This window comes from Diadema antillarum, unplaced genomic scaffold, assembly GCF_040938485.1.
Source record: "Diadema antillarum isolate AM-2024a unplaced genomic scaffold, OU_Dant_1.0 scf00000040, whole genome shotgun sequence".
NCBI lineage: Eukaryota > Metazoa > Echinodermata > Echinoidea > Diadematoida > Diadematidae > Diadema > Diadema antillarum.
In genome coordinates, this window is record NW_027270929.1 from 2,873,613 (window position 1) to 2,934,560 (window position 60,948).

Genomic DNA, 60,948 nt, shown 5'->3' on the forward strand with positions numbered 1-60,948 from the left:
TCAGCGTACGGAATATTCCCATTGTTGACACAGTACAGTTACCCAGTAAGTAGCCTATCAAACGTTGTACAGTATTCTATTAGTTGTAACAGGCACCGTATCACTGTAGACTCACATCATGCACAATTTAGGCGCAGTGTCCGAGTTCGATGATGTAGAAATCTAACAAGTTAGTTATAGGCCTAGGCCTAGTGGACCAGAATATGAATAGCATAGGGTCTAACGTGACAGTTAGGGCCTAGTTAGGGCCTAGCTAGGCAATGCTATAATTGCTAGGGCCTAGTCAAGGGCTAACTAAGTCTTAGGGCCTATATTTTAGACTGCTAGTGCTAACTAAGTTCAATTACACAATGACCTGTCTCGGTCATTTCCTACCTCATAATTTATAGAACTTATGGTCGGCTGTATGATAGCCCTACTACATCGACCACCCTCTTTTAATAAACCGACCGTGTATTAATTGGCGCACTGAACGCTTAGTACGCACTTCACTGCACGCAAAGCACATAAAAATGGATTGGCTTTGACTGTTGATGAGGATGGTGTGGGAAAACGCAAAAATTCACCGTTCATTAACAAAGTTAATGGTTTTAATCAAGGACAAAATTTCGAATGAACATTTTCAAAAGCTTCGTACAACACGGTGTTCAATACAACTCGGTTTGCGTGCATTGTCAATGCAAAAACAGCGGTCGATCTCAATAAGGAGCGTTACCGCGGGGAGCTGAAACGAGGCCACGCAAGTTCGACGGCGATATTTTTGCACTGAAACTTCGAATCGAAAAGGGAACAAAGGCATTTGATAGCCTAGCTGGATTTTCTCAATCACGTAGGTCAAGTTTTTTGCATGAATTTCAGTGTTAAATATTCTTATCAAGCAAATAAACATTAGGCGGTCGATGAGTGGTAGGTCCAACCGTACAACCAAAATCTACTGTAAACATAACGAACCCCCTAAAATCCAATACTAAAGTGCAAGTTAAGTTCTGCTACTTTTGCTGGAGCAATTCATTCTTTACTGAGCATCATTGCCATCAATGATGCTCGATGAATTAAGGTCTACGTAAGCTTCCAGTAGAAAAAAAGGCCCAGAACCCCTATAGAAAATGGAGATAAAGACAGAAAACAGATTGTGGTGTTTTTAACGCACAATATAGTCTATGCACCACACGTAAACTTAATGCCTAATATACCACCTTAGTAGAGTTCTATTTGTTTCATGTAGGTAGGTGGTTTGGAACCAATTTTTGACACTTTTGTCACTTTCGAATAAGTTTCTATGCAAAGATTAGGAGCTTTCTTCTCAGTCTGTCAAGATTTCCATGCCAAACGAAGCACATTGTGCAAATTCACACAAACTTGTGAGAAAAATGTTTATAGAATGAACATTTTTGCAGAAGCTAATGATCATGCATAATTCACTCCATCATTTATGTTTTTGTTATTAACTTGAGTATTATTTTTTTTTTCCATTTGGTTTATAAATAGCATTCTTTCTGGGCCACCCTTGATATGAGTACAAATGCAATCTTGTTCCCTGATTTGTACAGATCAAGCAAGACTTCAGCCAGGAGATCATGGCTGAAGACAGGATGTTTGCAGCATGGCCATGTATGCTGACAAAGTACTCTAGTATGGGGAATCAAGATGTCCATCGTAGCAAACGCTGCTTATTCGTCACACGGGTGACACCGATGGCCTTTCCCAAGGTACATTTTAAATAGTATTGCTCTGTGTAGAGATTCTAATCTACAGCCCCAGTACCACCCTTTCCTTTTTTGCATTTGAGTTGGTGAATTTATTAACAACATTAACAAAATACTTACAGTATGTACATGACTAAAAAAAAAAAATTGTTAGACTAAGAAATTAATTCAATGCTTGTTAATTAATTTCTAAGACTTTCGCAAAAACCTGCAAAAACTGAAGTGGATCTGTAATTTCAAAGCCAATATCAAAGAGATCATCCGGGCTCTTGATGACTCTGCTTTGTCCATCATTCAACTTGCATGTCATGTTCCCGTATTTGGTTTTGTTGCCGATTCGACATCATGAGCTTCCTTGGCATTTATCATGCACTGATCGAGTGACACATTGCATGCCTTTAGATCTTCATTGATGTACACACTTTTCATGTTCTCTTTTCCTTTCAGACTAGAATGCCCAGAATGCAGTTTGTTCCTTTTGTTTGCAATAAAGTGGACTTTGATCTGCCTGCTCTTTCCTTCTTGCCTTTTCCCCAAGATGATGACAAGATCATGAAGATGAGATGTCCTCTTTCAAATGTCTAAGCCAACTTCCTTGGCAAAATTTGACTCGCCCTCTGTAAGCTCTTCCTCTGTCTCCTCAGCCCCCTCTGGCAGGCCAGTCAGGCAGAGATTGTCCCTCCTTAGCTCATGTTGGACCTCGTCCTGCTGGAACTGAATCCTCAAGAGATGACATGTGGATTCAGAACATCTTTAATTGTGCTCATACAAGCTTCTTTCGCTCCTTGTATCACATGCGTTGGTGCAGCTTTAATGACTGTAACTACAGCTTGGACAATTATTTGGGAGAGGCTGTCTCCTGCCCCTCTCTCACATTATAGCACCCCACGGCCACACAGTTCATGTACACTGAAACTTCTGGACGGTTTGTCTTGCCTCCTTCATCTACCATTCCCCTTTTCTTCTCCACTGCCTGATCAACTCACATGATAATCAAGCTTTTGTCATTATAGGATAACATTAACAGAGAAGTCTTTTATGAACTATTAAAGTTTTTGCATTCTTTTTCCTACTACTTGGAATAAAAATCACTGAACCTTGAACATCCCTTGCTCTTGCTAATCTAATTAAGATATATGCATATTAACTGATCTTGCTTTATGCAATGCCAGAATATGACATGAACCTCCTGCAAAAGCCCAAATGTCATTCATATTGCAATAGTCTTTGTTAAGCACTTAACAGTAGTGCAAGATTATTCTTATTAAGGCACTGCCTGTCAACACCATTCAACTTTCTTTCATCCAAGTTCATGGTAACTCTGATTGCTGCTTTGTAGAATAGCATGATGATTATTACAGCATTATAATTCTAATGCTTGGCCTTACAAGTTTGGCTCTACTCATCCACAATTACTTGCCCGTCTTGGTAGTAAATGCCGTTGCCAGAATCAGTCCCTCATTCAAAATGTGTAGTATTTTCTACAATACCCTCCAAACAACTTTAAAACAGCCCCCCCCCCCCCCCCACACAGTTAGTAATCCTGGTTGCAATCAAGTACAATATAAGTACATAAGCTAGCATCTGAATATGAGCTGATACTTGTCAGCATTTCTCTTTATCAGCCTTGATTGTGTTAATATTTTTAAAGGGTATATTTGTACTTATCATTCAAAATACTCCCCCTGTGTCATACATTTTGCTCCACAGAGGAAAAAGAGACGCTTGCATTCAGCGTGCTGCCGCTAGTTTGCCGAGGCTGGACTGCGAGAGTGTGGGGCAAGTGCTCCTTTCAGGAGTCGTTGGAGTTATTTTACGACTTTCAACCTGTAAGTACCTAACTGTTCGGAGGCTAATCTTCTAAAACAAGTGATGTGTTGCCCTCTTATTAGAATGATGAGATGGACTTTGACATTGCAACACAAAATATAAAAATCATCAAGCTGTGGTCCATAGTTACAGAAATTCCCAGTTTATGCTGTTTCATTTGTTAGTTTAGTCCATGGATTCTACATATTTATAATAATGCAAATTTACTATGTTGCTAATGTATGCTGTGAATCACAATAATTCTTTTTAATGAAAAAAATCTTATATTACATAGTCAACATACATATTTACTTTATTTTGTGCCTGACTGGTCAATCACACACTTGTCCAATATCAATATGTCCTTTTCATTTTGATAAAACAGGGAAAAAATTCGCATGAAATGCAAAATTGGTCCCAAATGTCGCCAATAAGGAATATTCCATTCATCAATAAATATTGCACTTGACCTATGGTATCATTATATTCAGCAAGATGCTGGAAATATATCACATACCACTCATATACATTCAATGTGATACAGGGTGGGTGTCTCCCCCCCCCCCCCCATACCAAAAAGAAAAAAGACCTCGCATACTCCTTAATGTTCCTACAATGTAAGTGGACAAAATTGTTATACTACTAGTATTGGAAAGAGTAACTTACCCAAAATAATGAAATGCAATTCAGAAGTAGTTTTTGTTTGATAATACTTTTTGCCTGGGCTTGCCAGCAATAAAATCAATTGCCTTTCAGAAGTTCCCATAGGCCACACAGTTGAAAATTCATTCAGCCAGGTCATGGTTAGCCCTTGCAAGAATAGAAAATGTAATACATGGATGTTATATACTACATAAAATACCCAATTTAGGGTATATGTTTGCAAATGAAATGTTGCAGAATTTGGCCAGGCACTTTATTATGAACTCTACCTTGAACATTGGAGGGGTGTGGGAAATATATCTGTTCTGATGGACTTCATTATACCAATGCCTCAACCCAACACTTCTGCGTAGATTATTTCAAGATTTTATCTAGATGTATATGCATGTTTCTTTTCCACTTCCATTTCATTTTACAGGAGGGCACAGACCTGGCTTTCTACATTGGACAAATTGACAGGAAGCAGAGACCACAGCCCTTCATCTTGCTGATGGGAGGATCCTGGAAGAAACCACTGCAAACCTTTGTCATTAGGAAGTTTTCGCTACACGACACGAAGACCGAGAAAACGAGGAAGCGATCACTTGTGACAGTCCCCGTACTCTGACTCCCGTCCCCATACCTATGCAGTTTCGCTTTCCTGTACAGGACGGAGGCGTGGGGACAAGATCGCTGATTGGTTGGCTGACTGGCTGGCTCACTCCTGCCCAGCATTGGGACCGAACGCTATTTTGGCCAAGTACCGTACTCGTTTTCCCCCGGACGGGACGTTCCTTGGATTTGATCATGTGCAGAAGCAAATTTCGCACACGACACGCTTAACTCCCGGCCGCGTTGTTCTTGCGAAAACTCCCTATTGTAGAGAGACAGGGATTCTTGTTTCCAACTCTGACAAAGGCTGTGGACTGTGCATTCAAAGTGCATTATGTCCTAGATGTAGAGTACCAGGCTCAATGTTTTGCTGCCTGGCAGTTCTTGGAGACAGTTGTGTACAAAATGCCTGGTAAAGTGACGTCCAATTCTGTGAGAGAGATCAGGACATACCTGAACTCTTCAAATCAGGAAGATTAGATGCGTAGAATGAGATTTTCATGGTCATCAGAAGTTTAATTGACAAAGTTGATTTTTAGGTCATTCGTCAAAGCAAAGGTTTGGTATCTATGTTTTATTTGTTTATAACTCAATAAGTAATGGATACATGTCACATGGAAAGATCAAAGGTCATGAGAAGATTGTTCTATTAGTGGGTAATGTTGGCCCTTGAAAACTTGTGATAAAGATGGGCTAGAAATGAATTAAAAAGGGTATTTTGCATAGTAGTGACTTAATGAAATATTGGGCAAGATCTTCACAGGTTTATACTGAAGCATGACAGTCAATTTTCAGAAATATAGCAATTGTGAAATTAAAACCTCATATCTGTTGAGCATAATGGAGGTGACACTCTGTACTGAATGTGGCCTTCATAAGATTCAAGAAGAACTGTTTCGTAGAATGTATATTTCCATTATGAATTTATTTCATTGTATATAGAGTAATCTTCATTACTGCCATCTCTATCACAGGAGTGACAGAGATGATCTTTGCTGGACAGATGTGCTGTACTTGGCACATTCCAGTTATGAAAAAAAAAAGAACTGTATGTGTTGGTAGCAGGTATGACTTCTCAAATTACACCAGTAAACAGGAGTAAGTTTCATTATAATTACAATGTATATGTTATTTGGTCTGTTCAGATATGCTGAATAGAGGTATGGAGTAGAATTTTCACAAGAGATAAAACTTATTTCTTAATGTGAATGGTTTCTCCATCTGCAGTATATTTACAGTCATCATTGTACTGTCAAGGAAATATAATCTACGACATGTAATAATCCCTGACTTACTATTGCAGATGTTCCCAAAAAGCATTGCAACTGAAATGATTCTAAATGTTGCTACATCAAATTGAACATTGTTAAAAATAATCTAGTTAATAGAGAAGCTGTGTAGTGCAATACCTTCAGTAATATTTTCTTAATGGGGCAACAAAGTACAGTATTCGGACAGAAAAGCAAATCCTTAGAGGGCCATTCCCTTATGTTTCGCTTATGAGATTTCCAAGCGCATGTAATAGTGACAAACACTTCAAGAACAAAGTCAGTGGTTCTAAGAAAATCATATAATTATTCCAGGAAATAAGACTCATTCAAGATTTATCTTGTCTTGTCAGGGTATGATCACTATAAAACTGGATAATGTGTCTGTAAGGTGTGCACTGGACTGTAAAAGCATTCTGAAAAATTACATTCTCTGTGTACTGTTCATTCAGTTAGCCCTTTTGGACCCATCTGAGGGCAACTGATGGTCCCCATGCACCCACACAATATGAGAAATGAAGCAACAAAATATTCAATGTGGCACAGGTTTCAGATAGATAATCTCAAGCTGAACACATGAACACATGAATCTCAAGCTGAACATAATAATTAATTCTTTAATTATTGCATGTTTCAAATTCAATTTGCCATTGCAGTTTAGTTGAAATACAGTGTATTGTGAAATGTGATTTTTACGGCGTTAAGCGCCCCATTTGTATGTAAGTGGAATCAAAATGTACATTTGACAATACACTAAGCTTTAGATGAGTCGAGGTCAATTCAGCTGGGAAATCACTTAACTCAAGCATAACAAAAGCTCGTGATTTTTCCTCTGCAGTCAAACTGCATATTTTTACTAAATCCGCGCAAGTCGACACATTTTTCTCGGTTCTCGAGAACTTCGACTTATCAAAGGTTAACTGTATAAGAAGAATTGTTACTCTGTATATATTCTGAAAATGGATGAGACAATTGATTGGCTCAATTTGTTATATGTAATAAGTTTGCACATCGATGGACAGATTGACCGATTGTAGGTTTTCTAATGACATGCTGTCAGTGATATAGACAGTGAAAATGTGCTGAAATATAATTGGCCAAAAAAATAAACATTTGTGTTATTGTGCTTATATACAAGTGAGTTGTACAGTAATATGGGATTAAGAACTGTTTAAATTCTAAACATGAATATTTAATATGTGCTTTAAACAACCCAGTTGTATAAAATTACTTTTAAACAACCCGGTTGTATAAAATGACTTTTAAACAACAGTTGTTTAGAGTTTTAAACAACTTTTTTTAAACAACTCAGTTGTATAAAATTACATTTAAACAACAGTTGTTTAGACTTTTAAACAACTTTTTTTAAACAACCCAGTTGTATAAAATGACTTTTAAACAACAGTTGTTTAAATTTTTAAACAACTTTTTTAAACAACCCAGTTGTTTAAATTTCTTTTAAACAACAGTTGTTTAGAATTTTTAAACAACAAAGGGTTAAAAGTTTAAACAACTACGTGTTGTTTAATTTTTAAACAACAGTTGAGCGATTCACCGGTTAACTTGTGGTTGTTTAAAATTTTAAACAACCTTGTTGATTTTTTTCTAACAGTGTATTGTTATAGAATAGTATATCATTCACTCATTATTTATCTAGCGATCCACGTCCGACAAGCTTTGCTTTTTAGTGGATCACTATTTTCCATGATCGAATTTATTTTCCGCTCGCCCACGTAGTATTTGTACAGTGTTCCTCTTTATTATTGTACATATATGTTGTTCTATAATTTGTCTCGTATATTACATGAATCTTTTGCAAGCGTTTGAACAATATCATTTAATGACATGTATACATTGTACTATGTTTTTGATTTTCGTTGATTGGAAATAAACTATGATTGAATTGAATTGAATTGAATTGAGAATACCTATAGTTTCAAAAAGAGCGCCAATCTCGTCACCAGAAAAGTAATTTTGTATTGCTTTCTAGTTTTAAATATAGTTTAACCATCGTGAACTGTTGTTTGTGCTTCTTTGACTGGATGGGTGGCATAGAAGGGGGAGGGGGTTCTCCCACCAAATGAGGGAAGTTGTATGACTATCAGTCTTATAAATCATAGATTTTTAGTGCCGCCTCGCTTGTGCCTCGTCATGTGATACGCAGAATGCGTGAATGCAGAAAATTTCGCTTCCATAAATCATGATACGTACGTGATGCCCCAGAAGGAGGAATCTGGCTATATTCAGCTTGAATGAGAGAAAAGCGTTGTTGTTGTTGTCTTTTAAAAGATTTCACATTGTTTATTATCTGCGTCAGCTAGCGGAGGCACGTAAGCAATATCTCGTTGAGTTACGACCTGTCCTAAACGAATGGATGGAATAAGAAGCGTGTCTAATTGTGTCAACGTCATTTAGCTACAGTTTCTTAAAAAGAAAAAAAAAATCCTGTTAACGTGAAGAAATGCGGATATCAACTCGATTATCCTGGTATCGAGATAATCATATAAAATTCATCAGACGTGACAAGACGGCGCATCATAAAGTTGCGCTCTTCTTATACGGACGATAGTATTCACAAATTGAACGTAAAATTTTAGATTGAGAAGATGTTTACATATAGATTTAGATTCAGATGAGGAAAAACAGAACGTACTGGAAATAGCAGGAGGGCGGTGAGTTGGCTCAGTCGGTAGCGCGTCTGCCTCACGATCACGCGGCCCGGGTTCGAACCCGAGTCTGGACTGAGCAATGTTGTGTGTAAACATACCGTCCCCTCTAGCAAGAGGCAAAACACTCTGTCCCTCGGATAGGACATAAAATGGAGGTCCCGTGTATGAGAGAGTCACAGCTCATGCACGTAAAAGATCTCGCTTCATTCATTCATCGCAAAGAGCAGGGTGTCTAACCCGGTGAAGTGGTCCCACCCCACAACCAACTGGACCCCATGGAAGACCAGCTTAGTGTAGCTGAATATGGGCTATCCAGCCATCTTCACAGATGGAAAATGAACCACAACAACCACTGTAGTACCCCGAATGTGGATATACACCCACTGAAAAAAATAAATGGGGCGCGGCAGGCTATACTTCGAAGGAACGGATGAGATGACTAACTTTCGTATAGGGCTTGGTCCCTGTCTCTCTCAACAACTATCTCTCAAGCCTTGTAAACAGAGTTAGACCGATTGTCAGCATCAAATGGCACAGCACAGTGCGTATATCAGTCCTTGAATGAGCTATAAAGTTATAAATTTTATGCAAGTACCCGGAATGCCAATTCGGTTTTAGTGGAATATGTCGTATAGATGAGATATTCATGCTTGAATAAAATCTGCTCTCCGAGTATACAACATTTTAAAAAAATACCGACAAGACAAGGTATTCAACTTGAAACATTAAGCTGAAAGCTACTTATTCTAATTAATTTTGATAGCATGTATAGTCGGAGAGAAAGAGTTCCTGGATATATAGCCGGCTAGTTTGCAGCACAATTTCTGACTAGATGCAGAAACGCCAAAACAAAACAGGACAACAGGAGTTGAAACTCTTCCCCACCCCCTCAAAAAAAAGAGAAAATCATCAACAACAACGTTAACAGAGGCATCTCATTAAGACATGTTCATACTCCGTGCCTTGCTATTCTGTGTACGATGAAGGCTGTATAAAACAATTTAGTAATGGAATGTGTTAGAAGCGCATTAAAAAAATGATACGTCATGAGTTTAAGACAATGTGTAATGTGACTTTCATAGTCAAAAACCAACGTACACGGATTCACCAGCCGTCTATGACAAGAGTATTGAGCATAATATGCTTGAGTCATTAATAATGTAGCACAAGAGTGAAAAGGCAGCGAAGAAATGAATTTATATAGATTGGAAAAAACAGAATGAGACAAGAATGGAGAACAAGTTCTTCGAAAATGTGAAAAATGATATCGAGATCGTAAACGAATAAGCTTGAATCACATCATGGAATAATAGATATACTGAACAGGTATGCACTACCAGCAGTGATCTGTCCTAGTGTTGCCTTTCAGTGATTGTACGGTATATATTGATGGATATTACTTCACAAAAACAGAAGCCCATCTTCATAATCATGATCGTACCCATTTTAATCGCAATAATTGTGATGATAGATAACAAGGCAGTGACCTCCTCCCATAAAACTCTTAGAATGGCTGGCAAGCCAGAATGGCACTAGAGACTTACCTCCTTCTTTACCGAATCTTGCCAATAGATCCAATTGCGAGGGAACATTTCACCAATGACCTTTTGCTCTCATCCTGGTAGAGGAGGGGGGGGGGGGGGGCTAAGAAGGTTCTCTTCTGGATCTTGCTCCCAAGTTTTCAGTAACCCTCGTCTCCAAATCGTTTGGATGGATTTTTAGCTGCTTTGGAAGTGTTTAGAGATGGAAAATGACTTGGTGTGCTCCTCGAGTAAATAATTCAGTTCAGTTCGAAGAATTTATTTCAACATATACATGTATTAAATTAGAATACTTACGGAATTACAAAATTTGCAGCTTGGAAAAAAAAATAGATACATTAATACATTGAAAGTCAAGGAATCAGCAGTGTTAGCACTGCTCTTTTAGAGAACCCTGCCATTATCATTATCCCAACATGCAGTATACAAAGTGCCCATTTCTTACATATGGGACGTGGAGACATGGTTTGAAATTGATATGAATACAATTTACGAGTTAACATGTTACATTGCCAAGCAGGGGCCGCTTCATGTTTTTGATGGAGGGCATGAAGGGGGGGGGGGGTACTATATTGGACTGGGGTCAAGATTAATAGTATCTCTCCCCTCCCCCTCCCCTGACGGAAAGACTTCTTAAGCAATCTATTTGTCGATTTGTTTGTTCGTTTGTTTTGTTTGTGTGTGTTTTGGTTTTTGTTCTGGACAAAGTGTCTTGCCAAAGGGCATGACAACCGCTGCAGCCGGGAGACTCGGACCAGCAACCTCTTGATAAAGAGTTAGTGGTCTCAGGCACTGAGAACCCACAGCTCCTCATATAGAGGCGCATGGGCAAAAAGTCCTCCTGAAGGATGTACACTACGTACGGAGAAGGCTTCGAACTTAGAATCTCAAGTTTGACCCTCCAAACAAACAAACAAACAAACAAACAAACAAAAACACACACACACAAACAAACAAACAAACGAACGAAAACTATGCATTCTGTATCGCACGGAAGAACTTAATTTTTACTGCAGCACGAAGGCCATCGAAACTAGACTTTGTTCACCGAGTGCCTATTCAGCAATAATGAAAAAGTGCCCATCCACTTTGCAATTATACGTGTAGTTTGAAGTACTTTTCATCTGTGAAGTACTTGAAGTTGCTCTTCAATTTGTCCGTGAGCCGCTACACAAGTGAATTAACTACCAAGAGATTGCCATTAGATGATTTCAAATGATACCTTATGAGCAAAACCCCAAACCACTTTGTCTAATATTTACTTCATTAAAAAATATATTCAAATGATAATAGTTGACCTCCCAATAAACAAAAACAAAACTTTTTCTCACAAGATTTACAAGATGGTAAGATCAGTACATTATGCTCTTCTGGTAAACTGCAATGCTGACATACGATGCTACCATCATTATTTGAACGAGTTCCTTAACCTTGACTGATCTAGCTCTCACCTTTGCAGGCAGACGTATATATTATACATTATGTGTGTTGGTCTTCGTATAGCACAGTAATAATGAATCGTATTCTAAATGCAACAATCGATCGTTCAGCGCAACCGTTTTAGTGCGTTTAAAGTTTTTAATAGTTTATGTTTCTTTGTGTGTGTTGATATAGATATTTAATTTCATCGCGAAGATTGATGATGGCGCCCCTCATCTTCACGTCAGTTTGTTTGTTTGTTTGTTTGTATTTTTTGGGATAAGGTGCTTTTTTTGTTTCTGTTCTGTTGATGAACCGCCACTTTTTGTTTAATTTAGTGTATATTTCAAGAGACGATCTGCAGCTAAACATTCAACGAATATCAATGTCTCCTTACCACAACATGATAAACGATGAATGCACGTCCTCGCCTTACTCTCTTTTTTTTTTGGGGGGGGGGGGGGGGGATTCCCTCACTCTTCTCTTCAAAGATGAGTATACTCTAGTTTAAAACACAAACGTAACAATATACAACACATAATTAGCCAAGAAAAATCTGAAACTCGATTCGATTTTCGCACCTTAGTGTATTGGATATCTTTACGCGTTATACGATTAGGCTCCGAGTTGCTTTGTCGTACTTGAGCACATTCCTTACAACTTATAGTCTCTAGACCGCTAATTGTTTATGCCCCATAAGTAAACAACGCAATATATTACATGTCGAACATCAAATTGTTCTCCGTTTCAGTTTAATTTTTTTTTTTATGTCGTGGTAACCAAACCTCCTTTAACATGCTCTGATGTTGCACACAAACGTCGCGAGACAAAATTGCTAGTAAAACGATTCCCTATATACCAGCTAGTTTCATATCTAAGAAAAAAACAAAGGTCATATTTGACCCTTACTTTAAGAAGTCAGTTGGTGTTTAATCACACTACATGTTTGTAGAGAAAACATATCATATATTCAGAGGGAAATAGGTAATATTTCGCAAGGATGCGTGACTGTGGGACAAACTTTTCTGAAATGCCCCCTACCCCCCAAAACAACAAACCAAAACAAAAACAGCTCAAGCTTTTCTTTTCTATCGACATTATCCTTCCATCTTGATTGATATTTAGTCTTCTTCCTATTAAGATTCGTTTTTCATGTACGTACAAGTAAACTATAAGGATTATCATCCAAATTTAATCCTCTAATTTTTTTTAGTAACAACTCTTTTCGCACAATTATTATTTACAAAAGCATGTAAGATATGAGGAAACCGTTGATTAATATCGACATGCTGGAATCTCTCCCTCTTTACAACTGTTCTAACAAGTTTGCCTGTCTTTTTTCTGTCTGGCTGTCTCCCTCTCTCTTTCTCAATTTGGCTCTTTATCTACTTGCCACTATATAGCTAATTTTTATTCTCTTTCTGGCTGTCTTTCTGTTCTGCTCATTTCTGTATTTAAACAGTATAAGTGTCATCCTTGTACATGCATGAACATTGAAAATGTCTCTTGACGTCACTTAATTGCTGTAGCTGATTTTTCTGCTTCACCACCAGAACGCTACCTGAAAACTTCCTTTATTTCAATGACAACTTATGACTTATACATTTCTCTCTAGCTTTGTTTGAAACGATGTAATTGAGAGGAATATAGAGGACATCCCCTTAATTAAAAAAGGGAAAATATAATGCTGCAAGCAAGCTATCGTTGCCTTAAGTTTACAGCAAGGAGCCAATCTGAAATCCCCCCCCCCCCACACACACACACGCACACCTTTGATCCATCTCAGATGAAGTGGTATCTTCACAGCGCTGGAACGTACGTGCCTCACTAACCTGAGTTATAGGCCATCGATACCAAGTCTTCCGTGTGATCTAGCTACCCGGGTGTTGCAATCCCGCGGGAAACGTTCGGAGGTAATGATTTGTGATGAAGACGACATTAATAATGACTAGACTTTGGTTGAGAGATGGCAGTAGGCGACTTCCATCGTTCTAGTGCCTGTCTTTGAAGAAAGTTGTCCACAAAATGTCTCTCAAAGGATTTGGATTGAATTAGTTACGCAACACTTACGCCATTTCGAATTGTTTTGACCGATCTCGTAACTCGGCTGATGTGAGGCTTGCTGAATTCCTCCATCACATCACATTCTTGTCTGTGAGTTAATTTTCTTGTCGGACTCGACAGATCGCATTTAGGAGGTTTGAGTAGCTGAAGCACAATATAATGATGCATAGAGCCTGTGGCAAATGAAACAAAGAAATAAGTCTACATTGATTTTCCCCAAGATTATTTGGTGACAATGGATTTTTTTAGCCCACAAAATCATATCTGATAGCTGCTTAGAACTCAAAATCAACAGAAATCTTTAAAAGACCATTATGATGTAGGTTTCTGATTAGATCTGTATGACGTCATTTCCCTCTGATAAAGTCGAGTATCCATGCATCTTCCGAGGTTAGTTTATGATCACCATGAAGTACTTTATTCCGTTCACACACCATAAAGGGAATTCCCATACCCTGCATGAAAAAACAAAACCAAATCAAATACAAATTTTGCCTGAGGTATCTACCGTTGTCATTGTTATGTTGTTTATGTCAATGTAAGTTTGTTCAAGTTTGTTCTATTAGTTTATAGTGTGTGCAAATTTCAGTGTGTTCATACTAAAGATAAACTTCGGCATAACGTTGATATATGTAATGTTCATATAAATCACCTATAACCATGGAGGTACGTTGTACCTCCATGCTATAACTGATAGTTTACATTCTATTTTGATAACGAACATAATAAAAAAACACTACTTCTGCACTTAACCATAGTCTACAGCACTGTGCAATTTCAGTTATTAAAGTTTGGATGCCGTTGTGCATCTTGGCACGCGGACACTCAAATGTTTTGAGTGTATACATCCTACGAGTATATTAAACGTGTGATTCGATTTAGCAATTTGCAGTTGTCTTTCCGAGTTCATAACAGATTCTCAGGAACCATGCATACAGACATGACAGAAGACGCTATGCCATCCTGCTGTAATCGCAGTATTGCTCGTAAACCTGCTGGTTGACGAATACAGGACTCATCCGTAATCGCATCTGTAAATGCCTTGGCTGCATGAAGCTCGAAATAGATACTAGCGAAAGGAGAGAACTGGTGTAATTATTGTCAGAGCCTTCAGGTTCTACGAGCTTTGTGCTTTTCGGCACCTTGTGATTTCATGCATCAGCTCTCCGCCTCTTCATGACGTTTATTAGGACTGCGCGAAGCGGCAAAGTGGGAAGTCGGTGCTTCAAGTCGTGGGGAGTGAATCTGCGTTGATATTGAACGATCCTTCAAAATCGACATTTGAGATCAAACTCGTCTGTGTTACGAGGTTATGAAAAAAACAGACACATGCATGGTTGGAAATAGAATCGGTCGAATCTTTTCATTTTCCTTTTTTCTCCTTTGTTATGCGATAGAGCGCGGAATTTTGATTTTTTTTTTTTTTTTTACTTACAATGGGTTTTATTTACAACTTTGATTAATACAGAGATACATTCTAGAAGGCTCATCCTACTTTATCCTACATACCGGACAATGAATAGCAAATCTTAATGTGGATCAGAAGACCGTTTTAACAAGACTTTTAACTAAAGGAGCAAATTTGACGTTAAAATTTTACATCACCTGAAAGACACGTCGATAGTTTTGAGTACATTAAAAAGTTCATTAAAGCATATACCTCACTTCGAGGTCACCGCCCAAGAGTTCCTACCCTCCGCCACCCCACTTACTCACTGATTGGTTTTCTGTCCTAAAAGTCTCATAATTATTTCACAGGCGACTGTACCCCGCCTGCATCTTGTCAGTATAGTCGCCAGTCTAGTCGGCAATAGATCAGAAGAGTGCTGAGTGGCTGAGGGTTATCATGCGACGAATGATTTTATCAATTAAGTTTATTGGAATTTGTGCAAGATCTACCCGCATATATAGATTGTACACAACATTCGAAGAATATCATTTTCCTCCCCTTCATGTTTTTTTTTTTCGCATCGCGCTTGTGGTAATATTTCTTGAAGTCCTAGATATAACTTGTCTTTGAATGAGGAAAGCCGTTGCCACTTTTACGCGTGAAGGGCACGTGCAGGAGAAACGGTGCGTGATAAATTCCTCATGGAATTAACGCATGGAAATGGTATGTGCACCGCAAAAATTGATGGTAAATCAACATTTTAAATGTTGTCACTTCAACCTTTTGTAAATGTTAAATTTAACACTCAAACTGTTGGATTTAACATTTTGTTATTTCTAGCTAATAGTGAAATGGAAAATCTACCATTTTGAGTGCTTAATTCAACATTTATAAAAGGTCCAAGGAATTACGACATTGACATGTCAGACTTCCATTTCAGTTTTATCTACTTATTTTTTTAAAGTGCAGAAGCATGTCGCTGAAAGTTGTGGCAACAGCGGAATAATATATATCCCTATTGGTTTGAGTCGTTCTTTTTCCATTAGATTCGCATTATTCATTTTCTTATTTTCATCGCCAAGAAACAATACGCTGTAGAAGTGTAAGCGACGTTTTTATGATGTATTTTTTTTTGTACGGAAGGGAGTGCCTCATTTAGAAGGGGGCCCTTTAAATGACGATGGCATATTGTGAGCTATAATAGCCAGGATGTCCCCGCTGAATCATTGAGTTATGACCGTCGGTTTTGAAACTGAATTCCTTTTGATTATGCATGATTTGCAACATCGAGATGGGGGATGCAATCCTGGAGCATCAGTATAGTGAGATGAATACGCACAGCCATAAAAACGCGCATAGGCTCTATAATAAATGCGGCGTACTGCGTCGTTTGAAGAATATATAGGCTGTGACTGTATGGAGGAGTGCTGAATTTGAAAGCGGATAGATAGCGCGACATCATGGTGGATAGTACAGCAAAACATGATTACAGAATTATCTGTTTACCTGTATACTGTAGTGGACAATTGATTACACAAAGTTGCCTTATTGATCCTATCTTTGCTCGATCCAAAGGATAATATTAATCACTGAGTTACATATTGCATTTATTCAGACTAAATAAAACAACAGAGGTGAAAAAAGAGAGGCACGTATACCCACGCTTGTCTGCACCCCTGAAATACATTATTCACAAATTTATGCAAATAAGAAATAAGAATCGTAACATTTAAATACATTAATCCAAAATACATTTGTACATTCACAATACAACAAAATAACAGTTAGATTTAGCTCTGGACTTCGGAACAACATTGCGCAAATCGTAAATGCAACTGTCAAAAATCAACACCTAATAATACATCGAGGGAAAAGTACCTCTTCACTATTTCCCTCGTTCACCGTCATGTCTAGCAAAGTGCTCCTCCTCGGAAATAATTCGTTTCAATGCAATTATTTGTAATGGTAGGCCCTACTTGTCTATGCTAGTGCATTCGTGTTTTTTTCTTTTCATGTTTATGAAAATATGTCATCTCATGGCTCCACTATTGCTATTTGAAACAAATCATGAAATATTTGTATTTTCGTTTTGTTTACGTCTGCACCGAGTTATCAACTACGCGGACTGCATGAAGAAAACAGTTAATCTCATATTAAGCTCTGCTACGGTGTACTACCATTGCAACCTGAAATCTGTCTAATTTTTGTCATTGCATGCAAACAAAATTTATGTATCTTCATTATGTATTATGTATATACAAGTATATAAACAGGTGCAGAAGCAGTCCTTGCACCAAGCAAGCGTCTGTGAAGTGTAATGTTAATCTACTTTACTGTTTTTCTACCTATCCTCTGGCCTCCAGAAATTTTCTCTACGGTGGTCTTCAATACTACAGTGAATGCTACTGCGGGTCTACACTGGAGCGACCGAAGGCAGACAACAAGTCCTTATGCAACCTACCGTGCGCGGGCAACAAGACCCAAGTGTGCGGCGGCGCCCCATACCTTTCCGTTTATCGCCTTTCAATGACCCCCGGACAAGCCCCCAATCGAGGCGTGCTCAGGAATGTGGCAGCCGTGCAGCAGCAAGTCCGAGGACCGAAACCTGGAAACGGTAAAAAAAAAACCCTCGATTTTCTCACGGATGTATCCATTTCATATTTTGTTCCGTTAAAAACTTTTTATTTGACTCTTGTTGTGACATCGCTGTCTTTTCTTGTTTTTATTCAAGTAGGCTATTAACGTCGATGAACTTTGAATAAGGAATAATATCTAAATCTTTGAGGTCGAAAGATCAGAAATGCTGGTAAAAAAAAAGAAACGATGATAAACTTTTGCGCATATTCCGGGACAAGCTTGGATGTGCATTTATTGATATTCGTCATCTCATCATATCCGCCAAAGATTAATCAATGCTCGTCGCTTAGTTTTCCCACTTCGTGATAGGTGAATAGTAGTCACTTCGTGATAGGTGAATAGTAGGTGCCTACATAATCATGTAGGCGTCTATACCAATATACTATAGCATGTGAACTAGAAAGCAGCGAAATGTTTCAAATGCAACGTGGCTGTTTTGTGGGTACAACATTTAGGACGACTTGTTTTTAGACTGTTTTGCTCACTGTCTTCTGTCTGGAGTTCCTATAGGTCAAATCGACGTTATTTGCGTCGACATGGCATTGTCTCTGTATATAGCTCATATACGTTTGTAAGTTGTTGGTTTTTGTTTTGGAGGCTGTATGAAGGCTCTCTTACTGCTTTCATTTCAAAACTGTCTGTTAGATGACGTCATTTGATACGCAACCTCTCCTCTAGCGACCAATTATCCTTTAATAGATGTTTTTCAAACAGATGAGTTGCTCCACTCTCGGTGACCCAATACACAGAATGGTGCCTCTGACGTGTAAGCGTTATCTTTTTATTTGCCTTCTATATAAAAGCACGTTAGCATGTCTCCTGTTCCAACAAATAATTTAATCTATCCACTTGTTTACCCGTCTTGCGAGCAACGACGACCATTATGATGGATTTCCGAATCATTTCAATTTGAGTTCTTTTTTTTCCCACCAATTTATCAAAAATAATAATAAAAAGAAATTAAAGGGGTTAAACGTTATAGGAGTGCACGCTAGAGACACAGAAGTCCTCCATAAGATTTCGTTGTTGCTGCTGTTGTTAAGTTCACTCATTGGAAAATCAGGCATGGTCATAGTGATTGCTCGGAGTTCGTCCATAATGACATGAATATTTACAGAACATAATATACATTGCGGGTAAACGTGCACTTACTTATACATGCTTACGCGCCTAATACACCCTGCTCCTATTTGCATGAATTGCTGCTGTGATCCATGTTTCCCTCGGTCCTCAACCCTAGCTCACACCCTCCGCTCCTCCTGGCCCCACGAGATTTATACTGCAGTATAATACCACACACCCCCCCCCCCATTTTTGCCAATTAGAGCGTAGAGAAGAGCACTGTTTATCAATGCAAGCCATGCAATACTCGCGTTGCACTCGCTTGATCATGACGTCAGCCAGAGAGCATACAATAAATGCGATAATGGCACGACATATTGTGGAAATCTCCTGTTTAGATTGGTTTTTATGGGATATTTTAATGATTTGAGGCAATTTGTTTCCAAGCTACAAATTGGATCACTTTCCGGAGCAAACAATCAAGCAGTGCGCAGTATGAACTCTCGTCCTATGCTTTTGAAATTATGTCTCTGGCAAAATGACTCATTTTTTATGGAGTGCCTGTGTTTCACGTTTTTCCGTCACTGCAGTCAACCCGTCTGTCTGTCATGTCTATAGTGTGATGAACAAATGAGTATATGAATATAAGAACGACCCAAGTCCATGGAAGACCATTTCGAGTAAACTAAAAAAAAACTTCATAAAAAAAAACTTCAAAACTACATATCTTTTTTATTTGTCCAATAATATTCTATTCAACTTTGATGGGAAGGCAACATTGTATATACAAATTAGAACATATGTTATTATGACAATTAACATTTACATTAATTGTGGAGAGGCCATTTTGTGTGGTGGACTTGGGTCGTTCTTTGATTCATATGGACTTGGGTCGTTCTTTGATTCATATACATGATATTCTGCTATAGAGATGAGAGAAGGAAGAGAGAGGGCGCTATAATATGAATGTATGAATGACCCAAGTCCTTCATTCTTACATTAATATAAGATTTAACTCATTCATTTCAGGCACTTCCGGGGGTAATCAGGATTTATCATTTCTACACAAGATGAGTCCATGCATAAGCTGCAATTTCCCATGTCAAACTGAATTTGGCCAAAAATTGGACTTGGGTCGTTTTTATATTCAGGTCTTCAAATGTCGATGATGTCAGGAAACTACCACTACATGGATACATTCTTCTCTATCTTTATGCCATTTTCATGAGTAATCACTGTAATTGATTTTCCCGCTGTTGCCACGAATCTATAAGGCAAACAGAAAGAATTTGTTAGAAATTGTATTCTAGAACAGTGCAATGGTATCGTTTCACTTCGAGCAGATGAATATTATGGATCCTGGTCTGAATCATTTGCATAAGATTGGTGATCATTTTCTCAGCATCATTGCATGTGAAGTTTTCTTTCACCCCTTGCCTTTAAGACTTCATAAAAATTTCTTTGGGGTTAATACAAAAAGTGCAGGGCAAACGGATAAGCAATTGGTTAAGTTGTAAGAATATTCATCGTAGTTACCATTATACCTTCATTACATCATTGTATGTTAAGTTTTCTTCACCCCTTTCCTCTAAGATTTCGTAAACTTCTTTGGGGTTAATAAAAAAAAAAGTGCACTCACTGCAGGGAAAACCGATACGGTAATTGGCTAAGTTGCAAGAACATCAATTATCATACCATTAAATATACATTACACATTCGAAGCAAGTAAAAACTTTCCAAAGTTACAGAGTTACATCTGCACTTTGGAAAATTGCCTTGACAATTTGATGAGGGAATATCCATATATATTTATATATAAATGGGCTCGATATTAACATTTTTCTCTGGTGGCCCAAAAATAAAAAGAAATATAAAAATTCATTTTCAATTTAGTTGCCCAATCGAGCCACCGGACCACCATTAAAGTCGTGCCCTGTTAGTGTATAATAACTATATAAATGCTGTATATATATATATATATATATATATATGTGTGTGTGTGTGTGTGTGTGCGTGTGTGTGTGCGTGTGTAAATGTAAATGTACTTTATTTTGGTATTTCAAAGATTTCCACACTATAGTAAATACAGGAAGACAAATACTGGTAATGTGTGAGCAAAGTTCATTTTCCTGCAACTGTATACATTAATTATGGCCACTTGAGCTTTCATTCGAGGTCAGTCAAGTGCTTAACTGTCCATTCTGTTTCGTATCCCACACCGATGAATGACAGACAGTCATAAGTGGTATCTTTCCTTTGTAATCTCTTCGGGTATCATTAATCTTACTGAATAGAACTGAGCCCAGTTTAGTGGAACAAATCAGAGATGAGAGTAATATATCTCCTCTCTCTCTCTATTTCTCTTTTTCTCTTTCTGCATTCTGCATATCTCTCCGCTATTCTGTTTCTTTCATTAAGTCCTGCATGCCTTGCTTAAGCCATTATCTTAATAATTTGTCGTAATGCAATCTGCGATGTACTATAGTGACCTATTACAGCTGTTGTAATAACATTTGACATCACATGTCAATTATCATACAGAGTGAGGACAATCATCATGGAAATTCTCATATCCCATCAATTATTCATGCTATCATCAATGTTAATTTGCTTCTCACACACAACGTGAGATCCTGCAAGATCACTCAAAGCCTATTTCAGCCTCGGTTAGCAAATGCTTCAGCTGTCTTTCCGTCCAAGAGCTGCCTACTAAAAGGCAAAAGCTAACACAGCAAAATCGATGATGTTTGTCCATTATCTTCGCAATGGGCGAAGGTATGGACGAGCAGTAAAGAATAAGTCATTTCACGAAAGCGTCATCTCTCCCCCCCCCCCCCCCCCTTCTCCCTCACACGCACCTCACTCTGCTGTATCTCTCTTTCTTCCATCCTTTACGCCTTTCTTGTGTTTCAATGTCGCCGCCTTGACAGGCTCGTTGCCTCCTCGAGCACATTTCCGCCCCATAACCGCGCAGCACTCTCAGCGGTAAATGGCGAGATAACTCAATCAATGCACGCGTTATGTACTTGCCCTTCAACTCGCGTGACGTACCCTGGATGACTGTGAACGTCTCGAAGTAGCAAAACTCGAAGCGTTTAGGGGTCATGACCCAGGTGATTAGTCTATATCAACAAGACCTAAAATTTCTAGCTGATCAGTTTGACTTTGAAATTTCAATACGCCATTTAAAACAGTTGTAACTTTTAAGTAAAGTTCAAGGTGAATATCCAAGAAAGGAAGAAAATGGTTCATTAATTTTGATACATTTTCGAGAAAAAGAAGTCGATTTGTAATTCTTTGCGGAGGAAGTGAAGATGAAAATCAATAAATGAAGGCGGCTTACATGAAATTTGAACAACCTGTGCACATTTTTTTTTATGGGCGGTGTAACCTGCCTATAATGTGGTGAACAAACGCACACCCACATACTCACAAACACATTATAGAACACTATTATTCAGAAGTCACCTTTTAGTTACCCCAAGAAAGAAATCATACGCGGACAAAATTTTAAACCATTATTAACTATAAGGTACAATTCTTTTTCACGTTTATCCATTAACCATTGCTTCTTTAAGCAGGTTAGCCTTTTCAGTTTACCAACTGGTTTTCAAAGGGGCCCTATGCGTACATAGATACGTAAATGACACGAAAATGAAAAGAAATTTATAATATAAAAAGGCAAGTTAAACGCAGAATGCTAAAGGACGAAAATGAAAAATACAACTATACATTAGAATGAATAATGAGATATACAGAGAAGTATTAACATTACAATATTAGTATTGCATTTTTCCAGATTTTCAGATATAATGTCTGTTTATATTTTTTCAAACACTGAAATTTTGCAAGAACTGATTATTCATCTTGTAATAAGTACATGATTTAAACTTTGACGCGTGAAAGTGAGATTAATTATAATATGTGTTCATTGTGTCTCGATATTGGAAAGTTGAGAATGTACCCTTTGAGATTACGCAGGTTGTATTGAGAATAAACGCAGTGAATCAGAAGCTACTTTAACAATGGGAAAGAATGCGAGCGAAGTAAGATAAAGACCAAGAGCTCTATTTCTGTGTCATATCTGAAAGTCATCTGACGCTTTGTAAGATGTAAACCTCTAGTGGGTAGTTTCCGTGGCTGACCAGTATCGCCTACGAACACTAGCCATATTCTTTGTGCGTGAACTCCATTCTAGTCAACTGATGAGGTACCTAGATGATTATTATCATGCTATTCTACAATCTCCAAGGAAACTGAAGTTCCTCCTCTCCACACTAAATTGAAAAAACTAACAGAGATCACCTTGATTTCTCTCGCCTTCCGTGGAATTTGAATAACCTGCAGATGTGCATGATTCTTGTAAGATGTGTGACCTGTTCATGCAGAGATATTGTTTACTTATGTATGTATAATAATATACACGTGTGTGGGTGTGGGTGTGTGTGTGTGTGTGTGTGTGTGTGTATAATGTACACACCCACGTGCGACGCACGGGTGCATTTCATTGTTGTACAATTCACTAATATGCACACGTAGTTCTTTTCTTATGTAGATAAGAGATACGTTTTACTAATACGCCACAAGCTGCAGCTGACAAGAAAGTGATCATATCTCAATTACATAGTAGCTGCGCTATACAAATTTGTCTAATTGATTACTAAACCTTATGATTGTCTGTTAGCAGGTGTTTCTTCTTTTTTTTTCGGGCATATGACGTACAATGCAGCCTCACAACCCATATAGGTAAAACTGAATGTTTGACAAAAGGTATCCATTATACCGGTTCATAATTATCTATGCTTACAAATTCTCTGGCTGTGTCTACAAACATGGTGACACGTGATCAGGTGCTGGACGGATGTTTTACATTCACCGCCTTTCGGCAACCAATATAGCGTCCTATATAGACTACACCTTGCCGAGATTTACATTTTTAACTCATCGGGTCCTTCTCCGTGTGATTGTGTTTCCTTATTTGCATCTCACACCATAGCTTGAGGACGCAATGGGGCATCATATCGGGGCGCTAAAACTCCTATTTATAATGCTAACCTTTAGACCACAAGGCAATCCTTTACTGATTAAAATTCATGACTTGATCTCTGACGTCAAACCAGGACGTAATTGGTCACCCTTTATGACGGTTCTAGCACTCTTTTTTCCAAACCTAACTCCCCTGTTATTCAGTACATTGACTGATTACGGAGAACCTGTGGCATACACTATATTTTCTGCCATACCGTTCGAAAGTATCGTTCGTACTCATTACGGATTTACTGTGTTAATTGCATGACCTTATCGCCTGCCCCTTTTCTTCACTTTCGTTGGCCCCCATTCGTGATTGTGCATGCGTGCTCAATGCTATACGTTTTCACAGCGAAAGCCTGGCGAACGTTTGATGAGATTTTGATTTGAAATATCTACTGATGCATCTGATTATGTTGTGGACATAACTTCCAAATTATGGAATTGGCCATACGAACTTCACCATCAATGTATTGCCATCAAAGCGGGCAGTGCGATCGAGTGTATGATATTTCTGTATTTTGTCGAGATAAAGGGGCTGGTATGTTATGAAAGCACGGCGAAAAAACGCCGAAGTATATATGAAGCAGAGAGTGATGTGATTGTGTGTACTTGTGTGTGTGTATGTGTGTGTGTGCGTGGATGTGTGTGTATGTGTGTATGTATGCATGTGGTTGTTTTTTTTCTGTTTGTGTGTGATATGGCAAGGAAACTGTGAATATTGGCGTACTTTGTCTGCATTGTATAGCCATGAATAAAGAAATTCTCTACACCATAAGATTATTATACTAAGCACGGCTTTGAAACAAATTCGTCATCTTTTTCTCCACGTAGAGTCCATTTGTCTACGCATATATATCAAGAGAGAGAGAGAGAGGGTGAGAGAGAACGTGTGTGGGGGTGTGTGTATATATATATATATATATATAAAATAGCATACATACTTATGATACAGGCCGGCAGTGCATGACAAAAGTTATAGTGCACGTAAAATATAACGATTGCAGACGATAACCCACTATCGATTTGATATCGGTTTTTGCTCCCTCATTTTAATCATCGAGTACTTGAATCCCGCACCTTATCAACGCGATTGCGCCACAACCGCGATATGCTTTGCGCGATATTATCGTTATTCTCAATTCTCGCAGGCTGGCTATGCCAGCAACTTATCTGTGTGGGACTAGACTTTCAGCGGTAGATTTAAACATGGAAGCTGAAATGAACAGGTTCGTTACTTTTAGAGAGACTGATCTATATAAACAGTATCTTAGACAATAAGGACACAAAGGATGCCATCAAATGCCTACGAATTTTGGACTCCTACTGTTCTGAAAAAGGAATCACCCGACGGATATTACTGAGCAAGTCAACCCAAGATTTGTGCCGCTTTCTCCGTACATTCTACGCGGAAGTGCGCCGTAGAAATGGGCAGCGTGTGGTGTGTACAGTATACGCTAAGCGCTCTTTGATCACGCTACGCTATGAACTTTACTACGACATTCACAACACACTCTCGGAATCCGCATGTGCAGCAATGGGGCCTGGCACGAGCCTTGTGTTTAAATCCAGTAGATCCCTAATCCTACAAAACATCATCTAGTCCTGGGGTGGTATTCTGAAAATCTTCCTAAGTTTCTTCCTAAGTTTCTTCCTAAGTCAGAAACTTAGGAAGTGCCTAGGAAAGACAAAATTGGTATTCTGAAATTTCTTCCTAGGCACTTCTTAATGCAAATTAGGCTATCCTTATTCCCGCCCACGTCCTTTCCTAAGCCAATACGAAATGCTGTATCATAAGGAACTAACCGATGTCTGCCAATGACAATCGCATATTACTATGACGTAGGGTCAAATACACGATCGAGGGCGCGGCATGCCCCCTTTCTCACGCTCATTTCGCGCATCAAAGTACATGTGCGCGCAATGACTGACAAGCGCGCCTATCACGATGCTTGCAGTTTGCTATTCTTAACAACGTACTTAGGACAGGGGTGGAGCTTTCCTAAATATTTTCCTAAAATTCTTTCCTAAGTGCATTCTAGAATACCAACTTCTTCCTAAGTCAGAAATTTGCATATTCCCGCCCCTTTCCTAAGTTTCTTCCTAAGTCTACTTAGGAAGAAACTTAGGAAGATTTTCAGAATACCACTTAGGAAAAAATCCTGACTTAGGAAGAAATTTCTTCCTAGGAAGGATTTCAGAATACCACCCCAGGTCCTGGACCCACAGTGCAGTAAGTAGGGCGTCTAACGTGTTACTGTTAGTGTTACTGTTAGATCCACGGTAGACCTATTGTACTTGTAGGGTCAAGTGTTAACTAGCTCTGTCGCTCGTATATAAAGTGACGTACAGTACAGTGTACAAATACGTAGATCTAGTATAAAAACGTTAGGCCAGGGCCCCTAGGGCCCTAGACCTAACCTATCGTAGGGCCTGGAAAACGTTAGATATAACCACGTAGACCCTAGACTCTATAGTTGAATTTGGATCTTCAGGATTTTGTCTACACAGGTTCAAAGAAACTGGTATTATTGCTTGTGTAGACACGTGTAACTGTTAGAAATGATCTAGGCTTATCTTGCCTGGGTATGTATGCTATTTTATATATCACATAGTGCATGACATCTTATTGCACTATAACAAGTACCAAGCACCTCCAAATTCTGAATTTGCCCTCAGGCAATTATATTCAATTCGGCCTGCGGCCTCATTGAATATAAATGGCCTTCGGGGCAAATTCAGAATTTGTCGGTGCTTATATTGTTATAGTGCATTCAGCCTCATGCACTATATATATAATATATATATAAAATAGCATACATACTTATGATACAGGCCGGCAGTGCACGACAAAAGTTATAGTGCACGTAAAATATAACGATTGCAGACGATAACCCACTATCGATTTGATATCGGTTTTTGCTCCCTCATTTTAATCATCGAGTACTTGAATCCCGCACCTTATCAACGCGATTGCGCCACAACCGCGATATGCTTTGCTCGATATTATCGTTATTCTCAATTCTCGCAGGCTGGCTATGCCAGCAACTTATCTGTGTGGGACTAGACTTTCAGCGGTAGATTTAAACATGGAAGCTGAAATGAACAGGTTCGCTACTTTTAGGGAGACTGATCTATATAAACAGTATCTTAGACAATAAGGACACAAAGGATGCCATCAAATACGCCCTACGAATTTTGGACTCCTACTGTTCTGAAAAAGGAATCAATCCGACGGATATTACTGAGCAAGTCAACCCAAGATTTGTGCCGCTTTCTCCGTACATTCTACGCGGAAGTGCGCCGTGGAAATGGGCAGCGTGTGGTGTGTACAGTATACGCTAAGCGCTCTTTGATCACGCTACGCTATGAACTTTACTACGACATTCACAACACACTCTCGGAATCCGCATGTGCAGCAATGGGGCCTGGCACGAGCCTTGTGTTTAAATCCAGTAGATCCCTAATCCTACAAAACATCATCTAGTCCTGGTCCTGGACCCACAGTGCAGTAAGTAGGGCGTCTAACGTGTTACTGTTAGATCCATGGTAGACCTATTGTAGGGTCAAGTGTTAACTAGCTCTGTCGCTCGTATATAAAGTGACGTACAGTACAGTGTACGTAGATCTAGTCTAGTATAAAAACGTTAGGCCAGGGCCCCTAGGGCCCTAGACCTAACCTATCGTAGGGCCTAGAAAACGTTAGATATAACCACGTAGACCCTAGACTCTATAGTTGAATTTGGATCTTCAGGATTTTGTCTACACAGGTTCAAAGAAACTGGTATTATTGCTTGTGTAGACACGTGTAACTGTTAGAAATGATCTAGGCTTATCTTGCCTGGGTATGTATGCTATTTTATATATCACATAGTGCATGACATCTTATTGCACTATAACAAGTACCAAGCACCTCCAAATTCTGAATTTGCCCTCAGGCAATTATATTCAATTCGGCCTGCGGCCTCATTGAATATAACTGGCCTTCGGGGCAAATTCAGAATTTGTCGGTGCTTATATTGTTATAGTGCATTCAGCCTCATGCACTATATATATAATATGTGTGTGTGTGTGTGTGTATGTGTGGGTGTGAGTGTGGGAGTGAGTGTGGATGTATGTGTGTATGCGTGCGAGATACAAGAAAAGCAATGATCTGATGCAGTGCACGACAGAGCGTTTATGACACAATCTCAATAATTTCTGGCGCCTTGGGTGGAAAACGAGACACGCCTTCACCTTGTATGCATAGAAAATGGCGACGCCGCAGAAATTATTCGTGAACGCGGGCAGAAAATGCTTATCTTAACTGAGTGCTGACCCAAAAAGATTCCAGCAAAATTGCTTCATACTGCTTGTGGAAACGGAATCGAGATGACGAAGTGACATTATCGAGTTGATATGCTGCAACTTAAAGGGGAAGGCTAGTAACTGATCAGTGGGAATCAGTCGAAATGCTGGGAGATGATTGTTCCAATCCTTATGGGATTCATTCAAGAGTTCATTGTATATCTATTGTTGTGTGAAAATGATTTGCTTCAGAACGGTCTCATATTCAAGTAATGTGCAGATTAATGCTCCGTCACTGACCAGGGACGCTAACCTGGAAGCATTAAACTGCACATTATTTGAATATGAGACCGTTCTGAAGCAAATCATTTTCACACAACAATAGATATACAATGAACTCTTGAATGAATCCCATAAGGACTGGAACAATCATCTCCCAGCATTTCGACTGATTCCCACTGATCAGTTACTAGCCTTCCCCTTTAAGATGTTCGTATAATGTGATACAATACATCTCAGCGTGTATTCCGTATCAAGTCTGCATCTACTCCTTGTAGTGACGTAAGGGGTTACTACCTCAGATTCAAAGAATTTTTTCATGAAAAAGAGGTAGGAAGTTATCACTGCGTGGAGAAACAAACTAAACATGCATTATTTGATACCTGGGAGGGGGTCGCGGAATTAGTTATAAAACATTGTGAATATATACATCCTTGAACAAGTTGAACTAAGATGAATTGATAATCTGGGTGAATGAAAAATAGCGCCACTCAGCTTATCCTCTGCGTTCACATAATCATGTGCATAATTATGTACTTATATACACAATAAATACTCTTAAATGCCCAATCTCTTTCTCGCTTTTTCCGCTCATGTGTGTGTGTGTGTGTGTGTGTTTGTTATGTCACTAACTGTGTTGTAGCTGCCTGATGAAACCGCTGCAGTATAGCGCGTTTATGCAAGATAAGCTCAGTTATTCAAATTCAATCAGTGTAAGATGAAAAGAAAAGATATTCAAGCAACAACAACAAAATAATCCATTATGCGTTTCCATTAGAGAAAATGAAATTTATATCAACCTCACGCGCTGCCCTTACCATATTAGTATGATTTATGCTCGTATACTAAATAATGCAAATGGATTTTGTTACCTACCACTCTGAGAAGAGAGAGAAGCGTGCTAAATTGCATATATTTTTAACTCTATATTTAGCTCCACGGCCTTATAAGACGCGCGTGTAGTTACGTGCGCCATGAGATGTTGACTGCAATGGATGGTCGAGATTTCAGATAATGTTATAAAATGGGCTTTAGTATCTCTGCAATCTGATTGGTCAATTGTCATGCATTGATTTTTTTAGTGATCCACACTCACTAATGCGTCCGGTAAAATCTGAACGCATGGCTCAAGTCTTGTATAGTGTTGTAGGTGTACCGGATGTATGATGGGGAAATGGTTGGATTTCATGAATTTACGGGCCCATTTCATAATGCACAGTCCAATTTCGTGGATCAGTGAGAATTGGATGCTCTCGTTTAACTTTGGAACAGTCATAAACCCACTCACTGCGCTCGTGGGTTTAAACAGTTCCAAAGTTAAACTCAAGCATCCAGTTCTCACCGATCAACTCTGTCCTGTGCATCATTTTGTATATTGAGGAGAGGAATCTCCAGACAAAGGAACTCTATTCTGCGAAGGGTAGTGTTATTACAAAGGGGCAATGTACCTGAGAATGTGATCATAACACACGCCCGAATGTCATTCTGCAACACAGTGAGTGTGGTGGTATAAGAATAAAGATATTTCTGGCAACCAAACTATTAAACTCGTCTGTGCTATAAAATGCTGATTATAAAAATAGATATAGACCCAATAATATTTCTTTATTCAACGCGTTTGTTGGGTTAAGTGTGAAATATTGGCAAAAGGTCACTCCGTTTTAAGTTACGTCGTATTGGGCTTGGTCAGTGCTGCAAAAATACCACGCAGATATACACTGTAATGAGTCGTCAGATATTATGTTGCACCTCACGGCCCTCTATATACGTGTACAATTTATTTCACAGTGCCTCATTCACTGAACACACTATGGAGTCAGGCGTACTTTTGAGTCAAGGCTTTTGTTGGTTTTGCTGTTTTATCATCCAGATCTACTGAGTTAAAATAACGTAATTTAACCGTGATAACCTAATTTAGCCATAATAACCGTCCGATTTTTTTTTTTTTTTGATCTAAAACCATTTTAAGAACAACTGTCACGGTTTCGTCTTCGGCAGTAATCGTGTTTTGTGTTACAGCCCACCTCACCAAGCTATGAACTTAAGGGAGAATCATTCATACACAATATACTTGTCAATCTTGTCCAGAGAAGCTCCGACCGAGAAAATATTTTAGTCTCTCACGCTTCTTTTATATACCCTGAAGCGCAAGCTGTGTCGTTTTAAAAACAATCACGCGCACACTGTGCAAAACGCAGTATAGAAAACAGAGCGCCCGTACATTATCATGGTCATGGGTTTAAGTGCACGAGCCGGTTTCGTGTCGTAACTCAGCTTTTTCCGCTCTTTTTCTCTCTCTTCCTTTTTTTTTCTCTCTTCCTCCCTCTCCTTCTCTTACTATTTCTCTCCCTCTATTCTCTCTCTCTCTCTTTTTACCTTTCTCTGTGTACACACTACAAGCTATCTACAGTAGATCGGAACATGGTACGTTTTTCTCCAATATGTCAGCCCTCCGCATACAATAATTGAATACTGTAAGATCCCAACAGTACATTTTTAGCAAAGTATCAATATCGGAAAAAAAGGAACCAGCGGGAATCGAACCTGTCATTTATTGCTTTCCGGGCAGGCGACACTGCCATCAGACTATACAAGATTGCCAGCAGTGACACAATGAACTTGGAACAATATAGGCTATATACTCACGCGCCGAAATTCCAACATTGTTATGTTAAGTAGTCCAAGGCGGACAATAAATGAAATCAAGATACTACATTATGTATTGAGCAAAGGCGTGAAAATCTGAGGTTTTTTATGTTTGTTTAGATGTAATGTTTATTAAATAATATGTAATATCTATTATTTAATAAACATTACATCTAAACAAACATAAAGAACAACAAACCTCAGATCTTCACGGCTTTGCTTAATACAAAATAATGTAGTATCTTGATTTCATTTATTGTCCGCCTTGGACTACTTAACATAACAATGTTGGAATTTCGGCGCGTGAGTATATAGCCTATATTGTTCCAAGTTCATTGTGTCACTGCTGGCAATCTTGTATAGTCTGATGGCAGTGTCGCCTGCCCGGAAAGCAATAAATGACAGGTTCGATTCCCGCTGGTTCCTTTTTTTCTGATATCGATACTTTGTTAAAAATGTAGATATAGCAGTTGCGATCTTTCAAATATCATTTGTACAGAGGACAGGCAAATTGAAAAAAAAATCTTCATCCCTCTGCTTAATAATATCTTTCTTTCGTGGCGCAATAAACAGATCACTCTGCGGCAGCACCGCATATTTCCCCTTATATTCTGATAATGATGTGTAGACATTACCTTAACACGTGATCACCCCAGTATTATAAATGAGTAACTTTACGTCTATAGACCAGTAGACGACATCCTGTCTGAAGTAAAGATTTTTTTTTACTATTTTGTAAATAATATCTTTCTTTCATATACCACTAAACGAAGTAAGACATTTTTTACTATTTTCTGAATAATATGTCTTTCTTTCATATACCACTAAACGAACACTACAAAAATATGGTTCTATACCTCTACATCTCTGTCCTCGCGCTCCTCCCCATCTCCCCCTCCCCCCCCCCCCCTCTCTCTCTCTCTCTCTCTCTCTGTCTTTCTACCAATCTATCTGTATAATGAGGATGATAGTGTGTGCAGAGACAGAGAGCGACATAAGGATGAATAGTACCATCTTCCATAATCCATGCACGTATGAAGGATGCCCGCATACATCTTTGAATAGATAAAAACATCTCGGAGCAAAGCAAAGGTTGCCTCAACCCCTGGTATACCCGCAGACCTGCAGACAACAGCTGTTGGCTTCTCAGCGGAGAGGCTTAAAACCCTCCCGCCTGCGGGTGACGTTTGGCGGTGATGAATATTGAACATGTGGCGAATACAGCCTACAATCGAGACGTTTTGCTGTCAAAATGTATCATAGAGAAGCTATTTCTACTGCAATTGTTCACTATTGCAATCACTCGTTGCAGGTCATAGTCGTTTGTGGTGTAAGAGCGGCAAGCATGATCCGTGTTGGCACTATATAGGGCGCATTATAATAACATTATTGCATTCCACTGGCTATGGTAAGAATTAATGTTCAAGTCTCTGTAATACTTTAGTAGAACGTGGTCGTGTGTATCGGGTACACATTGCGCGATCGTATTTAGAGTTACCGAGATGTTGCTACATTTGTCGCTTTCGTGGCATGTACCCTCCGTTTTCACAATACGTGCATACACCATTCTCACTTTCGAGAGAGAATTCGTTAAGATTAACAGCAAGCTTCAATAAAGCATTATTTCCCGCATTTTTTAATTGTGTAATATATTAATTGCCGACCACGTAACAATATCGATTGAAGGCAGCGATACAAATGGTCATTATGATTAATATCTTCATTGTAATGCACGAATCGGTCATTTCCTGCGGTGAAGTGTTCGACTCTGCACTGACCACTGTTTGGTGACCGCACTCTATATCAGCCGCTCACGAATTGATGTTATTAACATTTGAATCGTTACAAGCCATGCATTCTGAATCAATGATTGACAGCGCCGGCTATACTGAACCTTCATTCTGAATTGGTTATACATAAGTTTCTAGTTGATATCTGAAGTCATATATTATCTATTGAATCTTTGCATTTCGCATTCATCTGAATTACATATAATTACGATTTAGAATTCTGTCACACGTATGTGTGTGTTAAATCTTTCATGCTGCGTAGGCTGCTTCACCCTTTGAATAGTGTTTGGAATTTCATTTCAAATGCATTATTTACTGTCAAGTACCAACCGAGATATCATTTCTGTGTTGTTTGGCAAGGGCTCGCAGTCTAATTTGCCCGACCTCAAAAGGAAAACGTGCGGCTTCGCATTTTGAAATCTATGTAGGGCCAGGGAATAAAAGCAACGGCAATTTAAATTAATGTGGAAATAAATGAAATGAAATGAAATGAAATATTGCAACCTCACGTACCACTGTTTCGTTGTTATGAGAATATTCCGACTACTTTCCTTACCACTTCTACACACACGTACGCACACACACACACATACACACACACACACATATAATATATATATATATATATATATATATATATATATACATATATACATAAAGATGGATACATAAAGAGAGAGATATTTTATATATAATGTGCATCGAAGATGATTGTTTACGACACGGAGGGACACTGCATACCAGATGGATCTAAAATGAGACTTCCCTATACGACTTGGATCAGGAGGGGAATAGGAAGACTGGAATGAAATATGGGATGAAGCCCCTCTATGACTGTTGACCGGCAAATGCTGATCGAGAGCTGTGCATACATCTTATTCTGATATTAGCGGCATGACTCCATGGATTTTCTTCTCTTCCCTCACCCTCTACCCCCACCCCCAATCCCCCACCCCATCCCCAACCCATCCCCCATCCCCATCCCCCACCCCCATCCCCATCATATATTTCTTCCATGATTATGCTATATGCACACGCCTCTCCCTGCTCGTGTAGGGGCCTTGTTTGTTTAGACGTACAAGGCGCGTGCAGCATGCACATGCAGTTTAAGCCTAACTCTTCACACAGGCAGCAAATTTGCACCAATTTTTATCAATTGATTTGACTTGGGGTGTGTATAATTATTGTCTTGTCTCTCCATGGAAGTTCCTTGCATTAGATAACATGATTCGTGAATGAAAATAATTTTATGATTACGCCAGTAGAAAGAAACGACAAATCAGAGTACTGTACCAAGTTCCACTCTTCGACATCTCTTTGTAAATTTCAGACCATTTAGTATCTTAGTAACGACATTTCTCTTGTTTTTCTCTTGACAACCTTTTTTCCCTTTTCTATGGTACAGGTATTTCATCAACGATGCCCTGGTAAATTGCAGTTATGATTAGGTTATAGTTATTCATATCATTTACTGTTTACGTTAATTCAGCCCGTACACAGAAGCGCGTGCGCGCGCGCACACACACACACACACACATACACACACTGTTTCAATCTTCAACATAACCATATATCCATACTATTACTCATATAACATTCATTCCCGGGACCTAGCCAAAGATATGAAAGTTATTATTTTACCGCTAGGCCTCGAGCATTGTAAACACTCCTGCATGTGACTTCACTGACAGCTGTCATGGTATACGACGACATGCATATTGTGTGAGATGTCAAATCAATCTTGACTGTACCAAAGAGCACACGGCTGTAATTTCTATTAACCGTTTAAAGGTATTCATCCGTTCCGCAAATTGAATTCGTAGCTGCGTGAATGGCCATCTTGGTTAAACTTGCTTTGTTTTTAATCCTTCTTTCGCTCTTAAAACAGGAGAAAATCAGCGCTTGACTATCTCCCCTCCCCACATCACTCTGGAAATTGAATGAAATTATTTCATTATTGTATTCACTCGATTCATCACCATCCCAACCTCCTCCCACCCCAACCCGCTTCTTGCAAACCACACACAAGTTACAGTTATAGGATTTCAACAACAGCAACATGAACAAGTTGCCTACTAAAAACGCAAAAAAAAAAGAAAGAAATACCTAGAAGAGGTCAGCTCTTTTATGATAACAATTAACAAACGAAGCGCAAAATGAAACGAAACAATTCAAAAGCAATAAAATCCTCCTTCATAGTGCTCAGTAGCCCCCAACCCTTTTTACAACATATCCACAATCTACACATTCATCATCTGTTCTATATCTCCACCAACCTGCCCCAAACACACACACATTCATACACACACACATACACGCAGGCACCCACCCACACCACACATACACACACACACACACACACACATACCACATACACACTCTTTTTTTGTTTTTCAACGATGTTTATTCTGTTCCATTCAAAGTAATAGAAAAAAAAATTTTTCATTTGCTACAATTGAAATGACGAAAATATACATTTGTGATCATAATAGCAAATTTGCTATTGCTGTACATAATGACATAACAAAAATTACATTTTCATGAACAATTATCAATTTACATACAGTCACTTCCCCTATGCTCTAAAAAATTGCTTAAATTTAACAGTGATGATTCAATTCTTCTAGCATTAATCTTAAAAATCATCCAAATGAATTATGCAGCAAAATTATACAGTAATAAATAATGAAACCATATTATTTATCAACCAATACCCGCCCACCTACTAACTCATATCCCTTCCTGAGTCCCTATGACCACCCCCACCAGTTCCCTCCCTTCCTGTTTCCTTCCCCACCCCTATCTGTACACATGCAACACACAAACACACACAAACACACCCATACACACACACACATACACATGCACCTAATTTGGTTAACTGCTCTTGCCTACACATCACAATATAGTAAATATAGTTATATAATCAGCCCGCCAACAGGCTGACAGGAACGCATGGGAAAGGAGGGGGAGAAAATACAAAACAACACAAGAGAAAAAAAAAGAAGAAGAAGAAGAGGAGGAGGAATGGAGGAAAGGAAAAAAAATGAAGAAAAGGAAGAGTGGAATACTATGGAAACATTACTATTTTCATAAAAGTCACAGACGTTGCACGTAGCTTCAGACTGTTTTATTCAACGAAGTCTCAAAATATTCCCATTTTTGTAAATGTACATGTAGCTTCCCAGCCTTGGTCGCAAGGATTTTTTCCTCATTTATTAATTCAACAATAATCTTTTGCATCTTTTCTCCAGTGGGTAACTTATTTCCCGTTCTAGATTTAAAAATGATGTATTTTATTAAAATAATAAAAGTATTTACACATTTTGATCTATTTGAATAACCCGAGATTCCCCCAAATATATCTCTCCAATCCATATTCCTTAACTCATTTATATCAAAATAATTAATTATGAATTCCCATAACGGTTTCACTTTAACACAGTGTAAGAATAAATGCAGATAAGTTTCAGGCTCATGTTGGCAGAAGGAACAAAGGCTGTCTGTTACAAAACCAAACTTCATTAAACGCTCCTTAGTGTAAACTACGCCATGTAACATCATAAATTGAAATTCACACACACACACACACACACACACACACACACAAGCACACACATAAACACACGCGCTATAGCTGAACATGATGAGTCAAGTCTACATCACCTCTTGTGCCTTTGATGGATGGTTGTGTCATTTTTTTTTCTTGTTCCACTTTACGGGATTTTTACAGTCAGCTCTGCTGAATGTTTTATCAAGGAAATGTGTCTGATTTTAAGCTTTCATATCCTGCCAGCTCTGCAACATACTCTTCCAGTCTCCCGCCAGCAGCACTCAGAGGTGTTGAAATACGAGAAATTCATCTTATTCTCATTCATGATTTATACTCATGAATGTTTATGGCATAATCTATCAAGCTTACTTTCGTAAGTGCGTGCACGGTCTATGGTTGTTCCCCCAGCCTCCAACATGACATGACATGTGTCCAAGCTGTTTGTAGCGTTTATATCCACATACAGGTAATGTGAAACTGAGCCCACTTTCACTTTCAGCGACTTCTGTGAAAGTGGATATTTTCGCGAGAGTATTTTTTTTTTCGCGTTCGGCCAGATAAGATGAATTTCGCGTCTTTTTAATCCCGCGGAATCAAGCCATTAACTCCTGGAACAAAATGGCAAGCAAATCTATTCGCTTGCTTTTATTTTGCACTTGTTTCTGGTTGCGCGAAATTCCACGCCGCTAAAAGTAATTTCCTTTATCCACAATGATAGACATTTCGATTTGAGCAAATTTTGGGTGGGACGAGTGATATCAAAATATGTTGTAGTGATATTAATGGGTAACCCTTACAGTGCCAGGAACTTTGGGAGGTGTGTACAATGCTATTGGGTTTTCTGTGGCAATCTGCATTCAAAATACACAAAAGGGTTAATCTATGCGTCATTAATGTGTGATTCATTACGAAACGCAATCATGTGATTTGAGTTTGGGTGATTAAATTAGATTGCAATGATACATTTTATTTTTAAACAAGTAACGACAGGCGATGATCAAAATTCAGAGCCTGTTTACAAGAGAGAATATATATATATGTATGTATTCTCTCTTCGCCTGAATTACCAAAAGGAGTGCCTGAATGCCAAGGGATTGTTGGTTCTAAGATGTTATGATATTATTGTTAAGAACAACAACAACAACAAGTTTTTGTTCTGTGTATACATCTTAATCTCACCTATATTCGACATGTGGTTGCTGTGAGTCATATTCGTTTCTCCAAAAGACACACATTGTTTATACCTACGATGTCCATTAATCCGCAAATAGTCTATAGTGCTCGTTAATCCGAACGTTGAATTCTGTGGCGTTATTCCGAAGATCAGTGAATCCGAAATCGAAATAATGTTCGTTAGTCCGAATGTTCGTTGATAACTTATCCAGAAATACGCTAATTCCGTATACCAAGATGTTTGTTAATCAAAAAAAAAAAATGAAATATGGCTCGTTAATCCCAACATTGATTTTGTGGCGTTATTCCGAAGGTTCGTTAGTTCAAATATATTAATGTTCGTCATTTTGGAGTTTCGGTAATCCGAACATGAAATAAAGCTTGTTATTCCAAAGGTTCCTTAATCCGAAAAGGAAATAAGGTTCATCAATTTAAAATTGAAAACAAACTTTACGGAACCTTATTCCGTTTTTGAATTAACGGACCCTCGGAATAACGAACTGTAACCGGTTGCTAAACTACAATAACACTGTCCCATGAAATCATCTGAACCTTCAAAAGTGCTCAACTTTCGTATTTCATGTCCGATTAGGATGCCACTTCTCTAGTTCTCTTCGTTTAACTTTACTTAGTACAAAAGAATGAAAATGAAAATAACTTGAAGGTGAAGTTGCACTGCATTTTAGTAAGAAACCTTCAGTGTCGTCTTGTTATACAGTACCTCCCTTTGTGATGTCTTAGATAATGTCGGTGACCCATCACGCATTGTTTCATCGTCTGTAGCACGTTCGCCCGCCGAGACCTGGCAGCATGCATCAAAAAATGATTTAACGCCACGAGTGACGGGTCATACGCACCACAGCGTGTTACATATGCGACATTGTCTTCCCCTTCTAGGCAATACATGAATCAAACTTTGGAGGAACACAATATTCAGAATGCCCTGAGGTGGATATTGTTATGGCCGCTGACGCTAGTGTAGCGGCGTCCAAAGTGCATGAGTTTATATATAGCATATCGTTAGTAGTAGATGCAAGTGCACATAGCCATCATATTCATTGGATCAAATTTGACGCTGCTGCGAGATTCTGTCCGACGATAGAAGGCTTCACAGAATTCGTATGCATTATACGATGAAAACTGCTATTAAAAGTGAAATTTCAATGGAATCGCAGGAATATTCATGATTGGTGTATAATAACAACGTTTAGTGAGGAACTAAATAAACGTGGCGTCCAATGAGTAGCTTTGAGAGCACTTGACTCACGTCAGATAATTTGCTTTGTTAAAAAAAATAAACTGCACGTGTAATGTGGTTATATTATAATTATCTTTGATTTCCATATGATTTGCTCTTGTGCTTTCTTGGAGGATATGTGAGAATGCACTTAGTTATTTCAATTATATAAGAGTGGCGGAGAAAATGCATGTTTTCAGAACAATGCCTGTGAACCAAGTGACATTCATACACAATGTAAATTAGGATACCTCCGCAAGTGACGTCACTGCGGGACGGTGAGGACGAGAGTATGTGGAAATGTCAGACGGAAGCTTTGTCAAATGATTGGCTGACATTCAGGTCTCGATAACTTCCTTTTAAAGTATTAAATTAATCCAAATGCACTCCATTGCCCTTCGATCCTATGTCTTTGTTGTTTTTTTCCGCTTATGGTCTATGAATAATGTTGCTTGGTCTCTGTTGGTGCATGCGGTGCGAGGTTAGAGTGGAAAGATTACCCTTCATAGATTGTGATGGAGTCTGCATTAGGAAAAAGAACTCGGCAACTGCGGGTTTACTGTATTTGATTTGGTGTATATCTTTGTTAGCTTTGTGTTATCCGCAGGTCTCCCTTCAAAATCAAGATCGTTTGGCATTGGACTGAACTTCACTTCCTTTCACAGCAAACAAAAATAATACACTGGGGAGAAGGAATTGAATGTGGAATCATATTATCAGATATCTTGCACTTGAAAAGAAATAAAAAGAAAAGACAAACCAGAGTGTTTCACATGCAAGTCCTTTATGCGTGTACATAAGGATCGATCTGTACGTTTATCTTTGAATCAGAATAATATTGTTGGAACCAAGCGAGAGGCTCAAACCTCATTTCCTCGTCACATCAGTAAGCCAGTTCGGAGTTAGCTCATGGGCACACTCATGTTGTTCGACATTGGCACGAATGACCTTTCTTTTTTCTTAGTCGGTTAAGGGACTTCACTCGTTTTCAGAGCGACATAGTGCATAAGCTTTACGTAACAATTTATCGAATTCATCAATCCTGAACTTGCGTCCCAGATGACCAGAATGATCCGTCAGTTAACACTTGGGAAAGCATAAACTTCATTTTTTTTTTGCTTTGAATGTATTAACAATCTATTTTTATTAATATTGCCAAATACCAGTTTTGCTGTGAGATGGATGTGCTGGCAAGCAGCATTTATAAGGATTAAAGTCATGAATAATCATTACATCACAGATGCTTATCCCAGTGAATTTAAAAACCAACATGGTTTCTGCTCATGAGCAAAGTGGAACTGCGAACTACCTCATTCAAAGCAGTTAGAACGGGACGTCTGTCAGTCATCGGACGTTACCCTGGTCGTACCGGCGTCACGAAAAGGTACTCGTGCGTTCAAGAGTCTTCCTTTGCTCGTGGTAATTTTCAAAAGACGCAGAGCTTGGCCGGGCTGATTACAGATTAGGTTGGAATTCATTTCCAATATATAGATATTCAGCGCACGCTATCAAGTCAGAGGAAGGTTATCGAAGGAATTACTCGCCTAAGCCTTCATATGCATATAAATGAGTATTTGGCCGAGTTTAATGTCAGAAGCTTGATTAGCATGATCAGCATGGTGTGTGTGTGTGTGTTTGTTTGTGTGTGTTGTTTTGTTTTATTTTTGTTTTTGCTTTTGCTTATTGCCATTCTCCATTTAATGTGACTCCATAATCACATTTTTCCATCGACAAAATAAAACTATCATATTCCTTAAAAGTTAGTTAGTCTTTCTCTGTATATCACCATTCATCATGGTTGGTTTTATATTCGTTGAGGTTTTGTTCCGCCTGGAACCAATGTATCTGTATCATAATTTATCATATTTGGTTTTATATAAGTTGAGGCTTTTGTTCCGCCTGGAACCAATACTATGCATCAGCCTTGTCTGCTATACTAAATTTACGGAACAAGATGAGATATGCACGCACGCATTTAGAATAACTATAAAGATTGCATCCGAGTTCCTTTGATGCATGGTTTTAGAATTGTTTAATATGAAAGAACAGAAACCAAAAATAGGAACTGAAAGGGAAAAAAAGAGACGGAAAAAATAAACAGAGGGATAGAGAGAGTGGGAAAAGAGAGAATTATGTCAAAATGATGATTTATGCGTTTGTAGACCTTTTGCAAAGATTTAAATAATCTTTATCAACCATCAAGTAAGAGGGTGTGAGTTTTCATCATTTTCCCCTCTATCTTAGTGACGAAAATAACCACATTGATTAATGCTGTGAGAGTTTGGCATTGACGTCAACAGACGCGGTTTATTGCCTTCAGCCCACATTCAAGAACAAAACAACTACAAATATTCTTTAAAGAACATGACATAACAATATAAACAATGGTGCATCTCATATAGTGTTCAAAATCATTACGACAAATCTTGAAGAATGCAGTGGGTTGAAAAAGTTAAAATTTGATGTAGTACGACTGCAAATGAATTCAATAGCTATGGGAGGTGTAAAAATAGTCGTGAAATTTGCTGATTTTAGCCGCGGGGATGAAGCGAAGTGAATAATGATTCAAGGCACCTGTCCATCGCAACGAACATCCTTCTCAATATTGATATTACGTACTTTCTGATTTTAGAATTTTCAAGCAAATTTCTCAATCCCTGTTCCACTGTTCCATTCCTGTTCCACCCATTATAGAAGTAAAACACAATGAAGCCAATGGAAAAAAAAATCAGAGTAGATCAGGAACAAGAAATCAAGGTTTCCAAAGTTTATACATTTGTGAGATTAACAACACGTTTATAACAATGCCCCATCTGGTATATGAGGATTTTGTATAATGAGTTATACAGTATTCATCGCATAATCGGGCATCTGATAATCGGGATCCTCGCTTAAATGATATACGCTTCCCAGAAACATTTCCAACGCACGTTATTTTCACTGGATAATCGGGCGGGGACCTCTGATAAACGGGACAATTTTTCTTCAAGCGATCTTTGATTTTGTTAATATTTTACACAAAAAATCTACCAAAATACCACAACAATATTTCAAAGATTCCGTATCAGTTGTCGTTTACAACAAACTTACAAAGCAAGCTTCGGATTGGTGTGTTTTGACCTCCGTCCATCCAGTACATGTACATGCATAGCCACGAAAGCGCCGTGTACAGGTATCCATGCCATTGCAAAGCACATGCCTTCGCGAACATTCTTCTCCCCTACATAAGCAAAGCCATGTGCTCGCTTGCAATTCCTACTCGACTCACATCCAATAAAAAAACATGCCTCGCTCATACAGCCCAGGCTGTGTGCGTTGTTTAATCTCAGTCATACACTCTGAGGGCAAAGTCCATTGTTATCGCGCGCCTTCGTATCTTGTTATCTACTGTCTTTGGTTTCAACTTTCAATACAGCTGTACACTGTGATCTGTGTGTACGTCACAATCTTCCTCAGTTGTGACTGGGCAAAAGTTACGTGATTGAAATGGGCTATGAACAGTTACGTATTCAGTGAAATGGGGGAGAGAGTGGGAGGGAGAGCGTGAAAGATGAGAAGGGTTCAATGTATGTGCGAATACGTAACGTTTTATGAATCTAGACTATGAGCTGACATTGATTACGTGTACACGCGTGTTTGACAGAAGAATCGAACCCGGTTGCGATTACTTAGTACTCTACATCATTGCGAGAATGCAGGGAGAGCTGGAGGGTCGCGCCGAGGGGTAGCGTGTTGTGTATTCATGAACATGTACAGTACGTCAGTATGCATGTGTGTGTGTGTGTGCACTACATGTACATGTCGTATGCCGTTAGTGTATGGTGAGTACTCATCGCGAAATCGGGCACCTCGCTTAAAGGGGCCGTGTTTGCTACTCCCAACCTGTCCCGATTATGCGATGAATACTGTATTTGTTAACTCTTTCTATTTCTATCTATGTCTGTATAAAGTATGCACTGAACTATATTTTTTTATTATAACTTTGTATGTTCGTTTGCAGTCAGTACAGTACTGCCTAAGCCGGCCATTAAGTCAGTCCAACAATGTCATATATTTCACATTATTCAGAAGCATAATGCGTTTGCTACTATTTTTTCCGAGCATTATGCATGAAATACAAAACGCTGTCGTAGAAAAGTCATTGATTTCTCTCTCAAATTCGAGGTATGAAAAGTCTGTGACCCCAGCCTGGGGCACCGTGGACTTCACACTCTGGCGCCACAGGCCAACGACCTCGGTGACATTATTAGTCTCCCTTCGGAGCGCCACCAACAGCACAAGATTCATCACCCGAATCCATCCCGAGGCTATCTCGGGGCAGACCGATCGTTTGGTCAATGGAAAAGGGGACGATCACGAAGAACTGGCGCTTAGACATTGATGGAAAGAGAGGGCGAGGGATGTCGGGAGTGATGGAAGGTGGAAGGGAGGGATGGGGAGGAAAAAAGGAGGGAATGGGAGAGGTGGAGAGAGAAAGAGAGGAAAGGAAGGAGAAAAAGAAGACGGCATTGATGACAGACTATAGCGTTCCGCCAACGCATGCCGTGTGCTCATCAGCGGCGCATCATTTTGAGTAGACCGTGGACTGTATGTTCATCATGACACAAGACGGGGTTGAAAACAAAAAGATACTTCGTACGTCTAACATGACACTAGCACATCGCACCACGTAATTCATGACGTAAAGACGCAGTGCCCCCCCCCCCCCAACATTAATTGCATATCGTGGACACTAACAGTTTCTCGTTAGATCAAATGGTTCTTAACATGAATTAAAAAGTCTTATACGAGTATGTATCAGATTTTTTAAGTGCAATTCATGCATGGTGACTTGTACAGTATCAGGCATATTGGCAACATTATGGACGGGATCGATTCTTAGTAACATTGCATGTGAGTGGACTCATTGCGCTGTACTTTAATCTTATATGAGTAGTCTTCATATCCCAAAGGGTTTGATAAATATACCACCCCACACACACACACACACACACACCCACACATGTACACACAAAAATTGTTTGTGATTAGCTATTAAGGTAAAGCAACTTCAATTACTTCAATTCTGACATTTTTTTAAAGGGATTTCCATGGTTCCGTTCAAACGCCCTACCCTCCCCCCCCCCCTGCGCCGACGTATACTTTCAGAAAGATTGCATTTTCTTTACACTTGAAAGTGAACGTGTTGTGTGATTCTACCCTGAATAAGCTCCTCCAAATTTGGAATTAGCCATGTTATAAACCCTCTAAATGTAGGGGGATTTTATAGGGAAATGTAGGCCCTATATCCTCGGCAACTACAGCTATCAATTCTTTTTACACTGGTGTTCCATATAAGAATATCTATTCACTTCCTTGCTATATGATATTAGATGGGTTAGTCAAATACCGGTTAGTGATTGGCTAAACGCAGTCACGTGATGGAGGCACATGGGTTATGTTCGCCCATGGGCAGAACATTTCTGTAATGTTCTCCCATGGGGAAACATCTTCACGTAACAAAAGACAAACGATACCAAACGATTGAACGATCATATTTTTACGCAATCGATAGGATAAATTTGCCTATTCCATACAATGTGATAAAACAGATGACCGATTATTGTAATACGTACGAAAGTGTGATTTGAAGGACCCGCGCACAGTGAATTTGGCTCTGCGCGAGCGATCGAGTGCGTTGTGCTGGTGATTCTCCATGCTCAACATTAGACCTAAGTTTCTGTGACAAGTTGAAGGTAAGTTTTCTAAGATTATTCTGACTATAATATCAACCCATAACAGATGATGGTATTTGACTAACCTATATGATATAACAGATGATGACTTTTGTTGTCGGGAACATGTACCAAACGTTCCACCCTCAGGGTTTGAAATATCAAACCCTTCGGGTGGAACATTCGGTATGTTCCCTACCCCGCCAGTCATCATCTATATAATGTATACATAATGTCGATCACTATGGTTCGGCAGTGTGATAAAGCCTGGATAGAAACGCGATTTCACGTTCAAGTGTACGACTGTTGGAGGGCATGGGTTGTCACGATGACGTCACTATTGTTGCTCGCCAAGCTGTCGCCCGAGATTTGGCAAAAGGTCAACTCTTTCACCTGGACGTCAGCTGTCCATGCGTCATTCCTATTCCCTTTTCTGTGTGTGGTGTGTGTGTGTGTGTGTGTGAGTGTGTGTGTGCGTGTGTGTGTATGTGTGTGTGTGTGTGTGTGTGTGTGTGTGTGTGTGAATAGTGCAAATCCAGTGCGAGGATAAATGTTTCATTTCGAGCTTGTCTCTGACAACGACCAACACGGCATGCCTTGTATTTTTAAAGCAGACTATAGTTTTCTGTGTGTGTGTTTGTGTATGTGTGTGTGTGTTTATGTGTGTGCGTGGGTGTGTATGTGTATGTGTGCATAGGGCGAGGATGAAATATTTCATTTTCAGCTTGTTTCAGACAACGACCAAGAAAGCACGCCTCATATTCTTTTAACCAGACTGTAGTTTGCAGGGTTTTTATGGCATTCCTTTGCCATGAGGGCTAAGTTATTTACAGTGTTCCCGAGGTCAAACTCATTGTTTGCTCCATTTATTGTTCCAATGTTCCTCTTTTTAAATTGATCATTCCCAACAAAGTCAATTAACACTGTCATTCTTACATAATAAGTTAGAGAGACCTCAATTTGATTGATTTTGATTTCTTTCTTTTTTTGTCTTCATCAAAAACAAAAATAATAATGGTTCATCTGATGTTATATACGAAATTTGGAATAGAGTTATTCAGTAAAATTACGCGATAGTTTATTCATAAGAATGAATTGATTTCATTTCTTAAATCAACATAAATACAGCAATGTAAAACATCAAATCGTCGTCTGCCCGGCAGAAGTAGGGCCTATGGATTGCGCGTTCGAAAAACCGAAAAAAAAAAAAACACCTAAGGTTTTATTTACCCAGGGTAGCCTCTTCAGTGTTGCCACTGCTCTACCAGAGGGCCCTGCTATTATTATTACCCTAGCATTGCCAGGTACCCATTTATACACCTGGGTCGAGAGAGACATAGTGGGTAAAACATCTTGTCCAAGGACGTAAGCACTGGGCGGGATTCGAACTCGGCTCCTCCAAATGATGATTACATCGTACTGTAAAAGAGCTTTCAAAAGTCTATCAAATTATGTCACAAACCAAAATTTGATTTCGGGTTAAAATTTCATGCTAGGGTTCTTCTGACGAGCAAGCGACGACATGATATGTCAACTGAAATTGGATAAACGGTGACACCAATGACTTGATAAAGACACATGCCTATGATTCTTCGAAGTGATAAAGGTACACTGTTGAAAACCACCAAAGCATAACACATGAGAATTCCCTATCGGCTATAGAGCATGCAAGAAGTGCACGTTCAGAGAATGTTTTCCTTTGTAAGAGGATCTACAGCGTGCGTATTATTCACCGAAGTCGCAGAGGGATGGTAAAAAACAACAACAAAAATATTTTAGATCACGTTTCAAAGATTGATCTAGTAACTATGCAAATAAGTGGGTAGAAAATTTCATAGTAGACAGAGGTTACAAAACAATATTTCTTAGTAGAAAATAGGTGCAGCTGTGTGTTTACGATTAAATGAAGGGACCATCTTTTAATAGATGGGCAAACAAAGTAGAGTTAAAAAAAGAACAGTCTCCGTCAACCATGTCATGATAGATCAGCTTTGCATGCGTACACTTGTCAATATCCCATGGTATTTACATTAGTGGAGAGAAATCGACCAGTGAAAACTCAATTCTTATTTTATGTAACTTACAGCCTGGAGTATGGTTTAGATTTTTTTGATTTTTTTTTTTTTTTTTTTGCAATTGATGGTGATCAATTCTTTTTTTAGCTCTCGTGTTTGTTTACGTGCATTACGTGTGTGTGTATGTGTGTGTGCGTGCGTGTTTGTTTGCGTTTGTGTGTACATGTCTGTACAATGCTCTGCTGAGCAAATTTCACTACCTGACGGATGAATGAGACAAAATGAGTGCGATGTGACATAGAACAAATATCAGTGATCTGAATGCTTGCATGCCTAAAATCGTTGTGATCAATTATCAAGGGTATAGTCCGCTTTGTTAGCTGTGGCACTAGAGTCGGAGAGAGAAACATTCGTGTTCCCTTGTCATTTCCAACATGAGCTACTTGATGGACAACGGTCGATCGATACCAATGTTATAGGACGAGGCGGCAGGTGGCAAGGCATAAACCCAGGCATAAACATACATCCCACATGAATTCAAGCTGAATTCGGACGACCAATAAACACGGACCAAGTGTCACAAAACATACGTTGTCGTGTACAACAGGGGCGGATCCAGGAATTCCGTTAAGGGGAGGCGCCTTTACAAAATGAAAGAGGGGCGCACGAGCCCCCCCCCCCCTCTTATATTTTTTTAAACAAACAAACAACAATAAAGAGGGGGCGAGCGCCTGGTGTGCCCCCCCCCCCCCCCGGTCCGCCACTGTACGAGGAAGCAGCCAAAATACATCAGAGAATAAAATGGTGACATGTATCATGGGGAGGGGGATCATGAAGCCGAACCGATGTACCGAGTATAAACCTCATTAGGAATTTGAAATAGGGGAAGAGCTAACAACGACTGGATCTATAGTCCCGCATAATGTATTTTGATTTGTGGACGCGTCTTTCCAATGACTCGATTGATTTGCAATTTCTTTGCCTTCATCTCGTAAGCTTACATTAGTATTTTATTGGTGTTTAAGCGTCATCCAATTATTTTGAACGATTAGTCATTGCTATCAAGTAACTATGACAAAATTGGACGAACTTTCTGATTGCCCGGAGAAATATTCTATCTTCATGTATTGAATTCACCACATGAATGCATAATATATTATATGGATACGGGACTACCCTGCACAAAGTTGAACCTCCTTGAAGTGATCATGATCAAAGGATGTCCATTGGTCTCCCCTTGTGTGCGTGTGTGAGTGCGTGTTTCCATTGTACACTACTCACCGCAGTCACGTTAAGGTTTTTGATTTATTTTTTTCTTGTTTCCTGTAGTGTTGTTGTTCCTTCTTCTGTTTTTTTTTTAAAGGTCTATACATTTATGGATTGTGAATACATATTTTGTTTGCTATTGCCGCAAAGTGAAGGATGACTTGATGGATCGTCACCACAAGGAGGGAGGTCATTGATTCTGTAGTTTCCTGCTGTAACATCTATCAATATAGACTGTACTTTTAAGATGCAGAGCAGATACAGTTCTGAACACAAAGTAAGCCTTAGAGTATAAAAATACATGACTAAAAGGCTGTTTATGCAGGGTCCAATTTTTGTTTGTTTTGTTTAGTTTTGTTTTGTTTTGTTTTGTTTTGTTTTGTTTTGGTCTTTTTGCAAAGTGAAAGCAACACACGCCCACGATCTATTAGTTGACGAAGGATTCTAAATTCTACAATCCTGATGCCGAACTTTATTATTACGTAGGCCTAATAACGGTTGGACGACCATATCCTCATCACGAGTATATTAATGATCCACATCGCCATTGCTACGTCACAATCGTCTTCGTTGCTGTCGTATCATGACCCGCCGACCTGAGCGTTGATGTTATTGTTGTTATTTGGATTTATTTGGCGTGTCATCACACTGTTGATAGCCTTTGTTCAAAACACGTTAATTACATTCATATATACGTCACTGGGCAATGCACTCATCAGGAACGAAATTTCTGACTGGTTTTGCTAAAAGACGTAAATATTTATGGCGTAATGGGTTTTTGATACGCCATAAATTCCTCGGCGCGACGTGATGATATGAACTAATATCACAAAGTGTGCAGGTATGGTAGAGAAAAAAAATGTCTGCAAATTAGACTTCATCCTCGGCTTATGCGGTAATTTCTTGTGTAAGTGGGAACGACACCTCGCTCCATCACTGTCGCCTCTCTCTGACCCACGCATTATCGTCTGCAGAGAATATCATAGGGACACGCCTGTCAACCCGAAATGTGCGAAAAGTTGGTCACTGTCACAGTAGGGTGAAAATTCAATTACACCCACCTATTCGTTCCGTGATAGGCAAGTATACCAAATGAATGAATGCACAGCCTTACGTACGAGACGCACTCAACACTCTGAGGTATGGATTGCTCCTTCGAAATAAAATCGATTTCTTATCCCGTATCTCCCCGGGGTAATTAAAGGGTTACACTTTCAATTCCAACCACCACACATAATAACATTCATGTTGACTTTGATCAACAGAGTAGAATATAACGGGCAGAATGGAGGGAGTTCCATCAATATTGGATTTGAAATTAGAAAAATGTAATCATGTTAATCTAAACCTCCACGCGTTTGTATATTGGTGGCAACCACAGATATCATAAAATGCAAATTAGCTGAGGTGATGGCACAGGCTTGCACTTTATGTATTTGTTGAAGCTATAGAATAAACTGTCTGAGCAGCACTGTCATGATATAACCTTCAGAGACATACCGGCAAAGCACGAAGGAAAAACTTTACATATTGCATAAGAGTAGGTATGAATTATAGTTTTATATACCACGATAAAAGGAGAAGATTCTATGGAAATAATTCTCTCTGCATTATTTCAATAACATTCCATTATTCCAATGTCAAATGCGAGTGTTCTCATGTGGAGCGCACGTTCATGAATTATGCTGTCCTCGTTTCATTACTGAGTAATTTCTGAAGCAGATTCCTCTAAAACGTTAAGTTCTCTTAACTATTTTAATAGTAATAGCGAATAACTGATTATACCGTGTCGATATCAACGGGACGTCCTTTTGCACTGGTCGCTTCGGCGTCTTCCAGCACATTAAATAATACATCAGCAAGCTGTTTTGGAGGACAGCACTGTAATGTATTTGAATCATGATAACGTTAACCTTCTCAAACCCACCACCTGAAAATGCATTGGCAGTGTGTACAAAAATAGTGTGGCAATTATATTATACAGTTGATGTTGAGGTATATAAGACAGGGCTCTGATATGCAGAGGGGAAAAAACACCCATGCAGCTAAACACAGCTGGGTCCACATGAGCCAATCTTATTAATGTTGTACAGGGAGGAACTCGTCAAATGACATTTGGTTGTGACACAAACCTCTCCGTGTGACATGGAGTAGGTGTCGAGGTGTTTAACCATGAGAACAGAGAGCGTCAAGTTCATCTGCAGCCGTGAAATTCACATCCGCGCTAGTCTTCCTTCCGAACCCCTTCTATCGTCACAACCCTCCTCTTTCTCTTTCTCCCTTTTCTACCAGTATTCATTTATTTATTTATTCATCTATCTATCTATCTATCTATCTATCTATCTATTTATCTATTTATCATTCTATCTATTTGTCTATCTATTTATCATTCTATCTATTTGTCTATCTATTTATCTATCTCTCCAGCTATCTATCCATCTTTCTATTTATCTGTCTTTGTGTCCATTTATTTATTTATCTTTTACTGTTTATCTATCTATCTATCTAGGTCACCTATCTATCTATCTATCTATCTATCTATCTATCTATCTATCTATCTATCTATCTATCTATTTCTATCTATCCATCCTATCTATCTTTCTTATTTTAGCTCTATACTTCTCCGGGATTCCCACCCATTCATCATTCAAAATCATACCTGTATTTGCATCGCTCGTGTCATAGGCGCCTGCGCTGGGGTATGATTTGATACTTGGCACTAGTTTGAAACACGTTCTTCTGTCTTATTCTTAGTCTGTCGTATCTACTGTAAGAATATTGGATCATGTGCATAATAATCATCGTCGCCATGTCACTGCCGCGTACTCACTGCTAGCTCTATGATTTCTGTAAAAGCTTTATGGGAAGAGAGGGACATATTATATGCTTCTTTTAGTTATCATTGTAAAATAGAAAAGTCCACAAGATAGACGACTTATTGTCTGGTAACACCTGACATTTCGAGAGTGTGTTGATTCAGTTGATCAAAATGGCACCTCACAAAAGTTAATCGTGATGCAAAGAAGAGGTTTAACGTCGAAAGTAATTATCATTAAAGAGCCGTTATGTCATATTCCTCTCACCACACACACACACACACACACACACACACACACACACACACACACCTTTGCTACCACAAATACCGTCGACCTCGCCTTTTTAATCAGTCTCATTGCAGGTCCAATCGATGATTATGCGACATAATTACTCTGCTAAAATGGCATAAACGGGCGCTTGAGCTTATCTTGGCACTCTCCGTGGCGGTCTAAAGTAGGCGCTTTAAATGCAATTAATGAGTCCCCTGTGGAAAATAGATTTTGCTCATTTTTATCTCGTGCATCATGCACGCAGAGGTGATTGCCATTTGTTAATTAGCCTTCTGGCATGTTGGGTGCGGATATTACGTCCACAGCTTGCATAGTCTCGTTGGCTGTCTCTTGGTCGTGTTTCTGCACAACATTTACGCCACCCGAGTTGTTTCACCTGAGCTGTTATTTGATATAAAGAGTGGGAGGAAGCAGCAAAAACAAAAAGTGCATAACTTTGCTCTAGAGAAACATTATTTCTCTTTTGGAAAAGAAAAATAATATCGCTCGCTACGATTCATTCTCGAAGTCGCCAACTTCAATTCGCGGCACTTGCCTCGCATTCTTCCAAAATTCAACGCTGCTGGCGCAATGCAATACTTTTGAAAGCTTTTGAACACTCTGTTGGCTTGGCAGTGCGAGTTTGTTCCTGGGGCTGGGATCTTGCAGTCCCGAGTTTCGAGCCTGGCTCAAGACCATAGACTTGTAATGCACCAGCACATCTCCACAAGTGGTCTGGTCCGGGTATACTCTAGAGCAGAGATTACACCGATCAAACTTCAATGAAGAACCACACCCACAGGTGTTAAAAATGCACTGTGATGGTGTTGAAAAGTGTTCACCTGACACTTTGTGGTGTTGACTTGACACTGTACCTGGTGTTATTTTGACACTGTATACACTGGTGTTAATTCAAAAATGACACCACATGGTGTTGATTTGATATTTGTTGATGTTAATATCAATGGTTTAACACCCGTCCAGCTTCAATAAGAGACCACACCAGCTGGTGTTACTTTGGTGTAAATTTATTTTCACATTTTTTCAAAAATCTAGTATTTTAATGTAAAATTCTTGATCGTCTTGTTTGAATTAAAAATCAACAAGAAGTGCAGTTACTAAGAAACTCTTCAAAAAACAGTTTAAAATTTGGAAATGACACCCGGAGGTGTTAATTTAACACCATAAATGAGCACCGAAAATTTAACACCAGCTCGGTGTTCACTATTTAACACCGGACTTTTTGCAGTGTATAGATGTGTGTATGAAGCACAGCTGAAACTCTCTATCTATACAGTCTGTTACGTTAGGTGTGTTGCCTCCTATTTGGTGTCTTCGAGCTAGTGGCGCCCTTTCCGTTTCGCAACGCTTTGTGGGCGATTTTCAGTAGAAACAATGTCGTAGCAAGCAGGAGGCAGTAGATAATATTCATAGTATGACTTATCATTGCTAAAACGCGTACACCTTTTTTTTAATAATCATAATGTATACGCGCAACAAAATATTAGCTTGCATATAATCAACATAAGATAGAGAAATGCGACATTGTCAATATTTAGGATTAAGACTCGATGGGAAGTTCAGTCCATGGAGCAAAGTTGTAGCTTCGAGGTTGCTTATTACGATACAAGAAACGAGGGCGAGTGGTTGTAAACAGAGTGCGCTACATTTCTTTTAGTTTCAGTTTCGATACGTTTTAGTATATACTTGTTGCACTCTCAATTCGAGAATGAAGTGTGGTGTGAGAGATGGTCTAGGAGTGAGAGAAAGATGGAGAGAGGGACTCTCTCTTTCCGAATTGACGCCGCAAGAAATCCTTTACATCAGAGGGAAAGGAAGAGTTTAAACGCAAGTCAAATTATCGACCGTTTCAATCGACTCAGTCGGGTGTTTTTTTGTGGGGAGTTTCGTACTTTCGTCATGGGAATGTAGCCAAAGGCTGGAATTCAAGAGTAATTCCCTTCCATATCCACGTGACTGTAATGACACAAGTCACAAATTTTAAGTCAAACAAACATAATGGTGAAATGTAATACTGAAATAGGACGGAAGACAGGCAAGGCGTGGAATTCAGTGCTCACGTGTCATCTCAGATAACAGTTATATCGGGCAAAATTGCGCGTGCAAGTGAAATAGTATAATTATGATTTATAATAACGTCGTCGCCTCAGATATCTCCATTTGACTTGCACACATTTTAGCACCTGATATCTTTTGATTGACAAATTCAGAAAAAGGAAAGAATAAGCCTCTGCATCAACTTATGTCCCTGAATTGAAATGAGCCAGCAGTACAAATGTGTACCAGAAATTATTATGGGTTTTTTTTCTGTGAGCAAGACGAAGTGTTGCTTCATTGACTGTGTAATGTATGTACCAACGATAGAGTACAATGTTCAAATCAATTAAAATCCTTGCGTCTAGTTGTTCGTGGAGGGCAGTTGTTAGTTAGTTGCAATAAAACAACTCGACCCAATAATTCTATTAATTTGAATAATTTTTTTACGCAGTACCCGCTGCACACTATAAGGATCAGAACCAGCACCGGCTGTTGGGCGGAAGCTCGGGTCTTGTGAACAAGACGCCTGTCCGATGATCAGGAGGTCGTTGGTTATGCTCATGAATTTTGTTTTAATCATGGCTATACTATCAAAACGACTGATTTCTTCAGTGCTTATAACACGTCGATGTAGGGCAATTTGTCAAGCAGTTGCGAGTAAAATGTTGTTCGACAATGAAGCGCATACATTCACCTCTTGTTCGCATTATGTGATCGTGCTACATCAATGTTTCGCAAAAACGACTATCAGTAACACTTGTTTCTCTACAATCTTATAATGAAACTTCCACTATTCTGTTTGTCTATTTCTCTCGTCAGTCATGTCAACGTAAAACCTTTTATTCAAAACATTCAACTCTTTTTAATTCGGATTCTCTCTCTCTCTCTCTCTCTCTCTCTCTCTCTCTCTCTCTCTCTCTCCTTTTGCTATTCTGTGGTTGCAGACGAAGGCCCAGTGCCAGGGTACAAAGACGGCTTCCGCACATGCGCAGTAAGACCCACGGATGACTCTTATTTCACCAAGTACTTTGAGGAATCAGATCAGATGACCGTGGCTTACTGCGTTCAACTTTGCGAAAAACAGGTGAGCAATTTGTGCGACTGAGGGTTATCTTTTTGATTTCAAAACTTAACAACAAATGTTTCAGATATTTATCAATAAACAGGGACAGCTTGTATCATTAAAAAAAAACATTTCTTTGTGTCTCATTATGAGTTATTACACGTTATGCTTCTAGACACGTGTATAGATTTCTTGGCTTTCTAAGCGTCATTACCACGTGATGATGTCAGTGATGTCATAATTATTGACCGAGGCTGCTGCAATGCAAACCATGTGCATTTTATTTCAAAACAAAAAGTGTCTCGATATAATTGTAGCCGTTATATGTAATTTGGCGTTATCAAACACACGCCATTATAGCCAAAGAAATCGATTATATTGTAAAGGTCCGACCACAAAGATAAGAACGTGTATGACACAATGTTTTATGGGTCAAAAGTCAATGAAAGTGAATGAATAGTTGAAAAACGTGATTTGAAGCTTAGATATACAACATGAAAGCCTTCTTGGTCCACCGCCACAGACGTTGCCGCTCGCTGCCTTATTTCGCGGCTCCCAGTGTCACTGCGGATACCTCACGCACAACTACACATTACGTCACACGGTGGACCACAGCGAATGCCAGGAGGTTTGCAAGGGCGACGCCAAGACGTTCTGCGGCGGTGCCGAACACTATGCAATCTACCAATCTGGGGTGGAAGGTAAGAATTACCTCAGCGAGACGCACAGTCAAAAACGAGTTCCTGACGTTAGGCGCGGTCAGACTGGCAAAAGATCGAGAAGATTTGTTCGCGATCTTTAAGATCTCGAAGTTTTGCCAGTGTGACCGCAAACTTCCCCCAAAACATCCCGTGAAACTTGTCGCGAAGCATCCCACTCCAACTATAGGGATATTTCCCTATGCTACCCCTAACAAACTTCTCAATTTTTTGCCAGTATGACCGGGCGACCAAATATCACGAAGACTTCGCGATGTTAAACTTTTCGATCTTTACATCGTTTATTCAGGCTTGCTTTATTTTTCTTTTTGACAAGTTGTGAGGTGGGTAGGTAGTTGTTGTAGGGCATGTATATCTTTTGACAGGATGGGGTTGGCACGTCTGAACATGAAGTACTTAAACATAATGATATGTTGTCACATAATCGTTCTGTCTACTCCAACTGGGTACTACAACTACTGATGATATTGATAATGGTGATGGTGGTGATAATAATGAAAACAATGATAACAATTATCACGATAATTCTGATATTATGTTCATCATTATCATCATCATCGACAGCATCATTATCATGAATTTCTGTGAATTGTTGAAGAGTGTGTTATGAATGAATGAATCAATCAATCAATCAATGATCATGAAGTTACCTTAACCCCCTCCCCCCTCCCCCCCTCCCCCCCCCCCCCCCCCCCCCCATTTCTTCCCTCACTATCGGCAGACACCAGATGTACGCAGATTTCTATGGGCCAACCAGGTCAGTTTCCCCTCGTAACCCTGGCCAGCTTTCCGGGCTCAGGGAACACATGGGTCCGCTACCTCATTGAGAGAGCGACGGGATACTACACGGGAAGCATCTACGATGACGGCGACTTGTACAGAAAAGGTGCGGATGCCGTTCTCTTTCCTCTTCAACTTCAGCTTCTTTGCCGTCTTCTTATTCCTCTTCTTCTTCTTCTTCTTCTTCTTCTTCTTCTTCTTCTTCTTCTCCTTCTTCTACTTCATCTTTTCATTCTTCATTATCATGATCACCATGAATTATTTCTCCTTTTATTTCCTGGTCTCTTCTTTTTTATCTGTTCCTCTTTGTCTTGTGCATCGTCGGCATCATATCCGTGTTCTTTTATTTCATCATCTTCTACTACTTCTCCTTCCTTCTTTGTCTTTTCTCTTTCCTCAACTTTTTCCTCTTCAGTTCGTGGTACTTAGTTGTTGTCCTTTTTACGATCTACCTCTTTGTCTTAATTCTTCTTTTCTTTTCTTTTCTATCCATTTCCCCTCCTTTCTTACTTTTTTCTTCCTTCTCTGCCTCGTATTTCTTCGCTTTGTTCTCATTCTTCCTCGTCCTGTGAGAGGTTGTTTGCCATCTGGACCTTCACCTCAATCTTGTTTTCTTTGGGCTCCAAGCCAATGTATAGGTTTGAACAATCATTAAAAGAGAATATAGGCAGAGCTAAGCTATGACAGTATGAAATGAAGAGAGAGGAAAAAATCACAACACAAACACATCTTGTTTTATTCACCTCTCTGTATTATTCTTTTTTCTTTCCAGGATTTCTCGGGGAGAGGGAGGACTGGAAGAAGGGTAAGACAGTCGCCATCAAGTCGCACCGTTTCGACGAGGAGCACGTCGCCAGCTTCGACGGCGCCATCCTCATCATCAGGAACCCGTACAAGGCGATGATCTCCGAGCACAACCGGAAGTTCGGAGGTCACACGGGATTCGCTAGCGAGAAGCACTACACCCAGGGGACAGGTCAGCCGGTGTAAAGACGCTATAACATTTTCCGTAGCGTTGTATTTTGTGCCTTGGACTACTGCAATTAAGACCAAAAATAGTTTGTTTGTTTTTTAGAATACGGATGTCTCTTTTTGTGTATACTGATATATTTTATCTACTCAGATCAAATATGCCAGCAATAACACCTAAGAGCATTAAGTCAAACTCTACTCTTAAGTCACAGCTACACAACAGACATAATTTTGTGTAATTTGTGGTTCTATCGCAGATTTTGTCAACGGATAGAAATAACTCAGCCAATATGTCAGCGTAATGTGGAAAAGCTTGTATTGTTTTGATTCTCCATACACTTTCCTGTCATCCCTCACGTGATTGGATGTTTTCCTGTCACATTGTGGTTGGGTAACGAGCTGTCATGCGATTGGATGATATTGACCTTCACCCTCATTACCGTTCTTTCTTCCCTTCTTTCTTCATCTTTTCTATCCCTCTCCCTTCCCCCCACACAGAATGGATCGACTTCGTGGCGGGCAAGTCGCGCACGTGGACGAACTCGGCGCTGAACTACCTGCAGTACAGCCGCCGCATCCTCGTCATCCACTACGAGGAGCTACGCTCCGACGCCTTCATTCCCTTGCAAAAGATGGTCCGCTTCCTGGGTCAGACAATCAACGAGGAGCGGATCCTGTGCACGCTGAGCTCGCCGGACGGCAAGTTCAAACGGCGGGAGAGCTCCCGGCAGAAGCTCAGCTTCGACCCGTTCACGGACGAGATGCGTGAAATGATCGGCCTGTATGTGAAGAGCGTGGGCATGGCGCTCAAGCTCAAGAATCAAACCGCGTTGCCAGGCGACTACAACCCCCAACTGAGGTTATGACCCCAATGAGAGATCTTGAGACTGAACTAAAATTGCTTGAATGCATTTTCTTTCTCTTCCCTTTCCTAATACAATAAGCCAAAGGTGTCATCTACAGGGATTACGAATATACAATAATGTGCTAACTTTGTAACCTTGTGCAGGTGCTTTACTTTATTCATCTGACGTAAATTGTAAATACCGCGGAAGGGCAAGCAGCAATGCATATCTTCTCTAATGGATTCTTTTTCAAAATCATTCAGACAAAAAAAAAAAGGTTTGATTAGCCCTCCCCCCCTCCTTTATGGTAAGTTATAACTTTCTAAACGTTCAACTTCCATCCTTAATTTATCAAGACTATTAGTACTATGTACCAGTATCATCAAACAAAATGCCCTTTACCCCTGAAAGTAAGACAAAAGCAAATGATAATATTTCTTATGGTGGCAAAAAGAGAACAATAAATTGATACTTTCCTCCATATTGGCGGTCAGAGGAGTGCAGTAGTAACCATTCCTCTTCAGTAAACGCTTAGAAACACTTAGAAATCGAGCTTACTCCCCATTTCAAAGACGACGGTCACCTTGCGTGACGATCCACCCTCAGTGACTATAAGGGTGGTGTCCGAGAGTCAGTAGGGAACTTCAGATTTGCGACGCGGACGTTTACGACGACGAATGCATTGGCCGTTCTCCTCTCTCCTCTCGTATTGTAAAGTAGTTTTAGATTACGCGAGGGCACAGCCTATACAAAGTAAAATGGCACCCCCATTATGATCAATGCATCAAGTAGCTCTCTGCGGTGTGAATTTGAACGGACGCAAAAATGGCCCAGAACCGACCGTGCAAATTCAGACGACGCGAGTTCGATTTTTATAAGCCAATCTGCGCATAGGCAGAAACCGTTTTTTTTTCCCCCTCCGAACATCCGCGTCGTGAAAATCTAAAGCTCCCTATTATGGGCTTGTGTGCCCCATATCTCAGAAGATTTTTCTTTACGCACGAAAATGTTATTCCGCGAAATTTCCAAGTTCCTCTCGTGTCTAAAATAATTTCGTGTGCTCGTACTTCATAGCTTCGTCCTATATTATGTAGTAGTTGTTCGTCCCCCTTTTTGTTTTCTCGTGTAAATACAGACCACACGAATGTGACATGCTTGTGTGCAAATGTTGAAGTATCCTGTCTGCTTGTGAAAAATTCATTGCGCATCCCTGCAAGCTGCCCAGCAAAGAAAAGAAAAGAAAAGAAAAGAAGATGATAATGCGTGTGTATTTTGATAATTCTTGATGAATTCGAATGTACGTTTGGTTATATAGATGTGTAGATTGTTTTAAATGCATAATTCTGGTATTTATATTTCTTGTACATTTCTGTTTTGATTCATTCCGTTGTCCATAGTTTGAATTTGGAATTTAAAGATTTTCTCGCAAGGCACTTAAGCCTTGTGTTTCACCAGACTAACAGTAGACATTCTGTGGCATACAATGTAATGAAGGCATTATTTTTTTCATTGTCTTGTTATGTCTATCATTTGATTGCTGCCAAAAAGAAAAAAAAAAACAAAAACAGGTGAAGTCCTTGACAGTCAAACTGATATCCATGAAATCGGTAATTCGGAAGGGCAGTTTCTTTGACTTTTCACAGTAATTATCGGTGGTTAAAATGAAGTTTGACAAGATTTAAACGACAGAAATATGATTTTGCGTGGAGAACTTCATCCTCCCCAACCCACATCATGGAGGATTTTGGTCAGAGTATAAACTCGGGAGCGTGGGGGATTTCAGCACCGAGCATGGTCAAGTCGACTTGGTAAATAAATACTATGCAATGAACAGATTTAATAGCGCAGGGTGTGGCTGCATCCGACGGGGTATACTCATCGACGCGCAGTCGCGTTTATTTTTCAGTGCAATGAACATCAACAACTGGGATCTTGCTGTGCGTCCGTTGCACACGCGCATCCACTGTTAGCACCGCCTCAGGAATACACCAGTAAATTATCCGGATCTGGCCAATGGCCGTTATCAAAGACCTTGCAGGTGCAATGGATGTAGATCTACATTCCACACAACGCGTTCTGTATTCGAAAATAACGGCGAGGCAAGGGGTTAAAAAATCGAGAAAGTGCAGTTAGCCACGTAGTCTTTAAGGACTTTGATTAGATTTCTTAGGCTAACCATTGTCTATTTCCCCTTAATTTCTCGACTGAAGTGGCAGCAGCCAATCAGCAAGCGTATCGTTCAAATGGGATCAGCAAAACGCGAGAGAAGACAATACATTCTGCTTGCAAATGTTACAGATGAAATATGCGTCTTCCCACAGGGTATACGGAAAGAGTGTGAGACATGTAGACTTCTGCTTTGTTGGAATAATCTTTTTTTTTTGTATATATAGGGACAATATAATGATGATGAGATTGTGTGCAATCGTATCAGCTAATGTAATATATGAATTCACACCGACATCATTTCATCAGATAGTTATATCGCAGATGTGATTACATCGGTTTACAATGCAAATAGTCCCTTTTATGATAAAAATAAATAAATATATACCTCTGTGGCCATGAAGTACAATTAGGCCTACAGACGATCCGCTAATTCGATCTGGTCAATCGACATACTGCTAGGAAATCATCATACTATAAATGAATGCTGCATATAAATGTGGCCATGTGGGTGGTGAATTATTCGTCATTATGTTTAGAGACGAGAAGCAAATTCAACCAAGTTCGAGAAGGCTCGATTCAATCCGTAGAATGTCAAACTTTGGCTTTCATGGACTGGCTTAAGAGATAAGGATGCTGATTGGCTGGCCCTACTACCTGCCACGCCCTAAAGGTGTGGTTAATTTGACCACATACTAGGCGCTGGTATTATCGATTAGGGTTATTCGGCGTTCGAAGAGTTTCGTGCTAGAATTTCAGGGTTACTCTATATAACAGAGAGGCGGAAGAGAGATTCGAAGATATTATTATGCGTCAAGGTATATATTAAAGTTTATGAATGTTTTAGTTTAGACCTAAGGTATACATCTCTTTTTAAATAAGTTGCTACATCCGGTGTATTATGTATTCACAGTCTGTGAAAAAGTAATTTTCTTCCATTTTCTTCTCATTACAGTGTCCTTATTGGAAGAAAAACATTAAAAAAACAAAACAAAAACAAAAAGTACGTAAACTTGATACTCTATACATTCCCAGTCAACTTAAGAAGAGTTGACATATTTTGTTGGTATAAGTCAAATTAATTCATATTGAATTCTGGCAACTGCAGTAGCAAGCAATTGCGTAGAAGGAAAAAAAAATCAAACTATCATATAGACAATCTTCCCGAGTCTACTAAACACTGCCTAAGTTATGAGATGACTGCTATGAGATCTAAGTGAATTCTTGTTATGTTAGTAGGTTTTTGCGATCCCCATGCAAGTTTTCTTTGTCATTTGTTGGTCATCTACAGCTAGGGGAAATAGACACATTGTAAAAGCGATTCTTTGTGCACAAGTGGCTCGGCGTCGTGCGTTATGTTAAACAGGGTGATTCTTTCACGCATCTTTTCTGCCGCCATGGCAACCGTCTACTTGTGGAAACAAAAAAAAAAAAAATGTGTACTACATT

The 60,948-nt window shown here is 39.3% G+C and overlaps 1 protein-coding gene across 1 annotated transcript; it reads left to right on the plus strand.

The window, feature by feature from the left end:
• The first annotated feature begins 17,553 nt into the window (after positions 1 to 17,553).
• LOC139712292 (sialate:O-sulfotransferase 2-like) lies at positions 17,554 to 60,439 on the plus strand. The gene is made up of 6 exons (XM_071624134.1): positions 17,554 to 17,734; positions 53,899 to 54,038; positions 54,541 to 54,718; positions 55,458 to 55,622; positions 56,289 to 56,492; positions 56,987 to 60,439. Exons 1-6 carry the CDS (start codon positions 17,647 to 17,649, stop codon positions 57,352 to 57,354), a joined length of 1,143 nt encoding a protein of 380 aa, XP_071480235.1. The 5' UTR covers positions 17,554 to 17,646; the 3' UTR covers positions 57,355 to 60,439.
• Positions 60,440 to 60,948: the final 509 nt, after the last annotated feature.

Bases quoted from the DNA above. Each gene is read 5' to 3' on its own strand.
- LOC139712292 (XM_071624134.1), top strand. From the start codon at position 17,647: ATGACCCCCGGACAAGCCCCCAATCGAGGCGTGCTCAGGAATGTGGCA. The intron at 54,719-55,457 runs GTAAGAATTACC...CACTATCGGCAG, and splicing joins CTACCAATCTGGGGTGGAAG to ACACCAGATGTACGCAGATT. The intron at 56,493-56,986 runs GTCAGCCGGTGT...CCCCCCACACAG, and splicing joins GCACTACACCCAGGGGACAG to AATGGATCGACTTCGTGGCG.